Source organism: Chionomys nivalis, chromosome 6, assembly GCF_950005125.1.
Source record: "Chionomys nivalis chromosome 6, mChiNiv1.1, whole genome shotgun sequence".
Taxonomy (NCBI): Eukaryota; Metazoa; Chordata; class Mammalia; order Rodentia; family Cricetidae; genus Chionomys; species Chionomys nivalis.
This window is the reverse complement of record NC_080091.1, coordinates 45,142,472-45,214,560: the sequence shown is the minus strand read 5'-3', so window position 1 is coordinate 45,214,560 and position 72,089 is coordinate 45,142,472. Positions and strand designations below refer to the sequence as shown.

Genomic DNA, 72,089 nt, shown 5'->3' with positions numbered 1-72,089 from the left:
ACCAGGAAAGTTTTCACCAAAGTGTGCTGTGCTTAAATATGCCTGAAATAAACTACTCAGTGTCAGGAGTCCCAAAGTTTGAACAAGCACCACCTACTTAGTTGTGTTGAACTGATCTACCTTCTTGCTTCGATCCTCACTCTCTTGATGATGGTGGTCCCAGAGATTCCCCTACCCCCAACAGCTGGCATCTACTAAAATTCGTGCTAATGACTGAAGTCTTTCACCAGTTAAGGAACTTAGACTGTGAAATGTTTCTCCTTGGGCAGAAAGTCTAGGAGAATCCGAACTGCAAGATAAAGAGTAGAAGTAAGATGAGAATATTGGCACAGGGGAAATCGCATTGGGGAGCCCTACATCAATGGAGAGTCAAAGCTAGGAGGTCAAGAGGAAATGGAAGCAGATATTCAGATCTGGGTGAGGATCAACAGATTGAAATGATAAGAAAAGGTAAGAGATGAGACCCCTGAAGCAGATGGGTGCACAGAGAATTAGTCTGTAGAAGGGCTCCAGAGCCTCTAAATTTCTCCAGGAGCCAATAATAACCAGTAGCATTTAAGCAGCCAGAAGTGTGGGGAACAGCAATCCTCACAGCTTCTCTGAGTCATTCCATCCCTCTAAAAAGATATAGTTATCTGTTTAGTTGACCTCACAGTGTCATCAGCTTTTAATTTAATTTGGATCCTGCTTTTAGTTACATATATAAGAGTTGTGCATTGATGGGGAAAAATAGCACATAATTTAGTACATCACAGGTTCTGGGGATCAGGAGCTAAGGCCTGACCATATTTCATCCTCTGCTTCCAAACTTCTACTGGAATCTGCAGTCGAGGGTGAGGCAGGGCAGCAGCCTCCTTTCAAGGTATGACTAGAGAAACACCCTATCCAGGGCTTGTGCATGCATGCTGTTTCTTTCCAACAGCATGGGTGAGGGCCTCAGTTTTTTTGCTATCTACCAAATAGTAACTGCCCTCAGCTCCTGGCAATGTAGCCTTATCCCAACACAAACCAGCTATCAACATAGGAACTGATTTCTTCATAATTAGTAAGGTGAGGTACTTAACAATACAATGTTGCTATTGTCTGTAATCTAGTCATGGGTGTGCAACCACATATACCCCAGCAACCTTGTCTACCATATTCTGTTGGTTAGAACCAAATGACAGAATATGCATTTGCACTCTCAGAGACTGAGATGGGGGAGCCACGTTAGAGTCTGTCACATAGAGACAACTAGTGTTGGTGCATGGTACCGGGGATCTTCTTCTTCAAAAAAAAATAATAATAATATTCCACACCAGTGCAAAGAGCAACATCACAAAATAAACTACAGGGAGCAAGATGAGACAATGAGGTGCTCAAGCCATGTCAAGTTAATGGGACAAGGTTATTTCTTTTTTCTCTCTACTCCTAGGTGGATTTCTTTCCCAGAAATCTAAGCCTTACTTTTCCCAAATAGACAGAAACCACAAACACAATGAAATTAGATGAGTAATCTAGCAGGAACAAGTGTAAAGATCAAGATTTGGGTCTCTAAATTGACTTCACAAGTTGAGGCAGGGCTGGGTAATAACGGCTTGTGAATAGGGCTTAAGGGATTTGGCTGACTCAGTGAGTCAGCAGCATGAGGTGGTTGCCAAGAATAGCAAAGCAATTGTGGGCAGCGTTAGACAAGTATAATTCCTTCATCCAGAGGGAGAGAAATGACCCTTCCTCACTGTGCTACTGGGAGGGCACATGGAGGATGGTACACATTGTAGGCTCCCCATTCTAAGAAGAATATGGGTCAATTAAAGTACCTACAAAAGGGATGTCCTAGGAAACTGAACATATTGAGATAATAGCATGATTATAAACCGAGACTATTCAATCTGCAAAGATAACATCCTACAGTGGATAACCATATTCTTGTCAAACCCTAGAGACCTTTGTTCAGGATAAACAGTTAGATGGCATACCAGTGATTCGTCTGTTTGCTGTAACCAGATACCTAACAAAATGGAATTGCAGAAAAGAGGGGTTTGGCTCTTGTTTTAATAAGAAATTATAGGCTATCAGAGCACAAAAGACTTTGCAGGAGTAGAGCTGGTTGCATTCATGCATTGGGCCCATAGTCAGGAAATAAAGAGATGAATGCTGGTACTCAGCTTGCCCTTTCCTTTTTGTTTCTCTAGGATTTCATCTCAAGGGATAGTGCCACATTTAGGACAAGCCTTCTTTGCTAAGTTAAGCCTTTCTGTAAATAACCTCATAAACAAACTCACAGGTATGTTTAAGTGGTTGTTCCAGACCCTATGAAGTTGGCAATGAAGACTAACCATCATAGATAATTTTATCTAGACAAAGTAACCCAAACACGTAAGTAGAAATAAGTCCTGCAGGGGCAGCTTTTGCTCGGGGTGAAATCACTTCCTGTAGACATTGATGTCCTAGCAAGAAATGTACGCTTCCCACTGGAGGCTCTCATTGAACCATGGACTTTTTCCACTGACTGCCAAGCATAAGCCATGCCTAACAAAGAAGCTACATTCCCTGTCACCAGGTGGGTCCCTTGAATAAGACAAGCAAATAAACCTTTGGAGAAAAACTGGATCTCTTAAGTGTTGAAATAAACAAACAACTCAAATCTCGATTGCTTATTTCATGTGAATGTCAAATGCTAGTGGCCAAGGATCAATGTCTGTGGCTTCTGGAGTCTTCCTCTCATTCTTAGGATTGAGCTGAGGGAACTGTGGACACAGGAAGAGCAAAGGAGCTGGTGGGAATTTATGCCTTTGGACTTTTCCCCTGATGCTGTTAATCAGATCACTCCATTGACTGAAGGAGGTCACATGGCCAAGGACAGCATGAAGGATGAAGAAGCATAGTTTCATCATAAGTGGAAAGAAAACTACAGATCACACAGCAGTGGGCAAGTCCTACTCTCTATGGAAAAGGACCCCTTGGAGGTCAAAATACTCCTTTCCCTCACAGGTCAAATATTTTCTATGGAAGCAATAGCTCTTTCAGAGGAATGCCCAAGAATAATTTTTCCAGTCTGGGACTGTTCATTCAGTTTTGGAAAGCTCTGTTCACATATACAAAGGGGAGCGGTTAACTTCACTGTGAGCACCTATAAACTGGTTAGCTCTGGTCTATGGGGAACATGTCCCTCACCTGGGAGAGAGGTGGAGGACGGAAATTACTTGGGAAGAGAAAGAAATCTACAGAAAATTCAAATCTTGTAAACGAAGTGCAACACCAGAGAAGGCACCACTATGAAGAGCTAAACTAATCTGGGGCTGGGGGAAGGGAACAGATGAAAAGAAAAATAGAAGAAGCTGAATTTAATTAAGGGACCTTAAGAGAAGTATTAGTAGCTAGTCTCCATTAGGAATAATAAATGAAAACAGCCAAGTTGGGCAGCACAGGCATAAATTGTGGCTTGTATGGAGGTCTCTATCCCCATGGAGTCCTCCAATCTTGGCTAATGCTATAAGCTCTAAGTTCTTACTTTATACCACAGATGTTTCTCAGATTTTGCTTATAGTATCTCATAAAGATATCATATGTTAGAGACATTATTTCTGTGTCCAGTTCACATTATATTTGAAAACAGAGCCAGAGTGGTAGGCTCGCACATATAAAAATTTATAGAAATTCATTATATGAAAAAATCAATCAGTATGCCAGGTGTGGTGGCATAGACCTTTAACCCTAGCACTCAATAGGCAGAGAGCAGGGGACCCTCTGTGAATTCAAGGCCACTTTGGTCTAGAGAGCTAGTTCCATTACATGGTCCGTCAACAGTGTGTCCAAAATTGAGTGGATTGGTGTTAGCAAGTCCTGGAAAAAGAGTAGGGCAGCCCGATTGATGATGCATGAGTAGATCCTGTAGCTTAGGAAGACAACTCAGTCTTGCCTGCCAGACTGGGGTGTGTTCCAGGCGCTAGCAGCCTTACTTGGAGGTTTCACCAACATACATGTTTGTCATTGTGCACCAAAGATTGTATAATCGCGCTCTGAGAGGCAGAATTTGCTACAGTGCTAACTACCCAGAAACCATAGAAATGACATCCACAGAAGGGCGGCTAAGAATACCCCTCACATTCAGCCCTCAGCATTTAAAAGGAACTATAGCCATGTATAAAAAACAGGGGAATTTTGTAAACAGTGACGAACAGTAGGAGAGAAAGAAACAAACTATATGGTGGCATTTAAAACAGGGAACCGTTTGCAAAACTCAGGCCAACTGAAGTCTTTAGGGGTTCAGGGAGAGAATGTTGGTGATGAAGACCTCCAGGACCTCCTGGAGTGACATCAGTAGTTCAGACTTTGCTGAGTGAGAGAAGAAAAGATGTCTGTAGGCTTCTTACATCCAGCTTCATGAGTTGAGATCACGAGGCTGGGGCTGTAGCTCAGGGGTAAAGCAGCCGTCATGTACACATGAGGGCCTGGGATGATTCCCAACACCCAAATAAGTAACAATGATATATAAGAATGATAATGGCTGCAAGTTTATCTACTGCTTGTACTTCTTTAGATCTCCATGTATAAGTATGACGGTTTTTAATTTATTGTCTTATATAGTAAGTGTTGAAGTAATTGCTTTTGAAATGAAAATTTCTGCTCTAATTGTACCTGAGCCTAAGAAATCAGGAAACTAAATAAACAATCAGCGTTATGTTTAATAAAGCTAGATGTGAGTTGCTTTAAATGCTAAAGACCTAACAATGATGAAGTACAACAGATCAAAGGCTGAATTTCCCTCTCAGCTGAGTCTTGTTCTTCCCCAGTTCACATCTGTGAACTGCCTTTGGATAGTGGAATTACTGCTGCTTTCTTCTTTATGATTTCTAATTTTCCCAATCACCTTTAGTGTTTAAAAGGGAGTACTTTATAATGAACCAAATACAGAAGCATACCAACCATTGTGTTTAATTAAGTCTTGAAAGCCAAGATCAGGGGTTAGAAACAAGGCCTAGTGCTCTGGGTATTGGTCTCTCCTGGAGCACCTGCTTCTGTGTCCATGTCAGCTCACAATATACTCAGCACAGTATGGGGTCATTTGGATGTCCTCCCAGGACAGTAAGGCCATGCTGCATGAGTTCCTTTCTCTCATCTCTCTTGTGAGGACTACATTCTCTGACCAGCAAGAAAGAAACAGTACTCTGTAAACCTTACTGGAGGATGCAGAAGGATTAGGATTCCATGGTCATCTTTAACTATGTGGAGAATTCTTGGACAGCCTAGACCACATGCAACCTTGTCTCAAAAAAAAAAATCTCATTTGATTTTTTAGCTATGACCAGCATTTTCAGGACTGGTACACATTCTTAGGATAGAGTAATATCCATATCACGACTGATTAAATGGTTTACTAGTGTCTCCATTTTTAATACAGGTTTAGGTATTATTTTACATTTCATTAAAATATTATTATCTATTATACAATGTGAAAGTCAGAAGAAAATACCCAGAATACGACCTCAAAGATTTTTAAGAAATAATATATTGTAATTTATTGACCTTAAGGCTTTGCTTTTTTAATATTTTAATGTCTGAGAAAATTGAAATGCCTCATAACTGAGGACAACTTACTCCTGCTGCTGGCCAAGTGGTCACATGGTGTTAGTGCCACAGATGCTGTTGTTCTATAGCTACTCCCTTGTGGAAGGATGTTTGCCTGTGCAAGGATGGACCCCTGTGGAAAGAGGCACCACTGCGGAAGGATGCAACTCTGTGCAAGGATGGGCCCTGAGAAGATTGCACCGCAGCAGAAGCATGCACCACTGCGGAAAGGTGTACAACTGCTAAAGGATGTGGGCCTGTGGAAGGAGGCAGCCCCGTGGACAGTTTCACCACTGCAGAAGGGTGCACCCGTGTTGAAGGATGCACTCCTGTGGAAAGAAGTACTACTGTGGAAGGATGCACCCCTGAAGACAGATGCACCCCTGTGGAAGGATGCATTTTTGTTGAAAGAGACAGCACTGAAGAAGGATGCAACCCAGTGGAAAGATGCACCTCTGCAAAGGATGAACCCTTGTGGGAGAATGCAGCCCTTGGAAAGAATTGCCGCTGCGGAAGGATGCAACCCTGTGAACGGCTGCAGTCCTGTGGAAGGATGCACACCTGAGGAAAGACGCACCACTGCAGACAGATATAACCCCGTGGAACGATGCAGCCCTGTGGGAAGATGCACTTCTTTAGGAGGATGCACCCCTGTGGGAGGATGCACCCCTGTGGAAGGATGCAACCCTGTGGGAGGGTGCGCCCCTGTGGAAGGATGCACCCCTGTGGAAGGATGCACCCCTGTGGGAGGATGCAACCCTGTGGGAGGATGTGCCCCTGTGGAAAGATGCGCCCCTGTGGTAGGATGCGCCCCTGTGGAAGGATGCACCCCTGGGAGGATGCACCCCTGGGAGGATGCACCCCTGTGGGAGGATGCACCCCTGTGGGAGGATGCACCCCTGTGGAAGGATGCACCCCTGGGAGGATGCACCCCTGGGAGGATGCACCCCTGTGGGAGGATGCACCCCTGTGGGAGGATGCACCCCTGTGGAAGGATGCACCCCTGGGAGGATGCACCCCTGGGAGGATGCACCCCTGTGGGAGGATGCACCCCTGTGGGAGGATGCACCCCTGTGGAAGGATGCACCCCTGTGGGAGGATGCACCCCTGGGAGGATGCACCCCTGGGAGGATGCACCCCTGTGGGAGGATGCACCCCTGTGGGAGGATGCACCCCTGTGGGAGGATGCACCCCTGTGGGAGGATGCAACCCTACAGAAAGGCACATCACTGCACAAGACTGTACACCTGCAGAACGAACGATGCACACCTGAAGAAGGCAGCCTTTAAGCTGCCTTCCAGTGATCCCAACTTCCAATACTTGTGCGGCTAAGTAACTCCGTCAGCGTGAGAATGGGCTGGATGTGGTTTGTCTCCAAAATAAATGAAATTGGTAAATGCAAGAAGACACTTCAGAGATTTGGTTACAAAGATGCTATGACACCTACCTTGGCTGACTTCTTTATTGTCATCTGCTCAGTCAGGAGGCTGACTACGTTCTATGAATTGTGCTATGAAGAGACCACATATGAAGGAACTGAAGGAGGCCTCTGAAACAGATGTCAAAGAACTCAGCCCTCACACTAACAACCTGTCAAACAGGAGTTTCTCATTAGCCAATGTGGCCAGAGGTCCTCTCCCACAGAGCCTCTGCAGTCACAGCGATTCATACCTTGTGACTAAGACACTGTGTACTGAAACTAGAGATCCAGCTGTACCAACTGAGATTCTGGACCCCGCATGAAGCTATGAGATATGGTTTCAGGAGATGACATTAAAGCGTTTATAGTTTTAGGACAAGAACCTTGGGGGTAACTCATCATGCAGCAATAGCTAACCAGTGTGTGTATAGTAACAACAGTAAAATTGAGATACTGGCATGATTCAAAATATAAGTGTGGAATATCTTTAAAAATACACACTAAAATTTGAATTAGCATCTAGTAGGCAGCCTGTACACAGAAATTAAAAGAAAAACAGAGATGGAAACGAAGCACTTTATAGCCTATCTCCTTAGATAAAAGAGTAACCAGGAATTCTGCATTATTTTGTCAAGCCAAAATCAAACACTTGATGTGATTAGGCTGTATAGTTTGTCTTTTCTCACATAGGTCCATAGAAAAAATGACCTAAACAAGAGACATTTATTATCTTACAATTTTTTTTTTTTTTTTTTTTTTTTTGGTTTTTTGAGACAGGGTTTCTCTGTGGTTTTGGAGCCTGTCCTGGAACTAGCTCTTGTAGACCAGGCTGGTCTCGAACTCACAGAGATCCGCCTGCCTCTGCCTCCCAAGTGCTGGGATTAAAGGCGTGCGCCACCACCGCCCGGCATTATCTTACAATTTTAAAAACATGGGGACTCTAAGGTCAAGGTCTGAGCAGGTTGGCTCCTTCTGAGGGCTGAAGGGAGAAGACCCCAGACTTCTGTCTTTGGTTTGTTGATAGTTCAACTTTGCCTGTGTCTTTAAAGTTTCTTCTGAATCTCAGTCTGAGTCCATATTTACTCTTTTCAAGGTTGTCATTTATATTGTATTTGGCCTGTAACTTGCAAGGTGCAGAAAATGGAATCTGACCTCTGTGATGGGACTCATGACATCTCCTTAAAATATATTCTGGGTTTGCTGGATGGTGGTGATGCACACTTTGAATTCCAGCACACAGGAGGCAGAGGCAGGTAGATTTCTGAGGCTAGTCTTGTGTACAGAGGAGGTCCAGGACAGCCGGGGCCACATAAAGAAACCCTGTGTGTGTGTGTGTGGGAGGGGGGGGGTTATTCACTTCCTAATCTTTTCTAAATATAAGCAGGTACCAAAAGGCAGACTATGAACACAGTGGAATTATATTACCTTGAGAAAAGTCACAGGCCATGAACACAGCTATAAAGTCAGATAGTGTTTAAGGGATGCAAATTGTGGGATTGTGGGTGGTAGAAAATAGTATCAGGATCCAGAAATGAATTTAATCAAGGAAGTTACCCCAGAGCAAATGAGGGTAAAAAGAAACCCAGCAATAGCTCCACTTTCCTATGCTGATATACCAAAGACTAAAACAGCTGAGAGCTAAGCATACTCCTTTCCATTGATGGAGCTTAAGCTGGAGAATGCTACCACAGGAGAGACAAGTAGCCTGCTAGCTTACCCGACATCTGCCAACTTATGCTGAAGAAAGGAGCCCCCTAGACCAGGCAAACCTCCGTCATGTAACAGACCTCCTGAGTAACAGTTAGGAACTCTCGCCAACTGGCCCCTCCCTGAAGACACTTTGCTCCCTAAAGAAGGAAAGGTTGAACTGATAGAAGCATCTGCATTAATCCTTTCCACATCTGTCAATCAATGTGCTCCTCCATCCACTTTGGCAGCCAGCAGCCCTGCCAACTCAAAGTGGCTTCCAGGAAAAGGTGGACCTGCAGAGACAGGCCCCCCTCCAGAGAATGAACCGGAGCTGGAAAACGGCATGAAATCCTACATAACAGTGGGCCAACCCCTTTCTGACACGTATCTCCCTGGGGACAAAGTACCACTATTACGTCACCTGTGTACCTCTATGGTCTATTATCTTCTTTGTTGGACTGAGTAAGAATGACCTTTGACACAGATGCTGACAGAGCATCACACTCAATCAAGGGCCTCAAAGAGAGCTAGGGTATGCCTGGGAACTTTGAGACCATAATAGCTTTCTAGTTAAAGGCTGATTATATGTGGGAAGAGGAGCCCAATTACACAGAGAACTGAGCTCTTAAGCCTAGCATTTTCTTTTGTCAATTAGTTTATGCAATGCAATTACAACAATATCATGAATATTGCATTTAAATACTTTATGGATAGTTACATTCCTGGAATGTAAGTACATTTTGAAGGCATGAAGAACTCAACACTCTTTATTTGAGGAAAGAAAGTGGGATATACCAAACTCCTCTCTCTGGGTCTGTAATGCACCCACACAAGGGAGACACAATGGCCTGCCTCTCCAGGCAGCATACTGTTTGTAGATGGAACACTCAACCTCCAATTTTGAGTTTTCCATGTCTTGTGTGAAAATGAGACATGTACAAAATGTATTCAAATCTCCTAACATGGAGTTTAAAAATGATTTGTATTTTACCTACATGATTTTTTGTTTTGTTTTATGTTATCTAATTGAATTTTTAAATTTTGTATGAAATATCTATTTTCAATTAATAAAAAGCTTACTTTAAAATATCATGACATAGATTGAAAGACATTTTATTTTAAATATAAATTAACATAGTTTTATTTAAGAACTAATTACCTAAATTTCAAAAGAATTATTAAAAATATTTATTTGTTACTATCACAAAAGTATAGATGATAGACAGACAGATAAACAGATCAATAAATAGACAAATAAAGGATAGAGAGGTAAATAAGTAGATAATAGATGATAAATAGGTAGGTGATAGAAATATGTAGATAGAAGATAGATACATGATTGGCAGATAAATGGATAGATAGATGATAATCAGGTAAACAGACTGATAATGGGTAGAGAGGTAGATAGAGGGATATATAGATGATGGGCAGGCAGATGAATGAAAGATAGATGATAGATTGGTATATAGATAAATGAATGCGAGATAGATAAATAAACAGCTGATAGACAGATTATAGATGGATGATAGATTGATATATAGATAAATTAATACTAGATAGCTATATAAACAGGTGATAGACAATAGATTGACACAAATGGATAGATTCTAGGAAGATGATATACAGTGGTACTTTTAAGTGTAATTTAAATTTTAAGTGTAACTACAATTTATTTAATAAGAAAATTTTTACCAAAGAAGGCAAATAGAAGATTTATCAGTTTGAGGTGCCTTAAGGGCCACATGGAGGGAGGAGAGAAAGAGAGAGAGAGAGAGAGAGAGAGAGAGAGAGAGAGAGAGAGAGAGAGAGAGAGACCTTTACAGCTATCTCCAGAGAAGGAGCACTACCAAGCTTTCCTTATGCTGTTTAAATAAGACATTTGAAGGTGAGTTGGGAGGGCAGAGAACTCAGTGTCCCTTCTGCCTTCTTGGCACCCTAAAGGGTCAGGAACTTGGGATACTCATAGGATACAACTATAGTTTTTTCTATAGTCTATACTATTACCATCAATGAGTTCTTTTACTAATGGAATTTCATCTTCTCCATAAATCTCTGCCCATATGCACTGTACAGAGCTCCTAAGGGGGAGGAAGTTTGGAAAAGTTGGTTTGACTGAATGGGTGGAGTTGTAGGGAAAGGGGAAGCTTTATATTTTTATTTTTTCTGAATATGAGATCATCCCCAGTGAGAAGATCCAAAGGAGAAACAGCACCAAGACCCTCAGAGGGCCAGCTAGTTTTGGTCCCAGCAAATCTGTTGGAGGAGGGCTGCTTGTTTGTCCCAGCCACCCAAAACAGAAATAATAACACAGAAACTGTATTAATTAAAACACTGCTTGGCCTATTAGCTCTAACTTCTTATCAGCTAACTCTTACATGTTAATTTATCCCATCTCCATTAATCTGTGTATTGCCACATGGCAGTGGCTTACCAGCAAAGTTTTGGCATAACTGACTCTGACAGCAGCTACATGGCATCTCTCTGACTCCATCTTCCTTCTCCCAGCATTCAGGCCAGTTTTTGCTGTCTACCTAAGTTCTGCCCTATCAACAGGCCAAGGCAATTTTTTTTATTCATTAACCAATAAAAGCAACACAGAAAGAAGGACCTCCCACAGCACAAATCTAAAATCAGAAGGAGTACCATGCTTTTCTATTCCCTAAAGGTATTGCAGTCAAAGAAGAATTGAATAGTATGAAAAAGAGAACACTTAGATCCTGCAGTGTGGCCACTTCTGTAGCACTGTTGTGCTCAATTCAGGGAAAGTTTGACTGGAGATGACAAATCAAAGCAATATGTTGTTTATAGCTGTTAATCCAGCCCAACAGAGAAATTCTCATCATACAAAATACCCTTTGAGAGGCATCCTTCATCCTTATGAGCTAAGCTCGGGCTCAGGGATTCTTTTCTGCGTGGAGCCAACCTGGTCCTTGGTTGTCATTGGCTCAGGGTCTAGTGTCCAGAATGCTTGGTGAGTCTACAAGCTTTACAATTCAGTTTAAAGTGATAAGGGAAGCAGATAAAAAGTTCATATTCCAGATTTTCTTTCTCTCTTTTTTCTTTCTCTCTCTCCTCTCTCCTTCTCTCTCTCTCTCTCTCTCTCTCTCTCTCTCTCTCTCTCTCTCTCTCTCTTTCTTTCTTTCTGACAGGGTTTCTCAGTAGCTCCAAAGCCTGTCCTGGAACTAGCTCTTGTAGACCAGGCTGGTCTCGAACTCACAGAGATCCGCCTGCCTCTGCCTCCCGAGTGCTGGGATTAAAGGCGTGCGCCACTGCCACCCCAGATAAAAAGTTCAAACAGACATTTGAACAAACAAGAATAACTCCATTATCTTTCCAGTCATAGTACCATAAAGTACAATTTAATTTGTATGCGTCTTAGTCAAGATTTTGTTACCATAAAAAAAATATTTAGTAGAGGCAGCCTGACTTAGAAGTGAAGGAACTGTACTCACAACACACAGTTCTGGAGACTGAAGCCTATGCCTGTGGTACAGAATTTTTGCCAGGACTTCCCCTAGACTGAATTACCTGTTGTGGATTGCTATGGCCAGAGCAAGGGCTGGAGCAATCTAGCTTAACACAAACTATGAAGGGATTGAATAGCCTTATGCTTTTTCTTTATTCTTTTATTATTTTATTTGTGTATGTCCGGTATATGTGTGTATGTATGTGTGTGTGTGTGTGTGTGTGTGTGTGTGTGTACCTGTGAATGGTGCTATAATATGTGTGCATGCCCATGCCTATGAGTGCTCATGTGGAAGACAGAGAAAGATATCAGGCATCCTCATCCATCACTCTCCATTTTATTTATTTATTTATTTATTTATCTATCTATTTATTTATTTATTTATTTTTGAGACAGGAGTCTCATTTGAACCTGGAGCTTGCCATTTCCGCTCAACTGCCTGATAAGTGAGTCTATCTCGGCCACACTCACTGCTGCATTCCTGCATGGGGCTGTAGCCATGCTCAGCTTTTATGTGAGTGACACAGGGAACTAGAACTCAGATTGTCCTCAAATTTTTGTGGGCTTACTGCTGTTTAAATCACTCTCAGGACAATCAGTAAGGCATCCTCAGATAACCATCTTAACCCCTTCCATGGGTCCCCACTTCAGTGGCCCAAAGACCTTCCCTGGGCCTCAGCTATTAAAAACAACTTCCCTATCTTCCACATGGGACTAAGCCTTTAGCAGTGGACCATTGGTGGTGGGGGTAATTCCAACCATTTTTAAACTCTAGCAGATGAGAATGAAAGGACTTATAGAGTCAAATGTCCAAATCTAGCCCTGTGATCACACAAGACCAGAAGAAATCAGGTCACGTTTTCAGAGGAAAGAAAGTCATCAGATAGCCTCTTAATCATAGGAGGGTGGATTGTTTGCATTTGAGTGGAGACAGACTGGGATTTGGGATGGGCAGGAGGGGAGGCATGTGATGGCCAGCTGAGTTGGAAAAATGCCCTAGCCTTCATGTTTGTGGACATGACCCTGGCTTCCTCTCTCCCAAGTAGACAACTCTGGCTAATTAGCAAATCAAAAGAAACAGAAACAGTCTTAGACCCCAGCACAATCAAATTAGTGGAGTGATTTGGGGATGTCATTCCACACAGTGTAATCATGCTCTCTTTGTTGTGGTCAAAAGGAGTGAAAATTATTCTGCAACCCCAAAGTGTTCCCTGTAACCAACCGGCTCAAAGGATGGCTTCATTTCCTATCAGCTCTCTTCAATTTTAGATGATGGCTTTTGATGAAGACAGGAATGCACAATGCACAATTAAGCAATATCCATCAAGCCTCCCCTACGAGGAGGACCTTTTAAAAATACATTTGACTTTTAAGGTGATTCAGCACAGAGAACCATTAGCACACCATCTAAATCAGGACCTGGAAAGTTTATTAAAATTGGATTTTTAACCTGATCCCAATTTCTACTGCTTGTAAAGAATCCCACTGGACTTCTTAAAATTCAGGCTATTAACCTGAAAGATTCAAGCATCCATTATGAGAAGAGAGGATATAGGGCAGCCCTTCAGGCAGGGGTTGTAGGTAAGATTCCTCTGAGTCTGGTCAGGTAGTGAGTGTGAATCCTCAGAGCCCCTAAGAAGAAGCTGGTTCACTTGGTTCCTCCTCTTCCTGTCTCTTCTTCTCCTGACCTTCTCACCCATCACTTTATTTGAAAGGCAGGAAACATATACCAACAAGAAACATAACTAAGCCATTCAAGTACTGAGAGCACTGGACCAAGAGTCGAGTTTTAACTGGAAGGGGAGCTCTAGATTAACTGCTTTACCCAGTGTACTAACCCTTAATCGCAAAGTAGATAAGGGCTAATGATCCCTGGGAATGGTTAAGAGGAACGTATTGGTCTGTCACCTCAAACAGGTTAACAGGTTCCTTTCTTTGTAGACTAGGTTATCCAACTTGTAAAGTGGGAATTTTTATGGTTCCAACAAGGTTGCTGTAAGAACAGCAGATAAATGAGGAAGGCAGAGCATTTGTGTGGTGGGGGAGGGTAGACACTGGTCAATCAGTTTAGGGGAGTAGCAATTTCCAGGTTTATTGAGAGAACATGTCTTAAAAAATAAGGTGTTAATATATAGAAAAGGCATTCAATCCAATCAACCTTTGCCCCCCCCATATACTACAAATATACCTTCTCTCTCTCTCCCTCCCCTCCTCTCTCTCTCTCTCTCTCTCTCTCTCTCTCTCTCTCTCTCTCTCTCTCTCTCTCTCTCTCACACACACACACACACACACATACACTCACACACACACATCTGCCCAGCACTCGACACAAGTCTTAATCCATTTTAAATGTTATTATTGCAGATTGTTGACAAAAGTCATAGGTCACCAGCATTTATTTCCTTCTCATGGCTTTAGCTTTGATGTGTGGTCAGAGTTTACAGTTTAGCCAAGATGAAGGAGTCTCTGCAAAGGTGGCTTGTGCATAAAAGCCTTACTGTTCCTTGAGGCAGTGACATTTTAATGTTCCCTTTCTCTCTCATATCAAGTATCCAGAAACTGTTATAGTAGCTTATTGCTAGTGGTGTAGAAGTTATCTACAACACACTCTTGTTTTCTACTTGGTGGGACTGTCTTGGGTCATAGAACTGTGAGTGACAGCTGGTTTTCTGGTTGATTATTAGCATGTCTCCTATGAGCATCAATTCTCACACCCAATGTACTGATATGGAAACTTGTCTGAACCAAAGCAAATGATCCTTAAAATATCAAATATGTAACCTTAAAAAAATATTTTCATTTTTAACTATCGGTGTGTGTTTGTGTGTGTGTGTGTGTGTATGTGCATGTTTGTGTGTGCACACTTGTATGTGAGAGTAGGGCCTGTTGTTAGGCTACAAGAGGGTATTGAATGCACTGAAGCTGAAGGTACAGATGATGTGAACCCTCTATCCCAAGAACAAAACATTGATCTTCTGCTGAAGCAATGCTGACTCTTAACTAGTAACCTATCTCTCCAGGCCCGACAGACTGTTTTTATGGTTTTGTTTGTGTATTTGTTGTGGATTTTTAAAAACTATTTGGGGTAATGTTTGTTAAGTCTTTGTTTTTGTTTTTTGTTTTACCCCTTAGGTTATATGTCAGACAACCTACAAAAGGCTGGTATGAGATAATTATATCATGGTTACTCATGCCCAGTACTCTTCTAATCTACTGGAAAAGCCAGATGAAAAAGCAGTTCTGTGAGGAACAGTATTACAAATGATGGAGCAGAGCTGAGATCTACATTGAGTGAGCAGAATCTAGGCCCGGGGACAATTCATCAATGGTCAATTTGTAACAGAACTGTCCCTCAAGACTGGAGAGACATGGTTACAGAAGCTCAACATCTAAATCCATGCAACCAAAGAACAGCAAAAAAACCCATTGGTATTTTTATTTGCCTAAATATAAGAACACTGATTACTGATCAATAAGTGTCTGAGGAAACTGAGGTGGGGGAGACAACCATTAAAACCTATGTTCCAATTCTTATCACTTGCTGGACATGCCTGGGGTCATTTCTACAGAGGCAGGTGACTGTGGTGATATTTTGTTAGTGCTATAACAAATAAAGCTTCCCTGAGGATCAGAGTGCGGAAGGAGCTAGTAGTTAGCTATAGAGGTCAGGCAATGGTGGCACGCACAACACATTTAATCCCAGCACTTGAGAAACAGAGGCAGACAGATCTCTGTGAGTCCAATGCCTGCCCTTGCCACACCTGCTGCATAATTCAGAGAGGAAGGCTTTCTGTTTGGATTATGCTTAGAAAAACATTGTTTATAGGAATAACCTGTTTAAACTCCCTTTTTAGGTGGTCTTGTTTACTGCAATTGAAACATTTGACATTTTAATTTTTCTTCAAATGCCTGGAAATCACCTCTACTATTCAAGCATCGTCATGGTCATGAGATTCAATATTGGTTATGTCTCTGATCCATTCTTCCAAGAGTGCTGATCTTGCCTCTAATGGCCTAATTATCCTTTTACATTGTGAAATAACGTTTTCAAAAGCCAGAAATTGAATTATTATTTGTCTATTATTCTGAATTTTCTATCATTCTATTTACTGCTTAAGTCAATCTTTGTAAGAAATAAGTGAAGATTTCCTTTGGGTCCTATATAACCACAGTAAATAGCTCAATTTTTTCCCTACTCCTCCAATTCTGTCCCAAGCTTTCAAAGCTGCTGCGTGACATAAAACCAAGGTGTGGTCATCATATAGAGCTTGCCTTTGTTCATTAGTATAATCTTCCTCTCAAAGAAGTTGGTCTTGGGAGATTTCTATACCTATAGCCCTACTTTGTTATTCAATGGTTTTAGCCTCATCTTTCTACCATGTCCTCCACTGTAATTGAGGACCAGGTTCCAAGACTTCTGTAACCATGTCTCTCCAGTCTTGAGGGACAGTTTTGTTACAAATTGACCATGAGTTTCACATCTGCTTCACAAAAGGTGAGCACATGCCATATGAAATTACTGCTTTCTTGAATCTCTTTAAATCTAACGTTTCCATTGGATTCCAGTGAGCGCTTAAATAGCCTTGGGGATATCTGTCATTTGATAGTTTCTGTAAGGGGACCGGATATATTAAGGTTGGCTATTTGTAAACCTTAGTTTCTCTCTAACCTTACAATGAAACAATGAAATCAGTTTTTCTTTAAATTCATCTGTCTGGATCTGAATATTTCTATGATCTGTTTTAATAAGTTTTTCTATGGCCTGTATTTTGACAGTTTTATCAATTAACTTTTAGAAGGATAAACCAACAATTATCAAACAATAAAAATTATCAAAATGATAATTAGCATTGTCAATCCCAGTTAAATTGCTTATCCCATCATTTAATTGTTCAAATTTTAAACCATTCAGTATACAAAGACCTAACTCTTTCCTTTGTATTAGTGTTTCCCATTTTTTTAACATGGGAAAGAAAAAAAATCTCTTTCTTTTAACTAATTTCTCCCTTTAAGCATTCACAATTGTCTCAGCAAATCTGTCAACAATGATGATTCAAATGATGGTGAAGTGTGAAGCTGACTGCTGTTGAGTAGAACAGTAGAAGCCCAAGAGGGTTTCAAGGCAGCTACCTGGCTTGGCAGCAGCCCATGAAAGTTAAGTGTAGCTCTGCCGGAGGTTGCAAAGTCAGAGGCAAGCAGCTTCTTCATGAATTCCTTCCCTAAAGTTGGATGTCAAATTAGTGTGAATTCTAATTGATCTTAAGACTAAAAACCTGGAGTCAGGTATTAGGGCGTGAAAGTGAAAGCTCTGAGAAGCAGAGCATCCGGCCACTGGAGTTCTTACCTCTACAAAATCCTCAGACAGAAAAGGGTCCTGTCTCTACAAGTCTTCAGACTGAACAACTTGAGCTCCTTTCACTTGCATTCCTCTCTCCACCCAGCCATATCTCTTCCTTTCTCCACTTTCCTAATGTTGGGATTAAAGGCATGTGACTCCCAAGTACTGGGATTAAAGGTGTGAGCCTTTAAACATGGCTGTGTTTCTCTTTGAAACTGGATCAATCTAGTGAAGCCCTGGGTAGCCTTGAACTCACAGAGACTTACCTGCCTCTCCCTTCTGAGTGCGGGTATTAAAGATGTTTGCCACCACTGCCTGGTTTAACTGGTGGCTTGCTCTACACTCTGATCCTCGGGCAAACTTTATCAGTTATAACACAAACAAAATATCACCACAGGTGACTAACAGAGACTTTAAGCCCAGGGCTGGAATTTTAGGTTCTTTTGAGATTTTGTGGTAGGTAATTAAGAAAGCTGGTTGATTGTCCTCTGATTTCCAGGGTGTAAACAGAAGAATTGTCTGTGTCTCACGGATGACTTGAGAAATTCATAACCCTGTGCCAAGCACTGAAACCCATTGGACTCAGAGGAAAAATAACCTTAGCCAACTTAGGGCATTAACACCCTTCCCTATGTTGAAGGAATCCTGATCTTCACTGTGCTTGGTGTCTGGTAGAAGCTTAAGTAGACCATAATTCAGCCATTTAAAGGATTTTCCTACAAGTTTGTAAAATGGGAGAAAAAGGCTGTCTCTAAATCTAATGTAAATTTTACATGCTATGATTTTTCAAGATACAGATTTAAAGCGACTTTTGTAAATGCATTTGTTTTTTCTACCTGAAATGGGCATGCCAACTTTACATTTACTCAAAGATTAAGCGATCTAGGTCTCCAAGATGCTTCTGGCTTTATCCGACACAATATGCTGTACTGGGCATTCCTTTGCCTTCTAAAAGGGCCTAGGCTAATCTTTGCACATGTTAAGTGGTCAATTCCCCAAAGGAATTTTCCCCCTTGGATGAGAGATTATTGATTCTAGAAATGCAAATGATAAATATTTATATTCTAATTTTTAAGATATGGAAGATATTAAAAGCTAAAGGAAGTTGTTTTTTTGATTTGTATTTGGCTCCTTCTTTCTCCTTCCTTTCACCCCCACTCTCCCCCGCCCCTCTTTTCTTTCCGTAACTTGCTTTGTAAGGTGCCTTGCTTATGCTGAAGCAGCTCCTTGTCTCCAAGGAGAGTCCAGCTCCCCTGCCCTCCAGTTCTTAAGTTGAGTCACAATATACAGGATGGCTTTCACACAAAAACCTCGCAGCTTCGGAACGCAGGAAGTCCTTGATTAGTTTCAGAGGTGAAATTTGCCAACCTAGTAACTTTTGCTAAAGGACAGCTGAATCCTCCGCGCTAGCCTAGTTAAGTTCCAATTCTCTTTGAGAAGAAACCGAAGGAGAGAGAGGGTATTTGATGGCGACACTGTACCCTCTGAAGCTAGCTCTTCAAGCGGCTCTTGTCCCCGCTGCAGCGCAAGATGGGGCGAAGGACTCTGGAGGCCTCAAGGACTGCCTACAGAGCACAGGAGCCTAAGGCGGGTCACCTGCCGGTAGGGAACGCTCATACGAACACACGTAGGTACTGCAAGGGTCTTGGGGACCACGCGCAGTTTGCGAAAGGTTAACACGAACGTATGGCTCCCGTTGAGACCTAGCGGGGGACAGAGAGCGCACTGGAAGTCCAGGGTTTGTAAGGTTGATGAAGTCACCCAAGCCACACGCCCCACCCACTAGGCTGTGCTGGTCTCTCCCCTTAGACTGAAATCCGAGGTGTCTCCTAACTGGGTGAGCAGCGGAGACTACTCCTTCGGGACCCAGGTCAGAAACCGGGTGTTAAACTAGGTCGCTGGAAGTCGGCTCTCAGGGACGCACTGGGAGGCGGTACTCGGGGCAGCACCGGAGCCAGCGCGGCAGCAGTGGGCGCTCGCGATCCTCTTCTGCCTTCTGCCTTCTCCGGGAGAGTCGGCCTCCACTGTCCCCTCCTCCGGCTTCTGCTCCTCCTCCTGCTCCTCCCATTCTCGGATCCGGCACCAAAACGCCTGTCTGCAAGGTCCTCTGCGCGTTGCAGCCACGAGCTGCCGCCACTGCCGGGTCTCGCTCGGTGAGTGACTGTGTCCCTTCCCCGCTCGCCTGCCCCGAGGTGACTGGGGATTTGCTCTGAGGAGCTCAGGTGTTCGGAGGCGGTGCTGCCCATGGCCCGACCGGAGAGACGATTGAGGGCGCCTGACCGGCTGGACGGGTACCCGACTCAGGTGAGAGCTGCCCTCCAGGGGTAAAGGTGTCTGACTGGGGAGTGGCTGGTGAGGGTTGCCTAGGCACCTTCTTCTGGTGTCCCGACTTAGGTGAGCGAGCAGAGGTTGAAAAAGAGTGGAGAGTACACGGAAGGAAGACTCGGGGTTTTCCAATCCTCCTGATTCCTGTCCTAGAACCTCATCTCTAGAATTCACGAGATGGATTATAAGGGACCGGAGTTTCTGACTCTTAAAAGACTTCACTTGTGTCCCTACCTGACACAGGAGGGTCGTCGCTGCCCGCTGCTTGGCGCCGTGGATTCTCTCTAGGACCCTGTGCAAGTGCAGATGGAGCGCTGCGCTTGGCGAGCCAGGGTACCACTTGGGGCGGAGAACTGGGCAGTGGGGACAGCTGACTGGAGTCACTCCGGAATGGGGCATCTGGGATGCGAAAGCCTTGGTCTGCTGTGTCTTTGCGTTCGTTAGCTGTAATGGGGAGACAGAGTACCTTCCAGGGTACTCCAAGAGGCAGGCGGCAGGCAGGACCGTAAGTATTAAGAAAGCCAGTTAAACGGCTCTTGAATTTTCATATTACTTCTTACTTTTTCCTACCTGGTTTCTATTCCGGGTACCTCCGATAGAAGAGGTGGATTGGGGCATGCATGTTAAGCGATGTCGGGACACAAACCAGGGGAGCCTGTATTTAGAATTAGCAGGACTTACTCATAACCCGACCTCTTCAGGTGCGCCCCCCCAACACCCCGCATTTGCAGCAGTGGACTTCGTTGCTTCCCCTTCTGGAACCTGCCTTTCCTGGAACTGGACGGCCAGCTCTCAGAACCACCGCCGAAGCCAGATGCGGGCCAGGGATTGGTGGGTTGTGCCAGACTCAGCAATTATTTGTGGGTGCTTCAAATCATGTATGGCACAACCTAAGCTAAGGGGCCACCCGATCTTATTTGCACACGCAGGGCTCTCCTCCAGAAAAGGGGTAGCACCCTTTCTCTCTAACCCCCACTATGCAGAAGCTGTGGTATCCTTGCCTTGCCTTGCCTTGCCTTGCCTTGCCTTGCCTTGCCTTGCCTTGCGCGAGACTTACTCCTCCTCTTCCCTCCGCGTTATGTTATCCTGGGCTATTTTTATCCATAACTATGCTAAGATGCTCTGAGGGGGATCCCAAGGAGACAACTCTGGATCCACCTTCTGGAAGCTGCTCTCCCAGAAGCAGTCTCTTGCTAGCCAGGAACTGGGGTGAGGAGAGGAGAGAGTTGACAAGTGAGAAGGAGAGTGTGCTGCTGCTTCAGTCTGAGCTCACCATTCTCAGGAAAGCTCCACTGACACCCAAGGCTGACCCAGCCCCTAGAGCCCCACTCCCACCCCTGAGGAGCAGGTCTCCAGCCCAGTCCCCATGTGCCCCAGCCTTGGCTATTTGATCAGGGGCCGGAGCGAGAACAAAATCCTGTGGTCTCAGTTTTGCTCTCAAATCTCATTGTATTTGTTGAAATTCAATTACCGGCTTCCACCCAGGAGTTAATTGCAGGTATTCTATATTTAACTTTAGTTTTTAATAAAAGAAGATAGAGATAGCTCAACTTCCACACCCCCAAGCCCTGCGTTTCTAAAGCATGAATTCCTTTTCATGCTGGGAATTAGTCTTGCCTTCTACTTCCCTGGCCAAAGTGAGTACAGGTCGAATTAGCCAGGCCTTCCAAAATTTCAGATGAGTGCTTAAGCTTCAAATCGCTGTGCTGTCCTTCTTTATTTCCAGCGTGCTTAGATTTTTCCACTCACAGAACTGGAAAAATAACGTTGAAATGGACCGCTGTGTTATATAAGGTAACCCTCTGCCCAACACCACCCTCCTCCACAGCCAGGTATGAGGGGAACTTTTCAAAGAGCTTCCTTGGTGTCAGTTACCCATCTAACTCTTGCTCGACAGGGATGGACAGCTTCCTGACTAAGCACTCTTAAGTCTCTGCAGTTAATTAGCCAGCAGCACTAAGCAGAGATGTCTTAGTGAGCCGGGTTGGGCTCTGCTTCTGGGCTTCACATTCTATGCCAAGCTGCTGCGCATTGCAATGCAGCACATCTTTAAAATGAGAAGTTTTGGGCAGGGAAGCTGGTGAGAAAGTGATGCCCTGGTCTTGCAAAGGGGATTTTTGGACCCAGTGAAGGCCCTTGCTTCTGCCGTGGGAGCAGAGGCTTTATCCCTGCAGCAGATTATCGTCTTCCTACACCTTGTTAAACACAATGAGCTTTGCCTCACTCAAACTCCTTTATATAGCCGAGACTTGTGTTTTCATCCTTATAAGAAATTCTCTGCCTTGAAAAATCCCAGGGACTCTCTGAAGGAAAAAGCGTCCTGGGAGCTTTTCTTGTCTTAAGTTAAAATTCAGGAGCGATTTGAAAGGACCCGAGAATGGGTAGGTGCTGCTTAACTTCGCGCTCGGCCTTTCTGAGACTAAGCACAGGCCCTTGGTGGCACACAGCAATCAGCAGGACTGAGACATGTTCTCCCCTAAGTCATTAGATTTAGAGGCGGGACAGTCAAACATGTGGATGCTTTGATGGGTTTTACCTGTTCGTGTCACAAGTATTTAGACAGCAGCTCCCGGGTCCCAGCTGGGAAGTGTGGCACTTTCCTGGCTGCTCTGGGACGAGTGTACTGGCTTCCTAGGTATGGCAGAAGGTGGGGACTTTGCAGCTGCAGTTAGAAAAGAGCAACACTGCTGTTCTGTAGTCCCGAACCTGGACACAAGGCCTTCTGCTTTCTGTCTAGACTGCTTTTCTGGAAAGAGAAAGCAGGCTGGGGTAACGCCCACTTCTGGCCCCATGACCTTAGGCCTACAGTGTTCTCTCTCTAAGCCTCAAAGCCCTTCCTGCAGATTAGTGACTGAAAAATGATGAAGAGAAAGTAATAAAATACACATAAAAGACACTTCACCAACTATAACACTTGTGAAATTTTGTTTATCTAATTTACGATGCTGGCATTTTTATTTCATATCTAGTTAATGTTCATGTTAATTGTGATTGGGGTATACCTGAGCTCATCACACTCACTAAACATTAAACGAGGGCAGATTTAAATAAGCGTTGGCTTATGTGTGCTCTACATGAGTTACATCAGCACTGAGTGCCACTGTTACTAAGAATTATAATTTTAATTTTCAGGATCAATATTCAGTTTTAGAGTTCTTTTTCTCCTTTTTTCGTGAAAGTCATATCCTAGGCTGACCTCAAGTTTGCTGTGTAGCTAAAGATGACTTTGGACATCATCTGGTCCTCCTATTCCGAGTACTGGGGTTATGGATATAAAGTATAGCACCCAATGATTGTGGTGCTGTAATTCAAACCAGTGTGCTATACAAGTGCTGTACTAACTGACCTACATCCCTTGCCCTTTTACTGAAGTTTTGCTTTTAAGTTCAGTATGTATATGGACTTTAGGAAATATATTTAGGGGGAGTAACTTAAAATCATTTAATCAAAACCAGAAAAGTTAAAGAACAACGACTCAGTTCGGGCAGAGCAAAGCACAACCAATTTTGTGGGGCTCCCTTGTATAACCTGGTCATCTGCACAGAGTGTTGCTTTTCTTTCTTCCCAAAATGTGTCCCCAGAGCCTAGTTCAGTATCAAGCACTTAATAGACAGTCCCTAAATGTGTTTGGGAAAGTGAATGAATGATTGAGCGGAATCTGCGCAGCTATTCGGGAGAGCAGATGGCATCACTTCTATTTTAACAATTGAGAATCTGCAGATTAGGAAATGTTGTCAGTTCTCTAAAGGTACAGAGGATTCCAGATTGGAGTGCAGATCTATGTGTTCTCATTACAATCTTCAGTACTGCTTTGGGGGCCTCTCCCTCCATCACCACTCCAAGTCCTGCTTCATGACTGGAAGGTACCCAGCAACCAGATATCATATTCTCTAAACACGGCTTGCTTCAGAGAGATGCTCCAAGTGGAAGGAGGGGTTTCTTTCCCTAGTTTGCACCTTGCAACCCTGAATGCACGTTCAGTTAAATGATCCCACCAGGGGATTGGAGTCTGGAGGGAGCAGTTTAAGGACACAGGAACTGCTGAGTGTTTATCACCCACTTGGGTCATGAATCGAGTGGCTGGCGTCAGCAGCAGCATCCACATCTCAAGATGTGCTCCCAACGGAACCATTCCTGGGGCACCATCTTGACATGATCCCTGGAGTCTGGTTCCCTTCATTCCTTCTCATTTTCCAGTCCCGGATTTTCAGCATCTCATTAGTTCCTAGAGGCAACACATAGTCTTCAAGCAAATTCCTTTTTGTGTCTGATTCAAGGCGCATTGTAAGCGGATGATGCACGCAGCCTCCACGATCCATCTTCAGGACTGCCTCTGGCTTGAAGCCTTCTCAGCTCCCTCCACCCACAGGGAATTAAGTCCATAGCTTTCGCAGGCCGTTAGAATAATATTTACTGGGCCATAGTTTGTCAATAGTTATGTGCTACCAGGAGAGGACTAGGAAAAATGAATACATTATTCTTCCAAGAAATGCCTTAAACATAACAGAAATAGATCCCAAAGGACTTTTTTTTTTTTTTTCTAATTTTTTTCTCCAGCATGCTGCCTGCTTTTTGGTAACTTTCCAGCAGGGGTCGCAAATGGCAGTGCCTTCAGCTGCCAGATAAGGAGAGGCCTGGGTAGAAGGAAGCATAGGCCTGGAGCTCAAATCCAACTTCGTGGCCAGTGAAACCTGTGGCCTAACCTTGCCAGGTACCAAGTATTTTTTTTTTTATTGTTTAAGATAAATTGCAGGTTCGTAATTTTACGTAAAATTTACTGACATCGAGTTCTAGTATCTGTAGGCCCAACAGAGCATTTTTTTTATTTGCTCCTCGGAGCTCTCCCACCAGCCTGCAGTATGTGGCTTCCGGTGCCTGGGATAGACTGGAATTTGGGTTGGAATGCGACACTGAAGATCTTACCTGTACAATAAAAACAGGAGTGTGGGGGAAGGGGGATAGATGGCTGTAATCACTTCCTTCCACGTGGAGGATGGAACATCTGCTTCAGTCCTTTGGGGATGCTTTGGTCCTTGTCTTAGTAAGCAGTTTCAAAATCCCATTTACACCTTTAAGTCATTTGCTGAGTTCCAGCCAGGCAACACCCACTGTTTTTCCTACCAGTAACATAGTAGGGAATAAAACAGATGGAAACCTTCACCCCTGCGCACATCTCCTAGTGGAAGAGACGAAGGGAGAGAATTAATGAAACTCTCTCCTACTTAGATTGGGATACACTAAGGGAAGTGAGATACAAAATGTCAGGTACTTGTTAAATTGGGAGGCCTTCTGTAGGTAGGTAGTCTAGGTTCTAGCCCAGTATAGTCACTGGCAAGTTTCACTATCTGACACAAAACAGTTTTCAGTATGGGAATATGGAGACTTGATTGCATTTTGCAATTTTTCAAATTCATCTCTGGTATTCCTCTGAATGTCTAGTGTTTTTAAAGAGATGAGTGGTCATGTTCTTTGAGTATCTTTCTGGTACCACGGTGTTAAATGTGATGCTGAATCACCAAAGCAAGCAACAGACAGACTAACAGGGAAGACATCAGTACAGAATCACTGGCGGTTAGGTCACCGGAGCTATGGAGGGGAGTGGAGAAGATGTGCTTGTGGACCGTCCGTGCTCGGAACACTGGTGCTCAGCGCCTTTTGAGTCGAACAGTGAATTTCCATATGTGCCAGAAATAGTTTACATGTGTGCTTTCCATGCCTGGATTCCGTCATTAGTGAAGATATCTTTGGAGCATTAATTTCCTTGTCCAGTACTGACTTGATAAAAACAATATTACTATAGAAATTCACTTTGTCTTTCAGGAACCAAGTCTTTACATTTTTTTATCTGAGTATAAAGTGTGCTTGTACCCTCGGAGACTCTGACGGAGACTCTGACGTTCCATCTTCCAAATCTGCCTGACCTTTGCTGATAGGCAGTTGTCCAGGAGATGAAGGAATACTTTAGGTTCCTGACAAACTTAGAGCTTAGTGAACAGTCACATGACTTAGCAAGGTTGTGCATAAAAGGTGTGGAATGTGAGCCATCTTCAGTGGCCTCTTCTCAGATAAGCCTCTATCGTCACTGCCCCCTTTGTTCACACCAGTACTGTCTTAAGACCATTGTGTAGCTCTTGAACGTGCTTAGCTGCATCTATCCTGCTACTTGACTGACTCACTTGCTTACTATGCCGCACTCCCCCACAAGGAGATACGCTCCGTGAGAGCAGAGACCTGGAGGTGTATGTTTGCTTCAGTTTCTAGAATGCCACCATGTCTGCTCCCAGGTATTGGCTCAAAAGAGAGCCCCGAGAGTCTTCATTTTGGGAAATGACAGAGGGTTTCATGGGGAAGGAATAGTTAAGGAAAAAAAAGAACAGTATTAGAGAGAAAAGAAAGAAAGAAGCTGGGCAGTGGTTGCGCACGTCTTTAATCCCAGAACTCGGGATGCAAACACAGGAAGGAGGATCTCTGTGAGTTTGAGGCCAGCCTGGTCTACAAGAGCTAGTTCCAGGACAGGCACCAAAGCTACAGAGAAACCCTGTCTTGAAAAACCAAAAAGAAAGAAAGAAAGAAAGGAAGAAAGAAAGAAAGAAAGAAAGAAAGAAAGAAAAAATAATCAAACATGTCAAAATTGGTATAGATCTAATTATTGAGAACCCAACAAATTGTTTTAAGGTCTCCAATGTATAAATTCAGCTGAGTAACTGACCCTTCAGCAGGAGCCCATTGCTGAGGCCACCATAGTCATGCAAGCCCCCTGACTCCTAAAGAAGGTAGTGATGATGAGCCCTTGCTTCGGCAGCTGGTGATAATACCAGCTGTCTCCTTTCTCTCCCCTCTCAGCCCTGCAAACGTGGAGGGAAGAGCTCAGCTTCTTTGATTTACATTTAAGGAAACTGAGGCCTCGAAATGAGTCACTTTTCCCCTATTCCCTGCATGAAGCTGACCGGGTGCCAGACCTGCCTCCAGAATCCTTTACCTGTGCTGAGCAGATAGCTTGAGATTATTTATCCCCCGGAGGACGGAATGAGCAACCCGCACTGTGTAAGGGAAGGAAGGCGCTTAGCCTAAAAACTGTTCATGTCTCCTTTCATCCCTCGAGAAGTTCCACTGCAGCACTTTGCGTCCTGTCGCCTTTCCCCTGGAATTCCTGCAGATTCAGTGCCTGTAAGCCCTGCAGTAGGTTGTTTTATGTAAATGTCTTCATTCTTTCATTTAGGAGAGTCAATCAAACTCCTATATCAGCAGTTAGAGTACAGTGAGAGAAAGGTGATTGCAGATGAAGCTGAAATGAAAAGGAACGCTCGCCTTGCTGTGCTCAGAAAAAATAACTACTTCAGAGGCAAGAAGCAGAATAAGCTGGTAGTCTCCTATAGAAAACGGGTTTGCCCTTGACTCCCACTGCTTCTCAACAGACCCTCCCCAGACTAGGGAAGAGGGAGGGATTGGCTGTCAGAGAAGATTGGGACTGAGGCTTTATTTTGGAACTACTTTGGTTTTGCTGGCAATATGCTCTTGTGTTGGCTTTCAGTAATGGGTGACTTTTTAGGACCTTAGTTTTCTCAACATTATCCCGAAGACATAAGGACATAAAAGTGCCTGGTGCCATGCTCAGAAAGTCATCTTGTATAAAGCTGGTAGACTTTGCAGATGGAAATGCAAGACTGCCAAATAAATTTGAATTTTAGATAAATAATAAAGAACAGTTGAGGCATAGCCCAGACACTTAAGGATTCATTTACTGTGGTCTGAGAGTATATGTCAGCAGTAGGGTGTGTGCTTAGTATCCCTGAGTCCTGAGGTCTAACTGTGATTAAGTGTGTCTTCGATCCTATATCTTACGAAGTCTTACTAGGTTCCTGAGACTTCTAAAAAATTATTTTTTTTGAAAACTGCATCATATGAAGCTAAGGAAAGGGTTACACTGCAATCTCAAAGGTGAAATGGTTTAGCCTAGGGGAACGGTGCAAGAGGAAAAAGAAATGCTTTCCCTGGTGAGCTAAGCAAGGAACAGCCTAGCCTAGGTGACCTTATTTACCTTCTAAAAAGAGGGAACCAGAACCTGGTATGTATTTAGTAACTCAGACACATATTCTCTCTTTATGGCCATGGTATCATGAGCCATATCCTTCTCAGCAGTCTCTGTAAAGTAGGAATGTCAACCAGAGGAGTACTGGTCCACTAAGTCAGGCCCTTATTAAATGTAAACATGGCTCCAAGGCCATCTCTATAGACCTAGTATTAGAATCCCTAATTTATGTGTTTTGCTTGTGGAACCTGTAGAAGCCAGGAAACTAGAAAGAGGCCATGGGGAGGGTGATGGTACAAGGAGGGGAGAATAGTAGAACACAGGCACCGTGAAGATAGAGCGGGGGTGAGGGGATATAGGGAAGATTCAAACACAAATGGGTGGGAGGATAGAAGAGACAAGGCAGGAGGGAAGAGGGTTAAGCAATTGAAAGGGTATTTTAAGAAACTGTATGGAAACCTACTATCTTGTAACCATATTAAAATATATAATTTATTTTTTAATAAGCTATTTGAAGGGAAATGCCCAGACTGGCTGGGCAATGTTGCCCCTAGAAGTCATGGGTTATTAAAATAAAAACTCATGCCAGGGATGAGATACTTCCTTATGAGTTGTTGGTCAGGGATTTCCCAAAAAGTACAAGCTCTTATCATTTTCTTGGTTGTCGGCCAGAACTAGATAGTAAGACAGTGTCACTAAAGACACTACATTGCCTTGGATGCACAACACAGAAGAAGCAAGCTGGAATGGAGTGGAAACACCCCATCTGCGGGCTAGTTTTCCTAGGTGCCTTACAAACTGCTGGGGATATGGGAGGAGCTGTCAATCAATGGTCCTACACAGTTGTGAATCTGTGAAACCAGCTGCCAGGCAAGATGTAGCTACTTGTGTGACAGTGGTGCTCCTGTAATGTGTGTAATCATCTGTTCTCTGGTTGGATTTGAGACCTGCCCCACCAGAAAGAACCCATGCCTGGTACTGTAAACCTGATTTTAAAAACAAAATAGAACACAACAAAAGAACGTGGCAGGAGTGATAATGGGTCCTAGTGGGAACTGAATACCATTGCTTAAATTGACAGTGCCAAGATTCCTCCTAAATAGTCGTGTTTATACACATAAATGTATCCCGTCTTTGTGGTGAACAGCTCTGAACGCAAGGGGCTCATATCTACACCGGGTACTGAGAAAAAAAAAGGAGAGAGAGAGAAGCAGAGAATAGAGGGAGAAAAGAGAAGGTGAGACAACAGATAGCCCATGAGCAGCAAACAACCTGAATTTAGGGACAGGGAATCCAGTAATATGTGACAAGACTGTCCTCAGCAGGCTCTGCTTGCATCTTCGTGCAGGCACTTAGGTTAACGCCACCTCCGTTCAGTGTCCCACAGCACAGGTTCCCAATGTAATGCTGTTGACACGGAGGGAAAGGAATAGAAAGCTTTAACTGTCAAGCTAGGGAGAAGCCGGGATCCTTTTGCAGTGTGAAATTGCAGATGAAAAGACAAGAGTGCCTAGTGCCACCTTGTGGAGGGACTGGCCACTGTGCCCCCGTGGTTCTCTGGGGAGGTGGGGCTCCTCTTTGGCTGGGCTTTACATTTGCATTGTTTAAATTAACTCTTGGAGAGCATTTCAGAGTGGCATTCTGTCTGCTCTGTGCTCTGTGGGAATGGGTCTTCAGGGAGAATTCTCCCTCCCCGTGCTACGCTTAACTCCTTCTGCACACCCTGTGTGAATGATCGCTTCACAGGGCCAATAGAGCCATCCTTTATCAACTCATTGAAGAGTGAGACCACACAGAGCTAGCCAGAGCTGTTCGCAAAGTAGTTTGACGTTCATAGTGACTCTGGGCACAAGAGAATATCCCTGAGCAGGAAAAAAATGTTTTTCCACTGTATTTCACATTTGGGAAGTGACTTTGCATTTAAAAACCTTCATTGTCTTATCTGTAAAATGTCTTTCTATTTGACGAGGAATCTTATTTGTAATGTATGTAGGGCATCCATTAGGAAGCCTGGCACATAGCCGGTATCAACATGGTGGCATTTAATACTTATTATTAGTTTCTCTTTCCGGAAAGACAGATTTTGCTGAAAATCAGATGAAGAGTGCCGTCTTGAGAATAGATGATTGTCCCTTTCTGTGTACTGGTGCCCCACTCCACGGTGGTGGAAGGGAATAGGGAATAGTTTCCCTCACACAGGTGATCTCATCACTTGGCTCTAAAACAAGAAGAGATTGGGGGAACCTCCCTTTTCCTTTAAACAGAAAGAGAAACCTAAAAAAAAAAAAACTCTAGATTTTTCCAATAGTTCCTAGCAGCCAGAAATCAGCCCAAAGGTAAATAGGTGTGTGTACGTGTGTGTGTGTAAATATAATAGGAAACTGAGGCACAGTGGCATTTGCAATGACGAAAGCAGAAAATTAATTGACTATGACAACCCTGAATCGATCCCACTTACTTTGAGCAACTATTACAGCTGTGTTTGTACACGGCAGTCAGTGATTGATCAGGCTGAGGCTCATAACTTCTTTTTTATTGCTATGTTCAGCTGAAATACTTCTGCTTTCCTTTCTTTTTCTCCTCTGGCTCCATAACATCTGCAATCGTTTGCAGTCTGCAACATTTCTCCCTGTTAGTCTCTCCTGACGTCCTGAGTCCTTTTCGCAAAACTCGGAGATGAGCAGAAACCTCCCTGTCCCCATGTGCGAAGGGGAATCCCAGGAGCTGTTGAGTTGGGCTCTTAGACATAGAAGCGATCTCGTCCTACAACATAAGGTTTCAGTGCAGAGGCCACCTTGAAAAAGTAAATCATCTCTCTCTTCCTTAGGTATTCACTCATAATTTCAATTACACAGTTCTCTTTGCCCATTTATTTAATATTAAGTTTATTTCAAGAGATGAAGTTATAGAATTTGGGGCATTTGTCTACAGCTCCCAAAGCCCAGCAGATTGTTGTTGACACATAATAACTGTTGAATGAAAACAAAAGAGACCCTGTCACCCTCTTTTTAAGTCCTCAAGATTAAGTGCAATGATGCATTTAATGGTGATTTTAATGACAGTTCATTTAATTAGTCAGAGCATTTAATGCATATAGTAGGTGTGTAAAACCTCTCTCTTCTCAATCTGTTTTGCTTTTAAAAAGTGAAAGTATTAATGAGCCTCCAAATTGGGCAGCTGGTGTAAAATCCTTCACGGCTTTCCTATCTGGAATAGGATGACAATGATTTCAGTGACATGAGTATCTCCACATTTGGTGCACACTGCTTCCTGTCTAAAGACTGTATCTTCTTCTGCTTCTTATCAGCTTCACACTGGTTCCTTCTTTATGGTTTCTCTGGATGATCTTCTGATGCATGCCAAATTACTTCCTTTGTGGAGAAAAGCACAGATCTCTTTTCTAGGTATATGGTGGTTCTATACTTAACTTCTCGGGTGACAGAACACCAATGGATATGTCACCTGACCTGCAAATTTAGGAGCCATTTTGTGTTTGCTGCGTTGGGGTGTGTTCGCTTTCCCTTTAAGCTGATGGCAGGCTTTACTTGAAACAGTGACTGCTCTCTTCAGGATCGCTGAAAGGTTTGAGTGTGCAGAGGCCTGTCGCCAGCCTGCACAAGACAAGCAATTCATGGAGGAAATGCTGAGAAGTAGGCACTCATCTCAAGCTTAAGCACCTTGAATAAGTATGGATACCTCTCCTGTGCTGAGAGAGCACTACTTTTTTAGGTGACATGGTTATGACCACTGTTGACTTGGTGATATCCCTGAGGACCCGGGTCCCAGACAACAGGACAAACAGCTCTGCATGCTTCTTGATGCCTTGCACTGAGTCCAGGTGCAACAATGCACTCGAGGATGAAATGTATGTAGACGGATTTGTTGAGCAAGGTTCAATAGAGGGATGTGGTCCCTGGAGTTGGGAAGTGAAAGTATTGTTATTACAAATTCAAAGCTCATTTATTATAAATAGAAATACCAGCATTGAGGGCAATCACATGTGCTAGTTTAGACTTCCTGAGTTCAGATGCACAGCTGCCCTTTGTCTCCTAAACACCTTAAGGCAGCCTATGAAGATATCCATTGTGTGGTCAAGGCCATTGCTCCCAGTGCTCTGTCTTTGGCTGGGCTCACTTCCCAGTGCCTGTCTGTGAAGCAGCTCTCCCAGGGCTCAAAGGCTTCTGCTCCCAGGACGCCATTACTTTTTTAGTCTTGCAGGTTGAGCCTGCTTGTACTGATCCCAGTCCTCAGTCTCAACTTCATCACACGTATTCCAAAGGAATCTGCGGAAGGGTCCTTAGGTTGACATCAGGCCACATGTGGGAACCTGGTTGCTTGGCCACTAGGGCTGGGCTTGGTTGGTTCAAGCAGATCTGTGTGAGATTATCATCACTTACTTTCTTTCCTTACCTGGGTAGTTTGTAAAGTTCTGCAGTAATGACTAATTGTCTCCTAATAGGTGTCCGTCATGAACACCAGGCTAGGAACAGTTGTGTTCTAAAGTCTGCCTTTTTTTCTATTATTGTTTCCTTTGTAGCTAACAGTATGCAACATTTTTGTATTTTGAGAAAAAAAAAAACTCTTTTTTTTTTTTCAAAAGTGTGTTTGAAATGTTTCAATTCCCTCCTATACTTAGGAAAATTATTTAAGGAGATCAAAAAACTAGCTCTTTAAAAACCCAAATTCTTGTCATTATTATCTTTTGATTTTTTTTTCTCTCTTCAAGTATCACCAGGTTATGAAAGGTCACATATCACAGAGTTCCTGTTTACTGAAAATATAACTTGTTTCAAGAAAGTTAGCATGATTTTTATAATAGTTCATTTAATTCTTATATCCACCCAAGTAGGACAGCAGAGTGCCCTTTCTCACTTTTTGGACAAAAAACTGCTGCTCTGAAGGAGAAGTGAAGCCTTCAGGGAGACAGACCTGAGCCAGGACTTAAATTTGATGTCACTCAAGCACATCACTATATGATTATATTTTCCTATCCCCGTGCTGGAGCCTGGATGCCACTCAAATGCACTGACCTTTGTTCTTACGCTCGTTAGACCCCCAAGTGGTCTTCAATGTCATCTCTGAAAAGTATACTGCAAACTTCTTTCAGTTGCTGAATTTGCATCGACTCCATTCTTTTACCTCTCCTTGTGAAAGTGATTGTTTCACTGTTCATAGTTTCCTGGTACAACGGGCTCTTAGGGAGGGACAGTCAAACCTCAACATATCCATGACAGTATCAATCTACTGCCATCATGTCTTACTTTGTTCTTGTAATAATTAGGCATCTTTTATAGACTGTTGTTTAGTCTGCTGGGTCTACTCTAAACCAGATCTTTGGGTCAATTAAAATTCACTGAATAAGTGTTAGCCAGGATCTAAAGACAATAGATTTACTTATTAAAAATGATGTTATTTCCTTACTTCCCCTCATCAAAAACACCTTAGCAGCATGGAAATTTGGTATGTGTTGCTACCTTTAACCTGTGCCTGTCAGACTGCTGGTCGGGTGATAAGGCTTTATGGCTAACTGAGCAGGAATCATCCTGTTTGGAATCTGGAGTAATTACTAAGGCATATACATATGTCTTAATTTCTGAATATTTCCCTTTTAAGGTGTGTATTAAATAGTTAGAACCGGTATACTAATTATTTCCCTGTTCAAACAAGCTCTAGAATATCCCCAAATCTTGGACAAGGTCACAAAGAAGTCAGAACACACTGCTGGACTGGATCCTAGCTCCTGACAATAGTATAACAGAAATCCATTCCCATACAATGACCCTTTCAAGCAAGGGAGCTTTTGTGGAGACCTGATGTGTGTGGCTGAGATTATCTAGGTTAGTTACTTAGACTACCTGAATAGATAGAGCCTTTATCAACTACAGTGGAAGACAGAAGTCAGAGAGTGATAATGGCTGACATTTCATGAGGTTTTTCTCTGTGCCAGGCCCTCTCTTTAGCCTTTTCTGTGTTAACACTTCCTTTGGTTCTCATGACAATCGTACAAAGTCGGTACTGTTGCAATCTTCACATCTCAGATACGAAACGAGGCACACAGATCACAGGACTTGATCTGGGATACACAGGGGAATATCAATGCAGCTGGGATTCAAAGCCAAACTGTTAACTCCCCAAACCTTCCCATTGTGAGTGCCAGGATTCATCTAGCTGATTCTAGAAATTTTCCTATTGATGCCAATGTGTTTCGAATGCTTTATCTGGGTAAAAATAAGTAATACTTTAAAGGTGCAAAGTGTAAGTCAATCATTTAGTATTCATATTCTGAAAGAACAAAAGATGAGGCTTATAACGATCACTGTTGACAAATGTCATCATATTAGACTTGAAGATATTGAAGTTATAGTAAGGAATAATAAGAGAACCCCAACAGAGTTATGTCAAGGGCAACAATACATATGGATAAATGACATGGCTTTTATGTGAGCAAGATAACAAAACAGGTGTCCCTTGTTTACAGTAATTTCATTATGGATAAATAGAAGTTTGAGTTAGAAAGATTGAGGCGTAATTAATTTTGTAGCACCAAGGCTGAATATAACAAAGGTGTGTTGCACTCAAGTAGCATTTAAATGTTGTTGCTTTCGTAAAGTAAAATTTACCATAGTGTGTGTGTGTTTATATGGGTGTGTGTGTTTGTAGCAGGGGAGGGCAAAGTTCCATTATATTCAGAAAAATATATGGCCACTATGAAATCACTACCTACTGGGTGCCAGACTTTGATTATTTTCATTCAAACCTCTCTTCTTCATGGGCATAATTTTGTCTTTAAAAATCTGTGTATGTGTGTGCATCTATGTCTATGATATGCCTGCATATAATGTCTCTTTGTGCATCTATGACTATGATTTGTGTTTATGTGCTGTGTGCGTGCATCTATTTCTATGATGTGTTTTTATCTATCTCTCTCTCTGTGTGTATGTATGTATGTATGTATGTGTGTGTGTGTAGTTGTACCTACACATGCAGGTTGAGGTCAGAGGCCCACCTAAGGCATAGGTCCACCATTTGCCTTATTCAAGACAGGGTTTCTCTTTTTTTGTTCATAGTTGCTCATGCCAGATCAGCTGGCCTTTGAGCTTCTCAGGATTCTCCTATTTCCACCTCTCATCTCACTGTTGCAACACTGGTATACATGTCACCACAAGGAGCTTTACATGGGTTCCAGGGATTTAGACTCAGGTCTACTTGCATACACAGAGAATCTCCCCAGCCTGTGGTTGTGTCTGTGGTGTTGTTCTTTCTCTGGTGCAGTCACGGGACTAGGCAGTCTAGATAAGATGTGATATTAACATATGACTTTTCAACTTTACTCTGGTGAGAAAGTGATATACATTCTGCAGAAATTGTATTTTCGTTTAAGTTTGGAGTTGTGCCTGAGCCAGCAATGTTTGGTACCATCCTCTCTTGGGATGTTGGGCAGCTCTTTGCTGCACCTGCAAGTCAGGTGTGAGGTCACCACGGAAACAACAAACACTCTGTGGCTCACCTTACTGCTCAGGTGGGATGTCCCATAGGCTGTATTATTCAATATAAATGTTGCAGGGCTGTGTCAAGGCAACTAGCTCCCCTGTCAGTGCAGAGGCCTGTGTACAAATTGCTAGGTTTTCATTTTACTTTGTTTTTGAGAGAGGATCTCATTGTGAGAGAGGTCTTTGCTTCTTACGCATTAGGATTTCAGGTTGATGTCACCAGGCCTGGCCTAAATGCTTGTTTTTTCATGTCTGTGATAAGCCAAGTACTCATGTAAAAAAAAATCTCTGAGCGGAAATTTCCAAGAATTTCCAATAATTTTCCTCAAGATAGAATCTATCCAATGAAGTGGTCTTGCAGGAAGCCAAACTCAGAAGGTTGTGTTCGATCTTCTGTTGGGCTTCTACACCATGGAGTCCCCAGGTTTCTGAAATTTCATCTTTGTTAACAGTTACCAACAGTATGTGAACCCCACAGCAAATGCTAGGTTAGAGGGTGCACACATATAGCCCCATTTCCTGCTCCCGAAAAAAACCTAAAATGAATGCCCTTTTAAGGAACCCTGTCACCTACATGATTGTGCCCAGGTATTGCCTCCCCTGTGGCCTCTTTTTAGGTACAGCCTGCTTCTCTACAATTCTCTACCATCTAAGCCTCTTATTTACATGAGTCTCCTTTCATCTTCACTCAGAAACTTTGCAATTGGTTCCTTTTTGTGTGTCTCTCACGTTAGAGCTCTTCAAAGACAAAGCGAAACCTTGCAGAAGCCACTGGGGAACAGTGAGTGCTCACCTGCAGAGAACTGGAGATCTTATCCAATCAGAAACCACAGGTTTGGTTTCCTCTCCATCTTTTTTTTCTTACCTTCTCCTTATTTAGCAACAAATATTCATGTATCACGTTAATAAAAACCAATATTTCTCACATTACTGTCTGTAGTCGAATCTAGAAAAACTGGACTATCAGACCATTCTAGTCTTTGGACTTGAATGACATCTGCCAGAGTGGACAGCAGATGCCCAGCTGTCGATCATGTGCCCAACTTGCTTGCGACAGCCCCTACCAGACAACTGACTTGCTACATGATGTCACCTGCCTAAGTCCAGCAGGCAGTTCTGTGCTTACACAGCAGAAGGGCTTCCAGAAAAAGCTTAATTCTGCTGTTCTGTCCCTGAGGACTTTGTGCTAGTGGAGCTATTCTACGCAGATGCTAGGGATAGGTGCTCAGAAGGCAGGCCTTCATTGCTCACAGTCCGAAAGGATGAGATCTCAAGAGCAAGGTGTGGAGAAACTCATTTCTTTATGTGCTTTTCTTCCTGCCCGACAGACAGCTTCCTTCTTTCTTGTTTTCACATGTGTTGGACGAGTAAAAAACTCATTTCATTTCCTTTTCTTAGAAGGATACCTGTCCTTTCAAATCAAGACCCCACCTAAATCACTTCTCAAAGAAATGACTTGCAAATACAATCGTATTGGGCATCAGTGCTTCAAGTATAGATGTCGAAAAGACACGATTGTTGGTTCCTTTAAAGTGACCTAAGAAATGAGCAAATCCTCTCCTGAGTTTTGAATAAAAGGAAGAATTTGCTTTGCTTTGCTTTGATTTGCATACATTTGTTTACAACTGCAAATTGTTCTGGTCTCCCTGCTTAAGGCTCAGATCCAAAGAGGAGTTTGTGTACATAGGTATGGAGTCAGGATTTCATGCTACCCTCCTCTGTGTAGCACCCCTGTGCATGTCTTCGTGGTTCTTGCTCTTTGCTTATGTAAGTTTATCTTTCTGTGAAATGGTCCCCAAATATGACAGCTAAATATATTGGCACATAGCTTTTGTGCCTCTTATATGTCTTGTATCTTTGCATTTCTGGAAAAATACACAGAACTCGTGAGTGCTTGCCACTTGTGACATGATGGATGACTCTGTCCTACCCAGGAAGGCTCCTGTAGCTAAGAGTGCACGTGTCAGAGGTTGAGTCTCAGCTAGAGCAGGACTACAGCCATGCACAGAAGAGTCTACAACACCCGACTCCAGCACACAGTCTACTGGCAGGTCTCTATTCCCACTCAGCCACACAGTAATGCGAGAAGCCCTGTCCTCCCTCCTACACAGAGCTCCACCGTGTGCTGCCTGCGCCACTGTGTTTCTGTGTGTAATGAAGGATTTATTTAGGTCATTGCTGCCTTCTGTGCCCAACAATGGCACATGAAGCACATTGAAAGGAACACTGCCTCCTTCCCTTCTCAGGGGCTGTAGTTACTTGCACCCGCTGTTCCGCTTTGTCTGGGGGGGGGGGGCTCTTACAAAGGCCCTACTCTGTGCTGTCCTCAGACAGAGAGCCTGATGCTGTCTGTGTGTCACTGTCCTTTCTCCCTTTAGCTTCAGTCTGGTTGAGTCACTGCAGCAGTTTGGCTCATGAACAAATGCATTTGACTAATTATCCTCCCTGGATCCTATTTATACCATGCAGCATTTTTAGGGATAAAATTAGCCACCATAGCTTGAAGCATTGCCATATGAACTACGTCATAAAACAGTGTCCTAAGTGCTCCATATGTACTATTTTATTTAATCCTTACAAGAAAAATACAGGGTCAAAACTCTTAAGAGTTTCAGGGCTGTCCTGCAGGTTTTAAATTATAGAGCTGAGATAGAAACCTGGGCTTTGCCTGGAAATCCTCTGTTAATTCCAAATTCTTGTTATCGTCTTCCTTGAATAGCTCCGCCTCTGTGGCCAGACTGGTCTTTCTCTTTGTTGTCTACCAGGATTGTTCTTAATCCTGGGTTTGAAGCAAGCTATGTCCACCAGTGAAAAACAAACGGGAAGCAAAGCACAGCTCTTCCCTGGGCTAAAACAGAGTGGGGTCATGGGCACGGATGTTGCAGGCTCATTCCATGGGCTGGTCAGGAGACCAGAGCCCCTGAAAATTGAGGGATGCAGAAAATCACATCTCTTCCCCAATCTTTGGAGTGCCATTTTCCTCTATAAGTAGACCCCAAATGGTTGGGGTGTAGACTCCTGCTTGGATAGCTGTAATTCTTCAGATTTTGATATAGCCTGGACTGCTGGGTAAAGAAGCTGGAGTCACTACCAACCCCTCCTCAGGGTCCTTAGGTTGAATCTTGTACCTGGAGGGGAGGACACTGTTGTGTTGCTTGACTTCCAGCTACCCTGTAGGGGAGATAGGATTCCACAATCCTGCAAGGGCACACGGTGTCTTCCTGTCCTTGCCAAGATACAGCGTCCCTCCTCCCCCACAACTTAATCCTGTCCAGCAGTGTTCATTATACAGGTAACCTTTTGTGGATTTGGAACCTATCAGCATTGTGGAGGACTCCAGAGAACTCGGAAAGCTTGGAGGGACAGCATCCCAAGAATATGAATCACTTTGAAGGGAACTTGGGCCCACTTTTACTTGTTTTCTTCAGACAGCAAATGCGCTCCAAGAACAGTTATTAACATTATGTGAGCTGCCCTTTGGTCTTCCTATCCTGCACCCTTCCCCGTCCATCCTACTGCACGGCAATTATCATAACGCCAAACAAAGCCGAACGTCAACGTTGGCTGACGAGTGTCATGTATAGGCAATTTCAAGAAAATAAATATTTATGGAGGTCTTGAAATACCCATGTCCTTTCGCAGACTGACAGGCACAGACTGAATCTGTTTCCTATTCCTTGTCTTCCACGATGCCCTGCCAAGGATGGAAATGTGACACTATGGCAGCAGACTCTTAAATCACTGCGCAGAGATGAAAGTGAAGACGTTTTTGACTCTTCAGGATGAACAAATAACCTGATGCTTTCGATTGCCCAGTTTAGTTGCATTAAAAAAAAAAAATGACTGTTCTGTTGCTCAAACTGTCCCTACTCAGGTTTCAGTACATTCCAGAAAATTAAATCGCTCATCACCATGGGAGACCAGAACGAAGCAGGTTTTGCACAGCAGTTTATTAGAACTGGGGTCTCCTGCCATGGTCTCTCACTTTTTTCCACCTCTGCCTGGATTGTACTTGTTGCGTCCACAGAGAAGTTTCCTGTCCAGTGTGGGGGACGGCAAAGTGAGGGTCCTGGAGAAGGACCCTGGCATTGAGGTTTGACGCTTCCTGGTTCTGTGGCCTTGAAGAGGCTGTTGAACGTTAATAGTGTGCTCCCATAGCTACCATGGGGATAAAAGCAAAACACTGCTGTTTGTTGAGTGTGCTAGACCCTCACTGTGGGGCATGATTAGTATGAGTTTTATACTAGATTGCCCACATGTGCCATAGGCTTAGACCCATTTCATAGATTCATATAGGCATGGCTCCAAGTCTCAGGGCTACTGACTGAAACTTTCCAGGTTCTATGTCCAAGGACAAAGAATTGGATGTGGGACGTGAGGCTCATGACTGCTTATCAGTCTGTTCAGTAGTACCTGCCTCAGTCATGCCCATGAATCTCCGGCTTATCTCAGACATGTTCTGTTTATTTCATCTCCACCAGGTCAGGAAGCATTCCCAGTCCTTTCCAGCAAACTAGCTTCTCTCACATGTTCATCTCGATGATGCTGTCTCCAGGCCCACTCTCCCGACACAGCACCCCCCCCCAACAGCTGTGGTTCCATATAGTTTCCTGTAGAGCAGAGAGGGGTGGTACACTGAGTCCTTACTAGGTGATGTACTTACGTGTCATTTAGCTGTAAGAATTCCCATTTGTGTTCTTGTAGCGAAATGTCTGATTACCAGAACTTCTTTGCATTTTCATCATTCTGTACCACTTTTCATTGCTTAAACATATGAAATAAAATGTGAATAGCCACTCTTGCTGCTGGCGGTGTCGCAGGTCTCAGGGAAAATCTTTGCTTGGGTGTGTACTGTCTGGCACACAGTGGTGGCTCAGCAAACAACCAACCTCTTCCTTTCCATCTCTTTTGCTAAATTTCAAAGTCCGTTCCTCTAGAGAACTTCTTTTTTTTAGCCAGCTGTGCGTTTCTCCTGTCAGGTAGAGAGACCGCGATAGTATCTTGAAGTCAGAGGTACATGGACACCACTGTTTCTCTCATGAGCTAGCCTGTTTATTTCCTCTCATGTGAATACGTTCAATATCAGACTGGGGGGACTGTGAGGGTATATTAAAGTTAATTATATTTGGAGTCTGAGTCATAATGTGAATTATGTAATAAGGAGACTTATGGAGAAAATTGAAATATTTTTGAAGGTTATTTCATAGCTACCCCTCCTTTTTAATTAAGATGTTTTCTAGACTCCTGGGGGATCTTGTCCAATCACCGAGCAATAGAAAGCCCCCTTTCAACATCTGGCTTCTTGACTCTCTTGGAATAGAATAGATGTTGCATTTTGGCAGTCTTTTCGGCGCATAGACTGCTATGCTTCCCTGTTTGCTGAATTAAAATCTGTTCTCAGTAACATAGCCATTGGCCTTACTGGCCCCTGCGTTTGACAGTACATGGAGGAAATAAATCTCTGCCCCTACAATGTGCCAGGAATCATGGCATACCCTGAAACGGGCATCTCAGGAAGATAAGACTCGGTGTTCTACATGACTGGGAGGAGAGGTGGATGCAAAGGTGGTTTGGAACAATGGAGGGGACTTTAAAATGGGATGATGTGAAAACAGTTGATGGAAAGCTGACATTTGAAATAAAACCTGAATGGCAAGAAAGAGTCGGTTTCACAAAGCCTGGGACACAGCATTCTGAAAACGGGGAGCTGAGAATGCCAAGTCCAAAGCTGGGATGCACTTGCTGGACTATGAAGAATAGAGACGCTAGAGTGGCCAGCGCTTGGCTAAAGAAAGAGAGGCCTACAGGCCCCACACTAAGAACCTCCCAGCCTGCACAGTATGGATTGAATTCAAAACACATTGAAGGCCACACTGTGGGAGAGTCTATAGACACTTTTTTTTCCATTTCTGGTTTTTGACATTGTCAAGGGGGGGCTAGGACATCTGTAGCCTTCTGGTTCTTAATGTGTGACCCCAGCACATAGGAAACAGTCTCTTTGGTTGAAGAAGCAGGAAGATGGATGACTTCCCTCTTATTCTGAGAACCCATCTATAAAAGATGAGGATTCATTTTGTCAGCCTAGCCAGTACAAGTCTTCACAGAAATATTGTCCTCCATTTGAGATATAAAAATGGGCCTGAAAACCAAAGACTTGTTAGATACATAAGTTTGGGTTAAGAATCCAACAAAAAAGCTGGAGAGATGATGTCTTGGTGGTTAAGGACACTTCCTGCTCTTTCTGAAGGACCCAGCTTTGATTCCCAGCACCTACACTAATCCCAGGCACTGTGAAGGAGTGAGAGGCACAGCAAGACCCTGGGTCGGCTTTCCCAGATTCCCTTTGGAGGCTAGCTCGGCTCACCCTTTCCTGACAGACCCCTCATTTTTTTGTGTCCAGTTTTCCCGATACCAACACTAGTTGTTTGGGGCTCATTGTCAGGCCTGCAGATCTATGTGTAAAGCTGCCAGTTCAAAGCCTATTGCCAAGGGAAGCTGGAGCTGCTGTCATTGTTCTGGCTGGGGTGCCTGGCCTCAGATCCAGTGGTGTGGAGTAGTCTCTGTCTGTGCCCTTGGCAGCTCCAAGCTTTCAGTTAGCCTTCTGTGTTCAAGGTCGCCAGGTTTATTTCCTGTGGGAGAATAATGAAGTTATGAACAGATAAAATATGAATGTATTTATGTCACCTGCAAGTTCAGGCTTGCCTTCCTTGTCCTTTTCCTGCATAGGAACTTTTTCCCTGTGAGTTGGGAGGGGCCTCTCTATGAAAGTGTCAGGTGAAGAACTATGGCTTTCTCAGCCCTCTGTCCTTACCCGCCTCAGTCACCCCGGCCCCACAGTGCCCTGGAATGGACTGCTGTTAGAGACACATGCTGGATCATCAAGACCCAGTGAAAAATTGCACATTAATTTTAGAAAGTGATTTTATTCTGGAACAATGACATTGTTTATACACTGAGTTTTATAAAATGCTTATCTCTCATTTGGTTTCTAGGAAAATTTAAAGTACAAACGTGGTCCATTTCTGTTAGGTAATTCTCTCTGGTACACATGTCTTCATTCACATTTCAAAGAAATCATTTGGGGTTGACTAAAACACTCTTATTTCACAGTTGATCAGACCAAAGCAGAGAGACAAAGTCACTTTGACTAAACTAAAAGCTAGAGAAAGGACTCCTGGCTCCACAGGCTACAGATCTTATGTCCCAACTACTTTCTAAAGCAATATATGCATTTAATGCCATGCCAAATGTACTCTGTGCATTTGACTTCTAGAACTGGGAGCTGAGGGATTGTCATAGCTGAGTGTATTATATTGGGTCTTTCTTTTACAATGCCCCCAACATTATCATTGTTATATATCAAGATCACCAGCTTGGGAGACAGTTATGATAGCACCCAGGCCACTAGACTGGCACTCAGGGGCCAAAAGTTCCAGGCCCAGAGTTTCCATGTGGCTATCGTCAAGTTATCTTGGGATCTCTAGTGTGTGAAATGAGGTAAACTAAAGGACTGTTTTCTTTGTTGTTTGAAAGCCCATTGTCAAGGTCAGGATGCCCCAGAGACTATTCGCAGGTTCATGAGAGCTTGGAGATGCTTTTCTTTCCTTTGAATAAAAGATCAAGTAATTCTGATTGTATCACCAGGAACGTAAATTATCAAAACACAAGAAACATAAGTCTACTGTATGCATATATATTATATACAGAAATTTGTTAATATATTAATGTGTATATTCTATACATTTACATATGCAACATGCATAAATACATCTGTACGCATCTTAGATACATCCATGGCATTTGTATAGCACATAGGTAGTTATAAATATATGTACACTATTTATTTGTACATACGTGTGTATACATATGTATTACATATACTGTGGGAGGTAGTCAGTTTTACCAATATACTACAAATATTTTTAGAATAAAAAAGGCAAAGGCACAATACAAGGCATTTTAGAAAGTATGGAAGAGAAACAAATAAGGAGCTTTTAAATTACTAACTGTCCAGTTTAAATTTTTTCTTTTATTTTTTATATTGTAATATAATTACATCGTTTTTCCTTTCCATTTTCTTCTTCCAAAACCTTCCATATACCTCTTCCAGCTCTCTTTCAAATTAATGACTTCTGTTTTCATTAATTGTTGTTGCATTCATATGTTTATATGTAGATATACCCAAACAGGATACATACACATATATATCCTGCTCAGTGTCTATAATGTTACTTGTATGTTTGTTTTCAGGGCTGACCATCTGGTGTTGGATAACCAATTGGACTATTTTTTGCTTAGCATTCCAGACAAACTACATTTAGTATCTTCTCTGCTGTCTGCTCGTAATTCCTAGTTAGGATGACGTCTCAGGTGTATTCTGTACTGACCCAATTGCTTCAAGTTAAAGTGGAGAAAACATGGACAGATAATACAGCTGTTAGTTGTAAGCTCGATGTTTGTCACATGAGTGTTGAATGCAGTGAGTGATTGGTTGTTCTTGATTCCTGAGTCCAAAGGCAGAGAACTCCAAGAACAAGACAATAGTGCCATTACACACGGTGAGGCACTCCAGCCTGGCAGAGTTAGTGCCACCCATGTTTCACCTGTGCTTCATTCTTTCAACATGACCTTCTGTGCACTCCACCCTTAAAGGCATAAAAGGCAGGTACAAATGGCTCATTTCCTTCACCTATTTAAACAGTGGAGAAGGAAGTGAAATCTGAATCCTTTCATTGAGCAAAGAAGTTCGATCACTGAGGTCACTCCCTTTGCAAACCCAACCCATTCCACACGGTGTAGTCACAGCCCCATGAGCACCTTTCCCCCAAGGGCTTCCTTTTCGATCTCAAGTTCCTCCTTGTAATATTATATGGTCCATAAGTCCACTTTTCTGTGTGTTTGCCTCTCTCTAAAAACTTCTGTCTGGTTCAGGGCTCAAGATTTTTGCTTTGCTTTTTGTTTTTTTACTTTCTATTAATTATTATTATAGTTTTATTTCATGTGTATGAATATTTTATCTTCAGGAATGTATGTACACCTCATGTGTGTCTGGTGACTGTAGAGGTCAGAAGGGGGTATCGGATCCCCTGGAAGTGGAGTCACAGCCAGTAATGAGACACTGTGTGAGTGCTGGGAAAGAAACTGGATCCTCTGGAAGAACAGCAAGTTCTTTTCATTGCTGAGCCATCTTCCAGTTCTGGGCTCATGTTTTGGACATATACTTTTCAGGCTACATAACCTCGTGTCTGGGGGAAATAGGAGAACTTAGTGTGGCCACAAAATTGGGAGTCTTGGATTTGCTCTTTGTCCCTGTATTCTAGCAAGTAAATGGTAAGTTTGATTAAAAGAAGAAGAAACATTTCACTGAGTGTAAAAGCCCTACAGTCCCCATGTTTGGACTTTTCCAACCCTTTGGGGATGACCAAAGCAAATAAGGGCCACTACTTTTTTAAGGGAGAATGGAAAACACAGGTCCTTGTGCATCTGCTCTTCAGAGCAGTACCCAAGCTTGTCATCTGTGTGAGTCCCCGCATCTAAGCTAGCAGTTAATGCCCTGGAAGGACTTTATCCCAACAGGTGATGCAGTTCAGATAAGAGGAGGGAGAAAGTCTGTAAGCATAAAGCTCTTCATTTAGATCTTTTAATTTGGGTCCTGAGTTTTGAAGTAAATTATAACAGTTTTATGTTCTTACGTAAGACCGTCAACAAAAAACTGGTGACAATAGTAGCCCTGATCTCCTACGCCATACTGCGTGGTTGTGGTGACAATGAACTCTGCCAGCTATGAGCCACTTTATAACACTGCATGCCCAAGAAATCTATGTGTTCTTGTGGTGATGCTGCCTTTTTAATCCCGTTAGGCACACCTCAGTGTCTTCTGTTATGGAGACTTTCCAGTTGCAAATGAGTAAAATTCTCTCCATATAATTTGGTGCTAACATACCACTCAACCTGTTCCAGTCACCCGACTGCCTACTGCCTGCAATTAGTGTACACACAACCACCTCAGCCAAATTCAACAAACCACTCCCAAACCCAGTGACTGAACAATAGCCATTGGTTCTTGCTCATGAACCAAGGAGGATGTCCTTCCTCCCACTTAGACCTGTAGCTGACCAGACCTGTTCTTGTTGCAAGGGTGTAGCTTCAGATATGGGTTCAGCATATTGTCGTATCTGCCTGTACACCTTTGGTTAAACTCAAAGTTCTTGTGGCATAGTGCCCAGAATGAGGCAGCAGCCAAAATCTGATGCTGGGTAAAGCATTCGAATATTCCTTTCCTCCTCCACAAAGACATATCTACCCCACTGAAATAGAAACCCCTGGGGGGAGACATGGGGTGCAGAAGCCCACCTGTGTCTCTAGCACCTGCATCTCTGCCAGAGGCTGACATGAAGAAGATATTTCTTAGATGCTTTCTAGAGTCTAAAGGATGTTCCTAGTCCTTTTCTTTGTACCAGGAATTTATAAACTATGGCTAACAGGAAAATCCCCTTTTTGTACAACTGTCCAGCCAAACATAAAGATTATTGCAAGAATAACAATTAATACTGAAGAGATTTAGAAAGACAGCCCTGCGGCTGAGAGCACTTCCAGACACAACTGCTCACAATTGCTCCCTACAACCTGGAGGGAATCGTAGGCCTTTTGCCTCTGCTACCACCTACACCATGTGCAAAGACCTGTAAACACACACACACACACATGCTTAAAACTGATATAAATCTTAAATTAGACAGTATTATTTAATACCACTTGAGAATTATTTGGCACTCAAACTTTTGTGTCCATAAACAAAGTTTTATTGAAACACAGCCACACCCCCGCTCTGTCTATTGTCTCTGGCTTCTTCAGATATATAAAAGCATTTGGAATTGGAGTTGCCATGGAAACCGTATGTCCCAAAAATCCTAAAATATTTACTCTCTAGCCCTTTACAGAAGATGTCTGCCACTCCTACTTTATAGAATAAAGGGAGGGTTTGGGAGAGGTGAGGGCAGGGCTCACGACTATAGATGTTCGTTGGGTTATTTCCATGTTTACTTGGAGTTAATAGTTTCTTCCTTTCCTCTCTAGTAACTGGCACCTGGCGACACTCATGTTTCAGTAATCAGGAAGCATCCCTATTGCCACTTCATGATCCAGGGGCCTGTGGCTCAGTGAAGTTCCCAAGGTGTACAGCATGACCTTGCTGCTCCTGGGCGCGGTGCTGCTGGTGGCCCAGCCCCAGCTTGTGCCTTCCCATCCGGCAGTTCCCGATCCCGGGCCCAGACAGCAGGAGCTTCTGCGGAAGGTGGGTACCCTCCAGGAGGACATCCGAGAAGCTGCAGCGACCAATGGTTCCACACAACAGCTACCACAGACCATCATCATTGGGGTGCGCAAGGGTGGCACCCGAGCACTGCTGGAGATGCTCAGCCTGCATCCAGATGTGGCGGCGGCTGAGAATGAGGTCCATTTCTTTGACTGGGAGGAGCATTACAGCCAAGGCCTGGGCTGGTACCTAACCCAGATGCCCTTCTCCTCCCCGAACCAGCTCACGGTGGAGAAGACACCCGCCTACTTCACTTCGCCCAAAGTGCCTGAGAGAATCCACAGCATGAACCCCGCCATCCGCCTGCTGCTTATCCTGAGGGACCCTTCAGAGCGCGTGCTGTCTGACTACACCCAGGTGTTGTACAACCACCTTCAGAAGCGCAAGCCCTACCCGCCCATCGAGGACCTCCTGGTGAGGGACGGCAGGCTCAACTTGGACTACAAGGCTCTCAACCGCAGCCTGTACCACGCACACATGCTGAACTGGCTGCGTTTCTTCCCACTGGGCCACATCCACATTGTGGATGGCGACCGCCTCATCAGAGATCCTTTCCCTGAGATCCAGAAGGTCGAAAGGTTCCTGAAGCTGTCGCCGCAGATCAACGCCTCGAACTTCTACTTTAACAAAACCAAGGGCTTCTACTGCCTGCGGGACAGCGGCAAGGACCGCTGCTTACACGAGTCCAAAGGTCGGGCGCACCCCCAAGTGGACCCCAAATTGCTCGATAAACTGCACGAATATTTTCATGAGCCAAATAAGAAATTCTTCGAGCTCGTAGGAAGGACATTCGATTGGCATTGATTTGCCATCAGTTAGGCTCTGGACTTTCCCTGTTGTAACTTCTGGTGTACATCTGAGGGCGGGGTGGGGAAAGAATTTTAAAAAGGCATTTAAGCTATAATTTATTTGTAAAACCCACAAAGGACTTCTGTACAGTATTAGATTCACAGTTGCCATATATAGTAGTTATATTTTTCTACTTGTTAAATGGAGGGCGTTTTGTATTGTTTTACATGGTTGTTAACATTGTGTATATGTCTCTATAATATGAAGGAACTTAACTATTGCACTGAAAAAAATTTCTGGAGACGTCTTTTTTTTTTTAAATATAATTAACTTGCCTCCAATCCAAATAGCTGTCTGTTTGCACCCTTCTTGTCAAATCTAAATTTTTTTCTGTTTAAATTTTTTTATTTGTAGTATAGATTTCTCTGCGTTCTGAATTTGTTCTTTTAGTTTTTAATGTCTCACTGTGGTCATCAGATCAAGTTTCTACTTGCACTTTAAATTTCCTCTTCACAGAGAGTCTCTTATTTTTGGAAGTGACAGTTATGTCCATTCTCAGGTCAGCCTGCATATGGGTCTAACACCTGTGGCCCGCATGTTGGTCTAAGCCCTGTAGCCTGCGTGTGGGCCTAGCCTCTGTAGCCTGCATATGGGTCTAACCCCTGCAGCCTGCATATGGATCTAATCCATGTAGCCTGCACCCCTGTAGCCTGCATATGGGTCTAACCTCTGTAGCTTGCATGTAGATTTAGCTCATATGAGTTTCAAGTGCATAAGATGGTACTAAGGACAGAAACACAGTTGATAACTGCAAAGAAATTCCCTAAGATCCAATTTCGCCTCGGAGGATATCTATGTATACCTCTGATCTCAGCAATGGGTAAAACCCCTAATAAGCAAGATTACACCCTTGGATTTCAAGATGATCTTGGGGCTATAAACTTTGCCTTTTGGAGCCATTGGTCTCTGAAAAGCTACTTAATAGAGAGAAGGAAACAGGCAAGATCTCTTGGTGTGCGTCTGTCCATTCTGCAGCTTGCAGGAGAAGCAGAGTAAGGGGTAGGCTTTGCTCACTCTCTGGCATTTGTTTCCTGAAAGATCAATATGCACTATGATCTTTTATTTTATACCCATAGACATATAAGCATTTATGCTTCAAATTCAGTTCCAACTTTAAAGTCCTGGGTAGGAAATAAAATTCAAACTCCCAAGGGCTGAAGTTAAGACGTGGAAAAGTCACAGCAGAAAGCTTGTGCACCTGCATACTTCAGTAAGAGTTTCACTTCTCCCCAGAACAGCCTTTTAGCAGAAGCTGCTCACAACAGCTGGTTCTAAGCCTCTGGATTGCCATGCAGTTCTTGTGCATACCTGTCAATCAGCCTTTAAATTAAACAAATTAGACCCTTTCCATAAGAAAGTAGCATGTGGTCATTACAGTAGGAGGGCATACTCACCAGCAGTATGAAACCATTTCCCGACAGTCTGTTCGGAAGGAATGAAACACAAATAGGCACTATTGATTGTATTCTCTATCTAATGCTCTCTGAAACTTCCTCCAAGCAAACTCAAGATGAAGAGGTTATTCTGGCAAGTTCAAAGACTAGAGAATAAGCCCACAAGCCCAAGGGACTTGCTGAAGGTCACACTGTCAGGTTTTGAGCCCAGCTGTAGCCAATGCACGAGCAACCTGGTTCTCATTTGTTTACTTCTACCCGGCTGTTTCTGAACTTTAAAAACATAGCTCAAACTCAGAGGAAATGTTTTTCTGACTTGACCTGACATGTCTTTCCTGGTGCCAAAAGTCTTCCGCCCTAAGAGCAGTATTTGAGTTAGAGGAAGAGAAAGGGGGAAACAAAATATTTCTCAGCAGTCTTCTGAGGGAAATGAGTCATCTTGGGTGTGATAGTGGTCCCAACCTGACCCGACCATTGTCTGGCGCACACCCCATTCCTGACTAGGTTCTAACAGCACAGAGGATACCCTCTCTTCGGGACCCATGAGGGTTGTCATTCAACCACTGCCTCCTCAGAAAGAGTATTTATAGCTGATCTCTGTAGACTTTGTGATATGTAGGGTGCTTCCCTATGCAGCATATCCTTGGGTCTTTTATGCCATTTAACCTGAAGAATGAGAGCACCCACAAAGGTTAAATTCAGTTTCCAAAGCTGCCCGGCAATGTTGTGAATGAAAGGAGACCCCAGTGGGAATTCCTAGTGCCCAAGAAGATGCCTAGGTGGAGATGCTTTGATTGGAGCCTGGTCTGCTACACACAGGGGTGGTTAGGAATGCAGAAAGTTGGAACTGGTACCAAGGCTAAGTTTCAGCTGTTAGAACTAGCATAGCTGATAATGTGGGGTAACACACTGTAAGATATTAGTAAATGTAAATTCTTTTAATTGCTTTGCTGGGGCACAAAATATTGACTTAGGGAATCATATTCCTGCATACCACCAGGGAAGATACCAGGGGCCCCAGTGGGTCATCAGTACATTCTAAGGAGCAAGGAAATATCAGTTCCTACTTTGCTCCAGGTATCATCCAAGCCCTGTTACCTTCAGAGGATGATGCAATGGACCCATGGCCATTCCTGTTAGAGCGAAATGCAGTGAGGCAGGAGTCAAATGGTATTTGGTTCCTCTTAACTGTATTGCATGCCTATCCTATTAACAAAGACAGTACCCTGATGGGAGTTGTAGGTTGCTGCTCCAGCCAGGTCACAGTCGCCTGAGAGTTCCAGAGAAGCAGCTGAGATCTGTGGAGTCAAGCATCACCTATGGGGTTGGATTCACACCTCATTTGTTATTTTAGAGTAAGAATAGCATCCATATTCCTTCCTCCAGGAATCAGGCAGTGTTAAAATTCTGTTGATATTATGTGACTATCAGTTAAACCATGATAGGCCTCTGAGCTCAGGTTCCCTTGTTCTTTCTATTCTCAGCACAAGAGACATGGAGAGTAGAAGAGGCCAGTGTCCATCATGTCTGTTGCTTAGAGATGTGGGGACAAAGGTTATGATATTTATTAGAATGACCTTTTTCTTAGTTCTATTATATAGCAAGTGTGGTGTTAATTCTTTAAAAGTATAAAAAGAAAATCCAGAGGAAATAATAGTCATTGACTGCATGGGGTTTTAATAAGAACCAAAGTGTTAAGAAGGCAAGAGAAATGGTCGTGAGTTGTGTACAGATGGGACAGGACAATAAGTTTGGCATCAACTCAGCCACATCCGTAGAAGAAATCAGCTAGCCCACATGAAAAGAATGAATGAGGAATGAGATATGAGATTTTCCTGATTTTCAATCCTTTCCTTTATTTTTTTCTTTTTAGAAGAAAGAAAAAAATTACCTAAAGTTTGCATTAGAGTTATGGCAAAGCCACTTAATTCAAGGATCACAAAGACCCTGCCCTTTTGTAGGAAGGCTTTGTGGAGAAATTACCCTGGAGCCAGAAAATGAAAGCCGTTGATGTTACCAAAGGGAAATATCCTACATAAGGACATCTCTTGAATCAGAAAGTAGTGATGGGGAAGGGAAAGGAGGTAGGAAAAGCACAGGAAATGTCTTGTCTAACAAGTGGGTAGCTTGGATCAAACACATTAAATAGCCAAGACATATCAGCCACTTATAGCCTTTGAAGCTAGTTCCCAAGATGGAGGGGCAGAACACCTCACAGCGCCCCCATATGTCTTCTACTCCTGTATAGGTTTATTGATTACATGAGAATAACCATCATACCTACTATGTGCTTGGTATCTTAAATAATTTGCTTCTAACCTACATGCAAACTCTGAGAGATAGGAAATAGTGCCCTAGTTTCATAATGAAGAAATTCAAGATCAGAGATTAAAGGGCTTTCCTGTGATGAAAGAGAAAGTTTTTATTTCATTGGCATGTTTTTTTTTATAGTTTCCTAAATCTAATCAATTTCCATCCAACCCGTGGTGAGTAAAGGGAAGAAGTAATACACAGACATCTGTCAAGATGACGACATATAACACAGAAGTTATAGGGTATGAGGTTGGACACAGGAGGATACTGGAAAGTTACCTTGCATAGAACCACACGTGAAGGATGGTGTGTTGCAACCAACAGAAATTAAAAGGAAAAAATAAATCACTGAGCATGAGATAAAGGGCAGAAGTAGCCTCTAATCTTCAGGTCACACTGGGGCCAAGAGAGCTCCATTTTCCTCAGATTCTACAGTTAGGTAAAAAGAAAGAAGAAGCAATTATAGTCAGGAGACCTGGATGTAGATTTAGTTTTGGCCATGTGACCTTCAGCTCAAATTCTCAGAGCCTTAATTTCTTTTTTGGTGAAAATGGGCTGATGCTTCACTCAGTTTGTGGGGAAAGTCAATGAGATGAACTGCCAAGCCCATCAAGCTGGTGCACACGGGGAACAAGGCTAAGGGGTTTAAGAGACAGACCGGCACTGATTTAAAGCGGTCAGCAGAACCTCACTGTCTTTGTTCATTCATCCACCCCCTAGCTATGTGAATATAGGCATTGCTGTTAGTGGCCCAGGCAATTCCTGTTTTCCAATCCGTCTCCATCTTCCATCTCCCACAAAGGCAGACTATTAACAACTATACAGGAGTGCGTTCTTGAAGTTTTAGCCAAAGTCATGTTACCTAGAGATGGCTATACCCCCTCTTGCTGGGAGCAAGTGACTAATGTTTGACTGGTGTGTTGTGGAGGAGAGTGAGCTGGGAGGTGATGGGGAATGGCTCAGTTTCCTTGCCTCTGCACAGGTGACTTCACAGTTCAATGCCTGCTCATGACTCCTCCTGAAATTAGCCTAGATACTAACGCCTGAAACAATGTGCCTGTATGTTTCTCCTCATACTTTTCTCCTCTTGTCATTGTGGTCATTGCTTTTGTCACCACATCATCAGTAAATGAATTCCAGCTCAACTTTTGCTTCTAGGGCACCTCCTATCAGATGGTTAAATGTGCATTCATGTCTTACTCTATGTATATAATATTTAGTATGACCGATCTATAGATAGAATTTTTCTAGTTAAAAACAGAGTAGAAAACAAGTCTACTTTATTGGTTAGCATATAGAAGGACTAATTATAATAACAGATAAAATTATTATCAAGTAACTCTTTTCCTTGGGTTATTAGACTACCATCAAAACCCCATCAATGCATTTTAGAATGTTGGCACATGCCTACAATCCCAGCATGTGTCAGTTTGAGGCAAGGAGATCACTACTTCAAAGCCAGCAGGAGCTACACAGAAAGAAAGGAAAAAAAGCATCATTACATCATTGTAAAACTTCAGGTTCCAGTTCACAAAATATTTCTGGGTCCTATAGAGAAAATTGCATTGCTCTGATTTATTTCTGTTCCACAGTACAGTAATTCTATTCAATTGCAATGTTCGTTTTAGGGTTAGTACAGGGGTGAGTCTTCCTCTTGAGTCCAACCTGTGGTACTTTGCTTTGTGCTTGCCTAGGTAGGAGGTAGACAGAAAGTACTTGTTTGCGGCTTGGATGATGAATCTTGTCTAGTTGTCAATCTAATGTGAAAATTCTCTCCATCACATCCCAGTCTCACAGTGTGGCCTCCCCCTGGGAGACCTTTATTTGGTGTAGGAACTGCTAGGCACTTTACAATATGGTGTTTTATTCAGTCCTCGAAAACCCCTGGGGAAATAACCAAGCCGAGTCCTATGCGTTTGCTTATTAACATATCGCCAGCAAATAGTACAATGCTTGATATAGGAGTTGCAAATCTTTATAAACTAAGCAAATCCTCTTGCTGCCCAGCCTCCTTCTACCCTGCTATACTCTTCTGCCTCTTGAATATTCAACTAACTGATAATTCAGTATTCTCCTAGTCAACCCATTATGTTTTCAAACCGACTATGGACATTCATACTTTCTAGACTTAAATTCTCCAGCTTTTGCCTATAGATCCACTAATGAATATTCCTTAAATCCCAAATGTCTTGGTTTAGAAGTTTAATATTTACTCATTTCTGCATTTTCTTATCCATTTATTTTGTGGGTGAGTATGCAATGTCACAATTCCCATTTGGAGGTCAGAAGACAATTTGTGGGAGTCAACTCTCTCTTTCTACCATGTAGTTTCTAAGGAATAAACTCCAATCTTTATACTTGGGGCAAGCGTCCTTAAACATTAAGCCATTTCATCAGTCAAAGTTTAGAGCTTTATAGTAGCCTTGTTTATAGTTAAATGAATTTGGACAAATTTCTTTATTTCTCTGAATTTCCATTAGGAGAAATAATGCCTTTCCCACAATGTCTCTGAGTAATACATGAATAATGGATAATTGAACACTTTTGAAGTCATAATTCCATAAGCATTAGGTAAATCATATTTCAATCTTCGTAGCAACTGACAGGCCTTTGTTGCCATTAACCTTGTTTTTGCATGAGGAAACCAGAGGACAATGATGGCATTTGCCTAGACTCCTGTGTAGTAAGAAAGAACTATAGCTCACCCCTTGGTAGTCTCTTGGCCTCCAGAACTTTCCCTTGGATAGTCTCTAGGACACTTGATCTCTGGAACTCTCCCCTGGGTCGTCTATTGCATACTTGACTTCCAGAACTCTCCCCTCGTGGTCTCTAGCACACGCTTGATCTCCAGAACTATCCCCTTGTGGTCTCTAGCACACAATTGATCTCCAGGCTTCACTCCAAAGAAGAAGAAGAGAGATCCTTTTCCAGTGACAAAAGTAAGTGCAAAGAAGTCAAAGAGCTTGAAGAGCTCAAGACAAATACCATTCGAAAGTCTCTTTTAGAAAGAATTTTAGAATGGCCCCAAGACACCCACCCCTTTGGTGTATATTTCTTGTTTAGCAACCTCCCCTCACATCTCAGTAACATTTGAAAAGATGGGCAATTTATTATCTTAACTCTATATGGCAAAAGTAATGGCATGTGATTAAGTAGACCAGTTCAGAGAGAGAGGTAGTAGGAGATAAAGGACAGAGAGATCGATATCACTAGCTTTGCCTTCAATGCATAACTAGACTCTGAGAAATGATATTATAAAGGACTGTTGTAAATAGTAGTCGCTAAGAATATTTCTAGAAACATCCAGCAGGGGTGTTTGCAAAACTCTCATTTTTCCAACAATGGTGAGCAGGGAAAAAGACATTTATTAGAAAATGTTCTGGCTATAACCTTGTTTGCTTCTGGGGAGACCACCCCAGGATAGGCTTGGATTCCTGAGTCACACTGAACTAATGGATGTGTGTTGTTTTAACCTGCTAGTATCTAGTAACATTATTGCTTTTATGTCAATACAAAGTCTTGAGTCAGTTTTTCTAGTCCATTCAAATGGCTTATGCTCTCTATATCATCCTTAAAAACAAACAAAATCCATGTTTTTGTTGTTGTTACCAAATAAATGTATGTACATCATATAATAACCAAAGTCTTCATTTATGAGTACTCACACACAATTATTGACAGCATTCATGCTTATATCCTTCTAATTTTTTTTAACCTGAGACCCTCACCACTTTGCGCTGTATATTTATATCTTTAATCTTATCACTCACTGCCTAATAAAGGCTTGTGGCTCCATACACTGCCTATGGAAGCTAGTATCTCATCCATGTCTCGATATAGAGCAGAAGTCCAGATAGAAGTTTCCAGTTAAAGCTGTGCTTCTTGATTAGTAGTGTTTTGGAAGTGAAGGGTAGTATCAGCCAGACCTGGTTTACTTGTTATTCACTTCTCTGTAGCAAAACACACCGACTCAGTGACAAATGCCCAATCTCATAAACCCGGGAAGTTAGGGGAGAGTAACTGGGCACATCTGACCTCACAGAGCCTCTCATGTAATCAGATGTTGGCGATGAAAGAAAACACTGGAGGTTGGAACTGGACAAATATCCACTGTTATGTACTGAATCCCACGTCTGAATCCTAAGTGGGGATGAATGTAGCACCCTCCTCTCCCACAACTCTCTCTCCCTACCGTTCCTCCTCTTTCCATTTTGCCAACTTGGGTGTCTTCATAGCATGACAGAACTAGAATAAAAGGCCGACATCACCTGTGGTTGGCTTGTTCTAGAGAGCTCCAAAAGAGAAAGTTATCAGATAATAAAGCAAATGTGTCGTGACATTGTGCTGTTCCAAAACTAACAGCTGGGATTCCTTAAGGAAAAGGACTATACAAGGGGCTAATTAATAGGAGGTGTTGTTCATGGGGGTCCGTTTAGAGAGGCTACCTGCTTACTTGCCTACTACACATTCTTTAACAATAAAATGGACAGCACACCTGCTTAATGGATCATTGGTCATACTTTAAGGGGGGATTAATATAGGTTTAAGCTTTCATGATGTCAAAGTCCATTACACTAATGCATGTTATTATAAGTCCTTGTGCCCCCTCTGTAATTTCAGCTATTTTGACCTCAGTCATTTGACTCTTTTCAACACAATCCTTTGATGATATTGATGGTGATTAAGTGATTTTACATAAATCCATCCACAACACACATAGAATGCAGGCTTGTTGCTATGTTGCTTCTTCTGCAATTTTGCTGTGTGATTCCTCAGAGCCATTTAAAGAACAGACACACTTAAAACAAATTGCAGGTTGAAAGCTCCTCGCGAAACTGTGCTATATGGAAGAACACAGCCTGGCAGACCTACCACACTTCTTAGACAATTTGTCAAACACTAAAAAGTGTTGCTGAGACTTTTAACACTGGATATTAAAAGCTATGTATGGCATTCAAACACGAATGCATGGCAGGTTCTATTTCCAGCTTCCCAAATTGGAAGTTCTATCTTTAGCAGCAATTTACATTTTCCACACAATTAAAGACTACCTAATTCTGATTTGCTCTTCAAGTATACAATTCATCTGTAATTTACATTTTTTATTTATCTGTTAATCTCTTCAGAAACAAACAGCCACACACACATACACACACACACACAAAAGAAAATGCCAGGTTTTAAATGTTGGCAAAAGAACTTAGAACCTGAGTGGTACTAGGAAATATGGACTAAGCATCTCAAAGGGTCAGTTTGCCGGCATGTTGAACAAAAATTAGAAATGTCTCTAGCTCTTAAAGCCTACAAGCATATCCAGGAACACAGGTACATACAACATTTACATACTTAATAGTATTTTAACATACTTTCCATCAAAATGGTCCTTAAGTAGCAATTTACAACTGGCAATACAGCATTCCTTCAGCCATAACTGAAACACCCAAAACACCAACAATAATACATCTAAATTTTATTTTTAAAATGAACTGTCTCTACATATGAATAGTCACAGAGATTGAATTAAGGTTCTGGGTAGTTGTGATATAGTCAGAAAATGCGTACTATATTTTGGTCTCATCTCTTTCTTGACTAGGAGTTTCTAAACTGTTGGATTTCTTAAATATCAAGGAAAATAAAGGAAAAATCTTTGGTTAATCATAAAAGGTCATTCTTTAGTGTGTGTCAATGAAAAGTCTTTGCTTTGGACAATGATAGGATGGAATACAGTTACCAGAGGGGCCAGCCTTGTCACTAGAAGTTTTGAGTTTCCTCCCACTACCACTACTTTGGCCTTCTAGATTACAGACAGCAGGCAATGAAGGTTGAATTATATGTTCAGCAATTTAATTAACTGGAGTCTCCTGAGCAAAACTTCTGTAACAGTCATAAAAAAATGACCCAAGCAGATGGAATCTCGAGAGGCTCTGGGATCATGGAGATGTGAAAGCCTTGGGTGGGGCTTGCTACAATTACATGGAAGCTTCTTGACCCTATGTCATTCTTTTCTTTGCCTGTTTCCAAACTGTATCCTTGGTAATAAACTGTTATTCAAATGAGGACACTATGTGTTGTACGGGTTCTAATTGTTCTTAATAATAAAAACCCAGAGCCAGATACTGGGGCAAATGCCAAATGATCAGAGAGAGAAAGGAGCAAGCCACAGCCAACTCTTGCCTTGCTAACTCCTCAACTGAAAGAAGGCTGAGTTACTGTCTCCTCCTGCATGATATTCCTCTCTCCACCAAGCTTTATCACTTCCTGTCTGTCTCTACAGATTTCCAGATATGGTTAACTATGGCTAGCTCTTCCCTCTGGTTTTCAGGAAAGCTTTATATGTTAGAGTACAAACACGATATCACCACAGCTATTAAATTCCATTAGGCATTTTAGAAAATGATAGAACCCGAAGAAAAGATTTAGGAACATTTCATTTGTAGCAAATGAATCAGAAATGCTATAGGTTATATGGATGTTTATTGTCACCTAAAATTTATGGAGCTCAGACTTTTACCTATGAAATCAGAGGGTATCTTAGAATATTGCCAGAATTAAAATAAATACCTGGACTCTGGGGTAGTATCTGTCAAGAATTGGAGAAGTGTTTGTTGTGAGAAGAAAAAAAAACCACTCAATATATTTAATAACCAACAGAAACAAAACAGTGGGTGAGTGATTCAAAATATAGACAAAGACATTTGTATTTATTGTGCTATCAACAAATGCAATTTTTTGAGCCAACTATATGAAAATTAAAGGTCATTTTGTTTCCATGTAATATTCAAATAGTGAAAAAGTAAAGGCAGGATGTTCCATGTTTCTTCTCTAAGTGATGCAGATAAGGACATCATTTTTAAAAAGTGCTTGAAGTAAGCCATTTGGAAATTAATTTTTATCCCTTTGGGAAGTAGAGGTTGTTAACTATTTCACAAACATAAAGTAGCTTCTTTTTTATTTTAGCAGTTTATTTTTTAATCTTGCCACAGTTATTCCTTGAAAATGAAGCTTTTTGCCTCTATAATTGTGCAGCGACCTATTTAATTTTCTTTTCCTTCCCTTGGGAGAGAGGATGACAATGTGGAAAGCAACCTTGTAGGAGTTTTAAGTGTCGCAGGTGTTGTAGCCTCACCATCTCCACAGAGAGTCAAAGGTAATTTTATTTACAGTTGAAAGGAAGAAACAGACAATTGGATCAGTTACTTTTCTATGGCAGTGTTAAAACACCATGGCCAAGGCAACTCACAGAAGGAAGGGTTCATTGGGGGCTTACAGTTACACAGTGTTTGAGTCCATTATAGTGGAGTAGAGGTAACATTTGAGAGCTCACAACTCGAACCACAAATACGAAGCAGAGAGAGTGCACTCAAAATGTTGGAAGCCTTTTGATACTTCAAAATCCCACCCCCCAGTGACATGCATCTTCCAACACTTCCCCAGTCAGGCACCAACTGGGGACAAAGTGTTCCAATTCTGGATACTTATGAGGGACATCTCTTTCAAATTATAACACCAAGTGTTCTCAGTACTGGATAGATAAAATGCAATGTAGCCATGTGATACTTATTATTACTATGACATTTAATCAAATATCTATGCACTAGAATCATACTGTTATCAGGAACCTATTTTTCCTGGTGGCTCCTGGTGAACATTCTTTCCTTGGAATCCCAAGTCAGCGTATCACAGATATACTTTCACCTTACCTATTTACAATAGCTAAATTACAACCCCAACTTAATGTTCAACAACAGAGGATTGAACAAAGAAAATGCAGTGTATATATGTATATTTATATACTATGTACATGGACAGCTACATACAAATATCCATATTAACCCAGTTATATAAAGAAAACTGTCTAACCTATGTCAGATTGACTTAACCTAGAGTCTGCCTCTTGATCTGCTTTCATAGAGCTCTGCAGACAACTAAGAACAGGCTCACACCTCAAAATTCTAAACCCCATGCACAAATTCCCTTCCCATATAAAGTAGCTTATTCACAGAATGTCATAGCTTAGGTCATGGATACCTCCAAGGTCTTCATCCTACCTCTTGGCAATCTCCAGGACAGAGTTCGGATCTGCCTAAAGATATAGACTCAAGGTGAGCAGCCTCAGGTTGGAGATACAAGACAAGAGGAAGAAGAGCAGACTTCCTACACGGAAGGTCCTCTGCTCATCTAAGGAGCCCAGTTCTCCAAAAGAGCACAACTAGTTATTTAAGAAATGGAGGGGAGATTTGGGTTGATAGTTTTGACAGCTAACTCCCATACCCCAAGGCTGATTTCTGATTCTAGGCCAGGTCCATACTGAGAAGTAGAGTCAATATGGTAGGCTTGTCCTGTCTCTGGTTCTTCTGATCGCAAATCACATTTGGCGCCTTTCTGTCTGCATTCCAAAATCCAAGTTAAGGGCTACTGTCTCAGATGCTCCCTCTCTCCTGGAGGTGCCTGTGGCCCAGTAAAGGGGCAGAGATGTAAACAGAGACTGTGTTCCTTTTTGACCAGGCAGTAAAGCCTTTGCTGTTGCTGATAGATTGGTTATAACTATGATCTGGCCAACTACCCTCAAAGTGGAAAATGGAGTGACTGCTCCCAAGGGGCATAGTCCAGTTTTACTGTATTTGAGAAATGCCCTAGAAGTGGGTTGCAGTATTCAGGCTCACACTGTGCATGGCTGTCTGTTACGTAGGCCCAAGTTTCCCATTCTACCAACTGATCAGAAAGTTGAGGCCCTAGGTATAGGTGAGAGAGTAAAGGAAATGGAGTGGATTTGTAAGTAACTTACAAGTGTCTTTAGGACCTGTCTATCCTAATGGCTCTGATGATTGCAACAGACATATTCTAATGATGCAATATCATGAAGTTAGTTATGTCAGAGCTAAGTAGACTTAACATACTGAAAAATTCAAGAAACTGCTTCCATAATTAGTAACAAGTCCTTGAGATTGCTAATGCACCTGTGTGCACCTGTGTGCTCCTCAGATAACACCTACTCAGCAAAGGTCTGGGAAATGCAACCTCTCCTTGTGATAAAAGTACATATGTGTGTGTGTGTATATAATAACACACACATTTGTAATACATACACACATCAATTTCAATGATGGAAAATGAAGTTCAGATTTAAAATATATATGTGTACTGTATATAGTATGTATATAGAGCTAACTATATATACATTCTATATAGCATATATATATATAGTATATTTATTCTTCCTTGTCTTTCTTTTGTAAATATCACTCAATTCTTAGGGTATTAACTGTGTTTTTCTTAAGATTGGATGCTATTTTGACTTTCCTGACAAGAGCTTGTTTTTGTAAGAATAGAGACTTTGTATTTCCTAGAAGAGCCTGAAGCCTATAAAGTTGAACAGTTGAAAGTGAATGAATGAATGATTGAATGAATGAATGAAGTGAGTGAATAAATGATCTTTTCACCTGCCTCACTAATTGTCTCTAGGAATTAAAGAGCATGGTGAAGATCTACAGAGGGAGAGCTTTGTGAGGACCTCTTATGGGTCTGTGTGGTTTATGCCTTCTCTCAGTATGAAAAGTGAGACTTGAACAACAAAAACACATAGACAGGAACAGCACTGCAATTCTAAGCCAGGCCTATTTTATCATCTTCTGCTGCTACTCACTGCATATGAACAGCACAGAGCAGATGGTTAGGGACATGGAGCTGTAAAGGGTTAGCTACGACGATAGTAACATGAGGCCATCCTTACACCTTAGATGGATTTATAAACTGTCCACAAAGACCACAGTAGCATGAGGCCCCAAACCTTAGACAGAACTGTAAACTGTCTATAAAGACCAAAACAACATGAGGCCATCCTACGTATTATATATTACCACAACACACTCTCTCAAACAAATGCTGTTTCGAACATCCATGTTTGAGATATCTAAAAATAGAAGTCCCCATTTTGTGTAGTGAATGAAGAAAAAAGAATGGAGGGGATCAGGACAGGGAGTCACAGAAGAGAATAAGGGTATAACCTAATAGAGCATTTCATTGGTTTTTTATACAAATCTTCATATTAATAGTTCATCCTTGGCCAGGGGTTATGCACTTGAAGTTGTTTACCTTCCTAGAGGTATTTCTCCTTAGTTTCTTGGGAAGGTATCCTTTGCACTTGCCAAGGGAGAATCCAGAGGTCCCTCCTTGCTGGGGCCTCCTTTCACTAACTTCAGACTAGCTCAGCTAAGTCCCAGGCTGCCCTTTCCTGAAAACAGTCAGGGACTCAAAGAGCAATGCACTCTCAGTATGGGGAAGAATCATCTTTGTACACACAGTAGCAAACTGTGTCCCTTAGACAGGCATAGCAAAGAGAATCACAAAGAGTGGTCTTCCTCTCTTTGAGCTCTTGTTTTATGTATGTATCTAGAGAGCAGAACATAGGAATGGTATATCTAGTCTCAGCTTATGTACTGGCTCTTGGATTTTTGGGGCAAGAATCTCCTCTAAACCTTAAATATTCTAAAAAAAAAACTGTCATAAGAGTGGATGATTTGCAAGGTCTGTGCAATTTCAAATATGTTACAGACTTTCCTAGGTGATAAGAAGAGGAAAGAGGTTAAAGGAAAGGCTTAGTGCCTAAGGGAGCATGACGCTCTTGAAGAGGAAATGAGTTTGATTACCAGCGCCTACATCTACTTGGAACTCCTGCCTAAGGGGATCTGATGCCACAGGTCTCCCCGGGGATCTACATGCATGTACATATACCATCCCCACAAACACACAGACAACACACATAAACAAACACAAACTGTGGTGGTTTGAAAGAAAATGGTGCCCAAAGGGAATGGCACTATTAGGAAGTGTGGTCTTGTTGAAATGGATATGGCCTTTTTAGGAAGAGGTGTGTCAACTGTGGGGGTGGACTTTGAGGTCTCTTATGCTCAGCTTCAGATACTGCCCAGTTTCTCAGTTCAGTTCACTTCCTATTGTCCGAGGAAGATGCAGAACTCTCAGCTATGTCCCAGCACCATGTCTGCCTACATGCTGCCATTTCCCACCACAATGATAATGAACGAAACCTCTGAACTGTAATCCACCCAGTTCAATGGTTTCCTTTGTAAGACTTGCTGTGGTCATGGTATCTATTCACAGCAATAGAAACCCTCTGTTCCCCAGCCATGGAGAAATGATGACTAGTGCATATAAGGGTCACTAGCACTAATGCCACCTGAACTCTGGGTGGATCCAATGGCAGTAGCTCAAAGTACTTTTATGCATAAAGCCTGTGACATCTGGAGATGTTCCTCTCATAAAGCAGTCATACCATATCCAGACTGAAGAACCCACAAAAGAGAGATAATAATGCCTTGACCAATACTGAGCACAAAAGTTTCCATTGATGTGGGGGAAAAGTATACAAAGACATGGACAGGGAACTGAGATTCTGAACCTGAGCTCAGAGCACTCAACAGCACAAGGACTTGGAGTGGACTATGGGCGTGAATTTTCTTGGGAACAGAGCTTACATCTTTAAGTGTTGCATCTCCTTAAATTTGAACAGTGTTTCCTTAGAAGAAAGGGAACCAGACAGTGGCATAGGCTTGACTGTCTTGAACAAAAGTCATTGTTCACCCAGTCAACAATACTGATTCTCTTTTCTATGTGCTCTGCTCCCTGGGCTTGCATCACTTTAATGCACATGTAATCATGTCAAGCTATGAGTTTTTCCTACACTGGAGACACTTTTCATATGGAAGACATTGACACAATCATAGCTGAAACAGCAGCAATGCCTGATTAAAATACTATGAAATTGATTGCTCTGCCTGTGAAAACTATTTGCACCTTAACCTGTGAGTTCTTTCTCTGTAGATGTGGGAGTGTAGGAACAGATAGGATGACAAGAGTTTCAGTGTGGAAGGGATCCTGTTTCCATGGCTGATGAACCTCTATTTCAAAAACTTTGTTTGTTTAAATGTCACATCTGAGCTATGCTATAGATAGTCACTAACAAGCATCAGTGGGTATCTGAGGTTCAGAAACACAGCAGTCATAAAGATATAAGAACCTCTATGTAGAGAGTAGGTGCAAGAGAGGGAACTCCCTGTGTTCACCAACTGGGTTTCACTTAGACTGAAGATGGTTCCTTTGGTCATAACTATCATAAGTAGCAGGGGTGTTGCAAGTTTTCTGAAATCATGGGGATTAAAACCAAAACCATAGTTAATGGCTTTGAGGGATAGGAAATAAATCTGTAGTGGCGTGGCCTTTGGAAAACAAATAAAATTAGGTATGCTTGGGTAAGAGCACCCACGATTAAGTCCTGGTGATTTTAGATGAAAGACAGACACTGTTGTAGGAGGCTGCTTGTTTGTTCCAGCTACCCAGAACCGAAATAACCACACTGAACTGAATTAATTAAATCACTGGTTGGCCCATTAGTTCTGGTTTCTTATTGGCTAACTCTTACATAATAATTTAAGCCATTTCTATTAATCTGTGTCTAGCCATGTGGCTGTGGCTTACAGGCTAAAGTTTCAGCATCTGTTTCTGGTAGGGCTACATGGCTTCTCTTTTCTCTGCCTTCCTTCTCCCAGCATTCAGTTTAGTTTTCCTCAGCTAACTAAGTTCTACCGTGTTACAGGCCAAGCCAGTTTCTTTATTCATTAACCAATAAAAGCAACACATAGACAAAGGACTTCCCACACCAAGACACCAGTGCACACATGTGTACACACACACACACACTCCAGACTTGCCAAATGATAGTAGATAACATCATTGAACTCTGCCAGCAAGGTCATTATTAGACCTAAGCTTATAGTCTCACTAATCCCTTGAATGTCACAAACTATGAGCTAAAGAAACCAATCTCTTTTTTCATTAGTTATTTTCTTTATTTTTTCATTAATATTATGTGAGTTTATCTCAAGTATTTCATTGTAATAGCAAAAATCTGACTAGAGAATGGTTCATTTCATTTCCAGTACTAAATTAATAGGTTAGACAACTAATTATTGGAGAGGCTGCTGAATTTGGTGTCACACAACTATCCAGTGGTCATGTATGAGATTAAAAATGTGTACAAAGATTTCTTGAATAACAAGCATATGCCGAACAATATAAAACCTTTTCTTACAGATTATGCCCTTTCTCTATAGGCCTATATGTTAGTGACAAGAAAATGAAGTTTAAGAGCTTAAGTTTTCATAGAGATGTTCTAGAGAAAAAGTTCTCTCTACTAAGTGACTTATATTGTCTCAAGATGTATGTTTTTCAAAATACACAGGTCAATTTCTACAAAGCACTTTTGGGGACTTTCATAGATTCATGGTAGATTTGACTTGTATCTTTTAAGCACCCTAAAGGTAACCAACATATGGATTATACTTCACAGCCATTGCAAGCCTCCAGGTCACTTGTCACGTGTGAAATGGATTCAGCAAGAGCCATGTTTCTAAACAACACAATGTTGAGACATTGGATGTAACACACTTTGAGCACTACTTGCCACCTGCCATTTCTCCCTGTATTGCCCCTCTACTTGGATTTAAAGAGTGGAAAAGTGAGGAGCTGTGGAGGCACTGTAGGAGATCCATGAAGACAATGGGGAGACTCTGAGCTATAGGAAGGAGGGAAACATGTAGACACTCTGTGCAAAGTGAGCAAAAATAGAGATAACTGTTCAGTTGCTCCAGCAATATTTCAAAGGTAATCATAGCAAAATTAAATGACTTCTACCCATCAATTTGTCAAATACATAGGAAATTTAAAAATACGAAATATTTAACACTGGCAAGAATCTGATAATTGGGCCATCCTCCTACAACAATCTCAAATTTAAATGTCAAAAATACTCCAGGAAACCACTGAGAATCATGGCTCAAGATCCCCAAGGATAGGTGCATTTTTCTGTTAAAACAACTCCATTTCCAGAAAATTCCGATAAGGAACCCATAACTCAGCAAAGACTTCGGAGTGAAGATTGCACAAGTTACTGCTGCAGTGATAATGTAAAAGTGATATGGAAAGCTACTGAAATATGTATTGAAAATGTATGTTGACCTGGGGAGATGACTCAGGAGTTAAGAGAACTTGCTGTTCTTGTAAAGGACCAGGGTTTGATTCTCAGCACTCACACAGCAGCTTACAGCCATCTATAACTGCAGTTCCAGGGGAACTGACCTCCTGCCACATCTGTGGGCCCTTCGTGCATATGGGATGCTTCTATACACCCATGCTAAACACTCATAAGCATAAAACAAATAAATATTTTTTAAAAAATTTATGTATGTCCTCTTAGCCACATAAGGTGAATAATTTACAAGCACCATGATCCCTTGGCATAACATCAAGAGCAAATCTTGTCTGTAGAAGAAACTATACTATAACAGCTAGTATTTTGTGCCTTTGTGTTAAAATCTCAAAGATCATTTGTTTAACTGATAGGGCATCAGTCAAACGATGCCAGCAGTACTAGAAGCATGACGTTAATGAAGTCTGCACTAATGACTATATCTTGCTGGCCAAGATGTGGTTACATAGAAATTCTTATGCATTGCTTGGCAGGGGAAAATGATGATAACTTTGGTGCTTTCGTCTGCTGAGGTAATTCGGAGAGTGAAATGTAAGGGAGAAAATACAAACAAAGAACAACAGAAACTCTTGCTTCAAAGATGTCCATTCCAACATGCATAATAGTTCAGGTTTAATAATTGAAGCAATAATCAAATAACAACATATGCCAAATGATCAGAAGAGGTTAAGCAGCTTGTACCACAGAAACAATATGCTATGTTCTGTGGACTTTAGGGCCTATTGCTTCAAAAGCAACAGGAAGAACATGTTTATAACAGTAGTTGAAAATAAATGATAAATATGAGCATAGGAATATAGTATGTGAAAATATTCTATACATGAAAAAGACAAAATATTCAGAAAATGATTAACTGGGTATGTTTAAGTAGATTTGTGTGGCAGCTCTAGATTCCTTGTCTATTTTTATTATTGATTAATTTATTTATTCATTTCTTTTGGAGGTAGTAAGGATGGAGACTGCCTCATACATGCTAATCAAGTATTTTATTCCTGATTTACACAAGCACACAGATAGATGATTGATAGATAGATAGATACATACATATATACACACATACATACATACATATACATACATAGTTAAATAGATAGATACATAAATAGAGAGTCTGAGTGTCACTTAGTTTCCCAAGTTGGCTTGAATCTATGATTCTCATGCTTCAACCTCCCAAGTAGGTCGAAGAGTGGTTAGAGGCCCTTATTACCAGGCCCTGCTTGCCTGTTCTTTCTTGATCTTACTAGCTCACTTGCTCTCTCTTTGTTTATCTGTAGGTAGAGTTTCTCTGTGTCCTAGCAGCTGCTCCAAAATAACCACAAAGAGATTTATTATTAATTATAAATGCTTGGTTGATAGCTTAGTTCGCTTTTAGCTTGCTCTTATAACCTAAATTAACCCATTTCTATTCATCTATTGCTGTCCCAAGGCTCATTTACCTCATATACAAACTTCTCATTCTGCTTGCTCTGTCTCATCTCACTCTGTTCTTCTCCCCAGCATTCTCTCTTCCCCCAAATCCTGCCTACCCATTGACCAATCAGTTTTTTTATTAACAATGGAAGCAACACATCTTCACAGCGTATAGAAGAATTATTCCACAGCATCTCTGATGTAGGATTCCCCTCTCTAGGCTGTGAATATGTTTTATTACCATTGACTAATAAAGAAGCTGCTTTGGATCTATAGCAGGACACAATATAGCCAGGTGGGAAATCTGATACACCATAGATGGTAGGCAGAGTCAGAGAGAAGTCAGGTAGTTGTCACAGGAGACAGATGACAAATGCCTTTTGGAACCTTAGTGGTAGGCCACAACCATGTGGCAATACACAGATTAATAGAAATGGGTTAAGATATAAGAGATAGCCAATAAGAAGTCTGAGCTAATAGGCCAAGCAGTGTTGTCATAATACAGTTTCTGTGTTATTATTTCAGGTCTGGCTGGCCGGGAAAGGAACAAACAGCCTTGGCCAACACATCTCTTCCTCTCCCTTCTCCCTTTGCCTTCTTTTCTTTCTCCCAACTATTAACGCCATCTTTTTCTTTTGTTTTCTTACTTTTAAAAAGCCATTTAAGATGAAACTAAAATAATATTAAGGATATAATTACATCGTCACATGAGACAAGCAGGGTCAACCGAGACCAAGCTAAAGGCTATCAATGCTTTATTGGTGTGTTATTCAGGAAACTCCTAGGGAAGCCCAATCATGCCAAAAGAATGTGCAGAGGGTGGGTGATTTCCCAAAAGATAGTAAGAAAAACATTTAAGATTGTTTAAAATTGTTAGAAAACTGAAAAAGTTAGAATGGAAGGTATATGTAAAATTTGAGTAGGATATTGGAAGTAAGCCCTTTTCAGAGGGAATTCTTTTTGGAATGCATTCATAATATAATTTTCAAAATCTTTGTTACAGAAGTTCCATACTGATGGTGAGGAAATTGAGATATTCAACTCTGAGGTCAAGCTTGAAGGGCTATCATTTGGAAAGAGGACTGAGATTCTTCATGTGTGACTCACAGGGATCGATCAACACCTCTCCTTCTATTAACCTGAAACACTGTGCTAGTGCAAACGGCAAGAAGAAAAACAGCAAACTCCAATTAGCATCATTTAAAGTGAGCTTATCAGCAAAGTGAACTCTGAAGATATGGGTGGGCTACAGCAGAGCCACAGAAGATAATGTGAAAATTGTGGTTAATTAAAGCAGTGGCGCGGGTGCTGTTTCAGCATCCTCTGGCTTAGTGGGTGTGGTGCTGTTGATCATGACCCTGGGTGGTGCGGAGGAAAATAAGCAAACTCAGGACTTTCCCACCTCATTTCTAAGCACACTCACTGTTGGGGAAACCCACTAGCTACGTAGAATAAGAACCAAGAAGAGAGCCCCAGTGTGTCTGTCCCTTGCAGACATGCCAGAGCAGTAAAAACATAGAACTAGAGTCTCAAGGAAGCCTGAGCACAGCAACCCTCTCTAGGACCAACCTCCTAAGACAGGGACTGGCTGAGGGGCACTGGCAACCATAAGCAGAGTGTGGCATTGGAACTGAGGACTTAAACCTCTCAGTCTGGCTCGGAGTCTTTGTGTGTCTAAGGTCCATCTACTCTGCTAGACACAAATAAATAACTTGAAAACTATAGTTTCACATGATGTTCAGCAACTTCAAGTGAGGAGAATTGAGCTTTTTATCCCTTTTATGGAGCAATAACCTTTCCTAGCACTCACACTGATTATCTTTGGAAGACTTTTATGAAGCAGTAAAACCAATGGTATATTTAATTGAAGTATGAGTGTTGACAATGAATGGCAAAACCTGGGTGAATATGGAATGAGAGTTCTGCTCCCATGTCACCAAAGATCAGAATGTATGGGCAGTACATTTAATAGGTGCTAATATATTAAGTGCTCCAGGTGTGTCAGGCACTGAACCCGTAATGTAATTTAGCTCACAGACACTTGCCTAGAGCACTTTGAACTATGCCCTTTGGTTTTCATGTCCTTTTCAATACAGAACAGCCAGAGACATATGCTACTCAAATCTCTTCTGTAAACTGATTTTCTTCTGATGGATCTCTGCTGCAGACCAGCGACTTGCTTCTGACCCTAGTCATTGAACCACAGAATCTATTATCATGTTTACTGAAATTTTGCTTCCTGCTCAAGCTTTATGGCTGAGCCCAGCAGGGCACTCCACTCCCATCCCAGGAAAGTGAGAGTCCTCTGAATGGAGGACTTGTTCAAGAGTACCCATCCGTACACCAAAGGTGCTTCCTACTCAAATCCTCCCTGCCTCTCCATCTCACTTTAGTTTCTCATCCCTCTTTGTTATGCATTGAATTACATCCCATTACCCCATATTGGTACTCCTTACTGCTACTCTGTAGTACGGTGCTAGAGTATGAATGTCTACCAAGGTTCGTAGCTGGAACTTAATTCCTAAGTTTATATGCTAAGTGTACTTGAATTTGGTGTGATTAGAATAAGATGGGGACACACATGAAGTCATAAGCCAATTACTGACTTTCTTGCCTTGGTGGTATTCTTCAGAAGCACAAGCTGAATCACCATTCCATTCTTTGTTAAGTTACGGATCTCACCAGTTTTGTTATAGCAACAAAAATACACTAAAACAAGGAGGTAATTAAGTTTAAAGTCGACCATAAAGATAGGATACTAATTCTATATTACTATGTCCAGAGGGGAGGGGGAGAGAGAGAGAGAGGGGGGGGGGATACTTGTCTACATCAAGACATAATGAGAAGGCAATTCAAGCCTTAGCCTTCAAGCCAGTGAGAAGTCCCTCACTGGCAATTGCATTGAATAGGATCCTTATTTTTGACTTTTCAGACTCTAAGACTATGAGAAAATAAGTTATTTTTTCCAAACCACTCTGTCATGGTGTTTTATTAAGGCAGCCTTCATGTCCTATCACTCTCTCGATAAATGTCTTCCTCCATTTTGCCACTGACTCTGAGTGGACACCTAGGCTCTTGCACATGCTGTGCCATCAGAAGTTCCATGTGTCTGCCTGAGATTGCAGCCCAGGAGAGTGATCAAGTTGAGGTATACACCGACTAGTTGGGTGCACAGTTTCCCATTGCATGCTCAGTGCGACGCATGGCTTTGAGTCATAGAGCAGCTTAGTCTGCCTAGAAGCAGACTTTGAAATACCTAACAGTTTCTATCCTACTAAAAACCTAATTTGATACATTTACATTTTGACTGATTTGTGGTTCCTGCACTGTTGGGTGTGAAACCTTCCTATCAAAAGAAAACACTCTGATACTTTTTTTTTCCTAAGGGCTCAGTGCCTCAATGCTAGGTGTTTTCTTTCTGTTACTCTTTTGGATAGGTAGGTTGGTCAGATGGGAGTGCGAATGGGTTCCAGCACTGGCCAACTGTGATTATTCAGCTCTATCACCTGCCATAAGCCGTCATCAAATGGAGCCAAAGTAAGAAAGATCAATTTTGACTCGTGAGTCAGAGCACAGAGTTAATATTGCCAGCCTGAGGAGAACAGCCGGTACATGAGCCCTGTAGCAATCCATACCACCAGTGTTTGGAAGAATCCTCTGAGTCATTACACCCTCCTGCCCATTAAGTTGTCATGCAGAAGTGAACACGGTATCCTCATGATGATGACCTTTTTACCCTGTCAAAGATATCCAATGGGCATATTTTGGAACTCCATCCAGAAACTTTGACTTAAGTTAGTATTTCTTCATATGTTCCTGTGGACCAAGAAAAAAAATTGTTTTGTCAACTTCTTTGATCTCACTCCCAGAATTGCTCTTGAACTTGACCCTCAGGTCCCTGCCAGCAAAAACTGTTGTGGTAGATTTTGCCAGAAGATCCTTTTCAAAAAGAAGAATAGAATAGTTAAGACAATTCTTAAATAAATTCTTGGTTTTCTTAGATTTGTTTATTGTATTTTATGTGTATGAGTATTTTGCTTGCATGCATGTCGACAACATTGATATACAGTCCTTATAGAGACCAGAAGAAGACATTGGAGCCCTTGGAACTGGAGATACAAATGTCTGTTAGCTGTCATGTGGTTATTGGGAACCTGACCTTGGTTCTCTAAAAGAGCAGCCAGTTCTCTTAACTATTTAGTTAATCTCTCCAGGCCTTCATGTTCATTCTTGCTTGGTACAATTTGATCTATGTGGCATATGAACTATGTTAAAGTATTTCCAGTGCTTTTATCCTGACTTGGAAAGCTAGAAGAAAAATGTAGCTATATTTGGTCATGTTGATCTTTCTTAAAATGAAGACTATACACAAGTGTTATACACATTCCCTATGTGTACTGACTTTTAGAGTGAGATAGATAAGTGCTTGGCTGCCTGTCTCTGGAGCTGAAGAGCTGTGCCATTTTGTGTATGTATGACTTTCTCGAGTAATCTAAGTCAGAGATCTCTACAATTAGATAATTACAGTTGACTCATTTTGAGAATGTTTTGAGAGGATTAAATGAAATCATGGAGTTTTATCTTGCTGGAACCCACTAATATCAAAACCGTACTTGTTGATAATGTACATGTTGACCTGCCATCTTCACTATCTTACTACCCACACCTTTTCTTTGTTCCAAATTTTAGTGAATTTTCACTCTCTACTTCCAAGAAAGTGTAGTATGGCCTGTGGAAACTTGGCAGCCCTGCACAAATGACGGACCTCTGTGGTTTGAAGACAGTAAGGCAAGTGTATTTTGTTTTTTTGTCTTTGGCCTTCATTTAGCTGAAGGGTTTTTATTTCTTAACATAAATGTAGGTTTCATATACAAATCAGTCCACAAATAATACTCCTTAGGATGTATTTATTTTTATATCAATGTGGTATATGAACAGATCCTTTGAAATTCATTAAACAAGTGGAAAATCTAATTAATTGTCCCTTGCACTTGCCAGTAATTGAAAATGCATTCAATGGATACACTTCTTGTTGCTGTTCGGTTCTGGAGAACTATTCCATTCTAGTAAGAACAACACATTTTATTGAATTATTTTCATGAAAGTGATCTTTTTAAATCCTTAGACATTTCTAAAATTCTTTTTTTTATATATTTATTTTTTTACTTTTTTATTCTTTTTTAATTAAAATTTCCAACTGCTCCCCGTTTCCCATTTCCCTCCCCCTCCTCCCACACATTGCCCCCTCCTACCACTCCCCTCCCCCATCCCCACTCCTCTTCTCCTCCCCCCAGTCCATTCCCCCTCCCTCTCGATACTGAAGAGCAGTCCAAATTCCCTGCCCTACAGGAAGACCAAGGTCCTCCCACTTCCATCCAGGCCCAGGAAGGTGAGCATCCAAACAGGCTAAGCTCCCACAAAGCCAGTTCATGTATTAGGA

General features: G+C 42.2%; 1 protein-coding gene across 1 annotated transcript; it reads left to right on the top strand.

Moving 5' to 3' along the window:
- The first annotated feature begins 19,552 nt into the window (after positions 1-19,552).
- On the top strand, positions 19,553-47,973 carry Hs3st1 (heparan sulfate-glucosamine 3-sulfotransferase 1). The gene is made up of 2 exons (XM_057772605.1): positions 19,553-19,767; positions 46,384-47,973. Exon 2 carries the CDS (start codon positions 46,490-46,492, stop codon positions 47,423-47,425), a length of 936 nt encoding a protein of 311 aa, XP_057628588.1. The 5' UTR covers positions 19,553-19,767; positions 46,384-46,489; the 3' UTR covers positions 47,426-47,973.
- The last annotated feature ends 24,116 nt before the right edge of the window (positions 47,974-72,089 follow it).

What these genes read in the sequence shown, in the direction of transcription:
- Hs3st1 (XM_057772605.1), top strand. Translation starts at nt 46,490, where the DNA reads ATGACCTTGCTGCTCCTGGGCGCGGTGCTGCTGGTGGCCCAGCCCCAG.